At 37.2% G+C, this 60,948-nt stretch overlaps 11 protein-coding genes across 16 annotated transcripts in view; 7 read left to right on the top strand and 4 right to left on the bottom strand.

The window, feature by feature from the left end:
* The first annotated feature begins 459 nt into the window (after positions 1-459).
* Positions 460-5,247, top strand: LOC125204537 (dihydrofolate synthetase). Of its 3 annotated transcripts, none has more exons than XM_048103223.1 (11): positions 460-486; positions 586-981; positions 1,125-1,222; positions 1,352-1,502; positions 1,639-1,701; positions 2,101-2,262; positions 2,573-2,764; positions 2,865-2,964; positions 3,702-3,833; positions 4,126-4,257; positions 4,800-5,247. In XM_048103223.1, exons 2-11 carry the CDS (start codon positions 658-660, stop codon positions 5,147-5,149), a joined length of 1,704 nt encoding a protein of 567 aa, XP_047959180.1. In that variant the 5' UTR covers positions 460-486; positions 586-657; the 3' UTR covers positions 5,150-5,247. The 3 variants fall into 3 exon arrangements, with proteins under 3 accessions (XP_047959180.1, XP_047959181.1, XP_047959182.1); XM_048103224.1 differs by having other exon boundaries at positions 461-486; positions 2,573-2,710; XM_048103225.1 differs by lacking the exon at positions 1,639-1,701 and having other exon boundaries at positions 462-486.
* Positions 5,248-11,977: 6,730 nt separating this feature from the next.
* Positions 11,978-14,460, top strand: LOC125207855 (transcription factor SPEECHLESS-like). Its single transcript, XM_048107357.1, has 3 exons — positions 11,978-12,484; positions 12,580-13,038; positions 14,051-14,460. The coding sequence occupies exons 1-3, from the start codon at positions 12,170-12,172 to the stop codon at positions 14,114-14,116; spliced, it is 840 nt and encodes a 279-aa protein (XP_047963314.1). The 5' UTR covers positions 11,978-12,169; the 3' UTR covers positions 14,117-14,460.
* Positions 14,461-15,170: 710 nt separating this feature from the next.
* LOC125206380 (polypyrimidine tract-binding protein homolog 2-like) lies at positions 15,171-19,488 on the top strand. Its single transcript, XM_048105643.1, has 12 exons — positions 15,171-15,309; positions 15,833-16,024; positions 16,100-16,309; positions 16,449-16,532; positions 16,594-16,653; positions 16,744-16,817; positions 17,647-17,739; positions 17,919-17,976; positions 18,228-18,332; positions 18,419-18,500; positions 18,681-18,793; positions 18,873-19,488. The coding sequence occupies exons 2-12, from the start codon at positions 15,839-15,841 to the stop codon at positions 19,185-19,187; spliced, it is 1,380 nt and encodes a 459-aa protein (XP_047961600.1). The 5' UTR covers positions 15,171-15,309; positions 15,833-15,838; the 3' UTR covers positions 19,188-19,488.
* An 875-nt stretch (positions 19,489-20,363) lies between these two features.
* Positions 20,364-27,331, top strand: LOC125207673 (ATP-dependent zinc metalloprotease FTSH 11, chloroplastic/mitochondrial-like). Of its 2 annotated transcripts, none has more exons than XM_048107110.1 (17): positions 20,364-20,925; positions 21,275-21,428; positions 22,419-22,511; positions 22,636-22,724; positions 22,896-23,023; positions 23,275-23,405; positions 23,486-23,536; positions 23,673-23,734; positions 23,987-24,044; positions 24,432-24,557; positions 24,635-24,715; positions 25,168-25,297; positions 25,604-25,752; positions 26,020-26,301; positions 26,468-26,557; positions 26,636-26,689; positions 26,940-27,331. In XM_048107110.1, exons 1-17 carry the CDS (start codon positions 20,399-20,401, stop codon positions 27,090-27,092), a joined length of 2,358 nt encoding a protein of 785 aa, XP_047963067.1. In that variant the 5' UTR covers positions 20,364-20,398; the 3' UTR covers positions 27,093-27,331. The 2 variants fall into 2 exon arrangements, with proteins under 2 accessions (XP_047963067.1, XP_047963070.1); XM_048107113.1 differs by having other exon boundaries at positions 20,365-20,925; positions 22,896-23,019; positions 23,286-23,405.
* Positions 27,332-28,926: 1,595 nt separating this feature from the next.
* LOC125207674 lies at positions 28,927-30,541 on the bottom strand. The gene has a single exon (XM_048107114.1). It carries the CDS (start codon positions 30,539-30,541, stop codon positions 29,297-29,299), a length of 1,245 nt encoding a protein of 414 aa, XP_047963071.1. The 3' UTR covers positions 28,927-29,296.
* A 16,545-nt stretch (positions 30,542-47,086) lies between these two features.
* LOC125208575 (cyclic nucleotide-gated ion channel 1-like) lies at positions 47,087-51,546 on the top strand. Of its 3 annotated transcripts, none has more exons than XM_048108222.1 (8): positions 47,087-47,249; positions 47,700-47,831; positions 48,039-48,606; positions 49,072-49,284; positions 49,777-50,060; positions 50,233-50,344; positions 50,446-50,682; positions 50,758-51,546. In XM_048108222.1, exons 2-8 carry the CDS (start codon positions 47,803-47,805, stop codon positions 51,442-51,444), a joined length of 2,130 nt encoding a protein of 709 aa, XP_047964179.1. In that variant the 5' UTR covers positions 47,087-47,249; positions 47,700-47,802; the 3' UTR covers positions 51,445-51,546. The 3 variants fall into 3 exon arrangements, with proteins under 3 accessions (XP_047964179.1, XP_047964177.1, XP_047964178.1); XM_048108220.1 differs by having other exon boundaries at positions 47,087-47,296; XM_048108221.1 differs by lacking the exon at positions 47,087-47,249 and having other exon boundaries at positions 47,311-47,831.
* Positions 51,494-52,470, bottom strand: LOC125208577 (probable protein phosphatase 2C 8). Its single transcript, XM_048108224.1, has one exon. It carries the CDS (start codon positions 52,427-52,429, stop codon positions 51,626-51,628), a length of 804 nt encoding a protein of 267 aa, XP_047964181.1. The 5' UTR covers positions 52,430-52,470; the 3' UTR covers positions 51,494-51,625.
* A 365-nt stretch (positions 52,471-52,835) lies between these two features.
* Positions 52,836-55,080, bottom strand: LOC125208576 (LEAF RUST 10 DISEASE-RESISTANCE LOCUS RECEPTOR-LIKE PROTEIN KINASE-like 2.5). Its single transcript, XM_048108223.1, has 4 exons — positions 54,287-55,080; positions 54,107-54,127; positions 53,992-54,021; positions 52,836-53,904 (listed from the first exon to the last, which is right to left on the bottom strand). Exons 1-4 carry the CDS (start codon positions 55,065-55,067, stop codon positions 52,880-52,882), a joined length of 1,857 nt encoding a protein of 618 aa, XP_047964180.1. The 5' UTR covers positions 55,068-55,080; the 3' UTR covers positions 52,836-52,879.
* Positions 55,081-55,538: 458 nt separating this feature from the next.
* Positions 55,539-57,790, top strand: LOC125204593 (rust resistance kinase Lr10-like). The gene is made up of 3 exons (XM_048103283.1): positions 55,539-56,333; positions 56,424-56,456; positions 56,530-57,790. Exons 1-3 carry the CDS (start codon positions 55,613-55,615, stop codon positions 57,510-57,512), a joined length of 1,737 nt encoding a protein of 578 aa, XP_047959240.1. The 5' UTR covers positions 55,539-55,612; the 3' UTR covers positions 57,513-57,790.
* Positions 57,791-57,801: 11 nt separating this feature from the next.
* Positions 57,802-59,121, bottom strand: LOC125204594. Its single transcript, XM_048103286.1, has 4 exons — positions 58,181-59,121; positions 58,078-58,098; positions 57,967-57,999; positions 57,802-57,896 (listed from the first exon to the last, which is right to left on the bottom strand). The coding sequence occupies exons 1-4, from the start codon at positions 58,518-58,520 to the stop codon at positions 57,802-57,804; spliced, it is 489 nt and encodes a 162-aa protein (XP_047959243.1). The 5' UTR covers positions 58,521-59,121.
* Positions 59,122-59,969: 848 nt separating this feature from the next.
* The window catches only part of LOC125203098 (rust resistance kinase Lr10-like), a 2,028-nt gene continuing 1,049 nt past the window's right edge, over positions 59,970-60,948 (top strand). The window contains exon 1 of the mRNA XM_048101381.1: positions 59,970-60,948. This exon is cut by the window's right edge and continues 1,049 nt beyond it. Within this exon, the coding sequence (XP_047957338.1) occupies positions 60,046-60,948 (903 nt within the window). The 5' untranslated portion in view covers positions 59,970-60,045.

Below are 60,948 nucleotides of genomic sequence, written 5' to 3'. Positions count from 1 at the left end.
CATTTTAGTCCGTCCATAAATAGGAGTTCCGGTTCATTTTTACCATAAATGATAATAGGGTCTCACCTTTCACTAATTCATTCCACTCACATTTCATTTAAAACTAATAGATACAAGTGAGACTCCTATTTCACCAATTTTTTCCCACTCACTTTTTTTAACATTTTTTAAAACTCGTACCGCCCATAAATGAGACTCCTAATGGCGGACGGAGGGTATACATGTTAGCACCATAACACTTTATATAATCAATATTTTTATTATGGTTATTAAATAATATACTTACTTATTGAATAACCATAATCTATTAAATTAACATTATTTAAACCAAAAACACTATTTATCATTTGGAATATTGATTAACAAAATTAATTTCATTTATTAAATTTACCCGTAAGATTAAACCCCAAAGGCCCAAACCATACAGCAATAAACCTTAGCGCCTTTTTTCTCACCCGAACTCTTTTTCCTCACGCATGGCAGCAGGTAAGTTTTTCAAAATCCATAAAATGATGGTCTTGAATGTAAATTATGAAAACAATTTTGTTCAAAAACTTATAAATTTGAATTTGCGATTGGTTGTAGGGTTCGAGTGGAGGGAAAGTTTTACCCCAAAACTGGGTTTTAAGGGACCATTGGAGTTGCTCTAAAATCTGAATGAGTCGAGCATTGCCAGCTTCTCCGTTTTCGCGTGTCGGAATAGAATTTGCTCAAATTCCGATTATGAAAGTTTCAAGTTTCACTGCCCTCCTACTCCGACCAAATAATCCACTTTTTGCTAAATCCAGAGCATTGCCCCGCGCTTCCTGCCGACGTATTTCTACTGAGGCCCCGGAAATGGATGCATTCATGGAAAAGCTCAAGAACTACGAAAAAATCGGTGTTCCTAAGGGAGCCGGTACCGATTCCTGCGACGGTTTCGATTTAGGTAGGATGCGGCGGCTGTTGCACAATCTTGGCAATCCTCAATCCAAATTCAAGGTAAGGTTTATGTGAATTCGATTAATTCACATGCTACAGTTTCTAGTGGATGGATTTGAGTTGAGGAACAGCCTGAAATAGATTAGTTTGTTTTTTTCTATTTTAGATTTTGGATTTGTTTAGAAGATTCCATATTGATTTAGGCTATACATATTGCTGGTACAAAAGGGAAAGGATCAACTGCTGCATTTATCTCCAGCATTTTACGCGCCGAGGGGTATTCTGTTGGTTGCTATACCAGGTATCTGTCTGTAACTCATTATGCTTCAGATTATATTGTGGAAGAATCATGATTGTTTTATCACGAAATACAAATCTTTAGATGCTTAGTTTATACATACAATCAACTGAAGGTATTGCCTTCTTTCAGCCCACATATACGTAGTATTAGAGAGCGCATAACGCTGGGAACGAGTGGTGAAGCAGTGCCAGGGAAGTCACTGGATTCACACTTCCACAAAATAAAGGATGAGCTTGATATCGCAATTGAACGTGAAAAAGGGCATCTCAGTCAGTTTGAGGTATGCTCGTGGATGGATATATTTTGCTATACCTTACTTGAAGATGGTATGTCTTCTGGTCGACTTGTTGGTTGATCGTGATACTGAACTTTTTATTGTCATTCAATCTATTTGATTGTTGAAACTTGAAATCAAGGTTTTCACTGCCATCGCATTGAGCTTATTTTCCGAAGAGAGAGTTCAATTTGCAGTTGTTGAGGTACACTTGTCTTGTCTGAGCTCTTATACTAACCAACCAAGCTTTCTATTTGTTCAATTTTCTTTCCTTTTTCAGAAGAAAATACCTGATTTCAAATTATAATACTAGTATTACATAAATGGAAGATATGTCTCTTGATTCTCTCTCACTAAACTTAATTGTTCTTTACCCTATACTTGGTGACAGTGTTATTTTAGGTCACCATGTTCTGGAATTAACAGCATATTTCGGGATTCTCTATATAGGCTGTAAACTTTAATTCACTATTAACTTGATCATCTTGTTCCTAAATGCGTGTAATCCGTGTTTCATTGTTTGTCATCTAGCTTTGATTGATAGAGGTGGAAGTCAACATCATGGAACGGATAATATTTTGATTTCTTATGTCCACCTTTATAGGCTGGTTTGGGTGGCGCTCGGGATGCAACCAATGTATTTACCAGTTCAGATCTGGCAGCAGCAATCATTACCAATATAGGTGAAGAGCATCTAGCTGCACTAGGGGGATCTCTGCAGAGTATTGCTGTGGCTAAATCAGGAATAATTAAAGAAGAACGTCCAGTTAGGTGGTTCTGTACATTATTTCCTTCACAAATATGGTTTTAGTCATATTTTGTTGTCTTCCCTTGGGAGAGAGGCAACAAATAGACAATACCCAATTTAATTAGGCTTAAAGATGAACAACCAGCATTGAAGTTGGAGGCAGATAATAAACTAGTTACTACTTTTAAAAATCAATGTCATAATTTGAACTTTATTTTAAGTGTATGAAGGCAGATAACTACCATCAAGTATGTGGATCAAGATAAAGTTATACATGCAACTATACATGCAGAATATGCAATTCTGACTTGTTTGTAAAATCTTTTAGCTGGTTCTGGGTGGGCCTTTCCTTCCACATATTGAGAGTATAATTCGTGAGAAGGCATTGTCTCTATGTTCACCTGTTGTATCAGCATCAGATCCTGGAAATAAAAGTGTTCTGAAAGGCTTTTCTGGAGCCCGTCAGGTGCCTCACCAATTATGTGATATTCTGCTCTTGATTGAGAGCGACCTTCATGTGGTATTGAATTGAAATATTATACAGTTCATTTAAGAGTGTTATACAGCTACGTTATTTATTTTTCTAACCCATTTTTGTCTGTGTATCTGTCATATACAAGTCAATTGAGTTGTTTGATCTACAATTGCGCCTGCTTGGTTCTCACCAGCTCCAGAACGCTGTAACTGCTACTTGCGCAGCACTTTGTCTTCGTGAACAAGGTTTGAAAATATAACTTCTTATGAGTCCTATCTCATAATTTATGTCTTTTTTACATGGATAAGAACTCTTTAGAGTAGTTTATTATGCTATACTCCTAGTCTTTTTGAAAAGTTGAGTATTGGTAAATGAAGAAAATGGCCTTATCAGTGAAATCTATATTGTCGACAATTGTTCAGTCTATTTGGTAGGTAACAAAAGTCTTCACCACATTTTCTTGAATTTTGGATGTTCCATTCCTGCAACGTGGATTGGCATATGGTATTGTTAAACTACTCTTTGTTATTAGTTAATAAGGATGGTAGGACTCCCCAACAGTGGATCGAGAATGTGTCTGTCAATGCCGTGGTCACTGAATATGGGTTAATTGAGTGTGTAACTGGTTCTCTGTTTGATAGTATGCCCCAGACTTACTTGGCCGAAGCTTGTTAAAACATTAAAGTATCTGCTTTTATATTAAAATCCAATCATTTCCAGCAGCCTTCAATTTTTAAAAGATTAAACTCATTGATATTTATATCTTGCTTAACTTATTCAATGTTAATACTGCATTACTACTTGAAAAATAACAATCTTTGGTGTTTATGTTAATCAAGTTGACTCTTATTGCTTCAAGAAGTACATTCGCATGCTACGAAGCATCTTTTACAACCATGTCACATATCAGCTGGAAAATGTCTCTTTGAGCTCTGGCCTTACCTGCTCTATTATGATATCTTTACCCCCGTAATTATTGTAGGGTGGAAGTTATCGGATACATCCATTCGTGCTGGTCTAGAAAGTGCATATTTGGTTGGTCGAAGCCAATTTTTGACATCTAAGGAAGCTGACAAGCTAGGACTACCAGGAGCAACTATACTTCTTGATGGAGGTTTGGTTCCCTTGTTTCATGATTTCTGTTTTCACACTACACTATAATGTTAGCTTTTTAGGGTTATAACTATTTAGGTGGTTCATCCATTTATTCTTAGTTCTGTCCTTCAACATACAAAGAAATGTAAGCCTGTAAGGTCATTTCTGCAGCCAAGTGATTAGAATGAAAAAGATATATAGATGTTCCTGTTTACTCTTATTTAACATTGACGAATTCTGATTTTTGCCCATATTTTGATCGAGTTGATAACTAGCTTGTGCTAATGTTTTTCTTTAAATGAAAATCTCAGCTCATACCAAAGAATCTGCTCAGGCATTGGTGGACATGGTTAAGATGGCATATTTTGATGCAAGATTGGTTGTTGTCGTTGCTATGGCGAATGACAAAGATCATACTGGATTTGCTAGGGCTCTACTTTCACGTTAAGTATCTATTTGAGATTGCATATGATTTTATTATATTATAAATATTTGTGCGATCAGAAACTTGGGTGGTGCACTAGACGAAGATAGTCCGTCACTAATAATTCTTGTGCCATTTATTAGAAGTGCAGTTATCCTTCATAAGTATAATTTGTTGAGTTCTTTTGCAATGGCTTGATGATATTATGCATGGTTTGTTAATGTAAAATTAAGACTTCATTGAGAGGATGAAAGCAAGATCAGATATATTCGCATCTCCTAGTTTACCTAATGCAGTAGTTGGTGGTGTAGGTGGCACTGTTATATTTGATTCTCCTGATCATGTCCAAAAATCAGTAATTAATCTGTATAAACACTGAGGAATATGTTCATCCTGTACTGTACAGAAAGTTTGTTATAGTTTTTGCATGTTGTTACATATAATGCTTTTGTGGGGTATTATGAATAGTTAACTTGACTCTGTTCATTCTCTCTTTGTGAGGGGGAGGGGCTGTTATAATGATACATGCAATTGTGACTCCTGTTATATAAAATCTTGCAGGTGGATGTTTGGAAGCTGTATGCTTTACTGAAGTTGATATTGCTGGAGATAGATCGCGCACAACTTCATCATCCTTGTTAAAATGTTCTTGGATCAAAGCTTGTAGCGAGATGGATGTTGGTTTTCTTGACTGCGGAACTGCTAATTACGAGTTGATTGAAGATCAGTTTCCTGAATCTTCCAGAAATATGGGATCTGAATCCATCCTGTTTGTGGAGGGGTCATTAGTGGATTCAATTAGATTTGGACATGAGGTCCTTGGTGCAAAATCTGCCTCTGGAAGTGGGATAATTATAGTCACTGGATCTTTGCATATTGTTTCAGCAGTTTTAGGTTGTCTCGAAACATGAGTCTTGTCTGTATGTTAATAAATTTTTCTACAAAGGAAAATAATTTTGTGGGTGCTAACCATGTTCTTAAAGAAACGGCTTTAGATTTTGTTATCGAATTCATGATTTTGGTTATTTAATGCAGAAGCAGAACTGGAGGGTTATCAAACCTTTACAAATTAATTCCAAGCGAAATGGTAAAAAGGGATTAGTATTGTGATAATCCCCCTCCATTCAGCTTGTTTTTTTTTTTGTGAATTTGCCTTTGCACAAACTGAGATGCCTTGTCGTGATGCCAAATTAAAATAGAGACAGTGTAATGGCGATAGCTGCTTAAAATTTTGGCGCTCTTTTATTCCTACTTTTATGGCAGCAAAAATTCAAGAGTAATTTTCTTTGGGGGTTTGCAGTTTACAGGTTGTAGTTAAGATGCCAGTTTTAAAGATGCTAATACTGGTGGGGCTACTTCTTGTACGGACTCCTAGTCATGTTCTCTTGCAAGTTGCTCAATTTTCCCGGTATTCTTTTGATTGTTAATTGTCCTCAACCTATTTTTTATTTTTTAAGCTATTTATTTTATTTTATTTTTTGTTTGTTACATCTTTCTTGTGAGGCATGTTCTGAAATAAAACATATTTCACCTTCTGAGTTATATTGGGTAATTTATCTTGAGAAATTATAGGTGTCGAAATATATTCATGCTTGAGCAACATCTCGAAATGAAACAGATCCCAATACATTCATCAGAGCAGATGTTATCTTGAAGACAGAAGTGGTTAGTTCTTGTAGTCAAATTGAAAGGTAAGCTTTTTACCCCGTTTAAGTAGAGTTGAAAAGGCTGAAAGGGTCCAATTAGTTAACTGAAATTACTGAAGCAATTATGAAACATACACCAGGTTGAAGATAAGTGTACCAGGCTACTTACTACTATGACTTTTAGTGAAAAACTTTCTACTCTTTCACCAGCAGGCATCAAAGAAAAGAAGGTTGTGTTTGATTTTACAGTTCATTATTGAGCACAAGGTGTGTGTATAACTCTGTATATCAACTCTTATTGTGGACATGGGTAAAATACAGTGAGTTTCTCAGGTCTAAACTTCTTTCCTCTCCTAGTTTATTTGTCTGTCCTTAGTTGTACTCTTTTACCACCGTTAAAAAACTGAAAAATAGTAAAATTGAGGCAATCAAAAGTCAAAGCATGATGAAGACTGCTAGGTTGCAATTTCATATAGATAATGACATATTTCCCCTTGCGAACCAAAGATTGTGTGGTCGACTGCTTTATCATAATTGTTCTGTAGTCTCACTCACCTAACGCCTGCATTCATCTATTAATGCACAGTTGATATCTTTATTCAACAGTGTCCCGAACCCATATATTCAAAACAGAGCCTAAAGTTTTTGGCTGAGCATCTAAATGTCAATTAATGGTATGCTGTTATCTAAGTTTGTCTTTTGTATTTTATAATATGTAGACATGAAAACCAACCAATTGAAGTCGAAAAAAACAGTAGAATAACTACTCATCATGACTGGTGGCGCCTCTAGGCCTGAGTTTGTACAACACTAGAACCAAAATGCCAAATTTGTTATTTACTTGCAATCCGCACACATGATGAATAAAAGTGGATGTCTTCTGTCAGTAACTACAGTGTTTTAGAATATTCTCAAAATTTCTCTTCTTCCTTCTCTTGTTGTTATGTTTGTGCTTTCTGTAGTTGTATTCCGCATGCATGCATTGTCGACCCAGAACTTTGAAATGATTCCGTGATTTCGATTACTGGTTATTACTACTAAGAAAACTGATTTGGCATTGTGATTGTTTGGTTTTAGTAAATGAGAAAGATCACATGTGTTATTTGGACAGCCCTCTAACTAAGAAAGTTGCACACCCTAGTTCCACCATATATGTGATCATCATAATTTCAGCCAATATATGTATCTGTGTTCAAACATATTGGGCCGGGGGAGTTGCATCCGTAGCATTGCTATTATGTAGGATTGAGATGTGACGGAGAAGCGGGCCAATGGAAATCTAAGCAATCAAGGAGGTGGAGCCCAACAATAGGCTCTGAGATCGCCCGGAAATCCTGCTCCGACCGTGGATTTACCTAGCAGCGCTGTGTAAAACCAAATGGAGGTAAGTGGTAAAATTCATTAGTGTTTAATGCTGGGAATCATGCATTTTGTGGGTCTGCTTTTAATGGTGAGTAATGAATAGAGCTTGGGAAGGGATGGCCCAGCCATATTTACTTCAACAATCTTGTCCCACACATTTAAAAGTTACTAGCGCATATTTCTATATCATTCTTCCATCGAGGAGGGTTAGGTTAGATTGATTGCCATTTATATTTCCTGACAGAAGCTGGGATAAATATACTACTACCATGCTACACTTTTAACTTAGAATTTATGTGTTTGTAAATATTCTCTGTAGCAATCGAATAAATGATAATAAGAGGGTATTTAACTGATTCCAAATATCATATTTTTTTTGTTTTATTGGTATATTTTTCAAGGTAATATGAATGACTGAATTTGAAATGTGTGATTTTATGTTTATCTTCACATTCAAATTCAAATATGAATAATGCACTCAAATTTAAAAGCCATAAAGATTCCTTGGAGATTAGGGCAGCGCCGTGCATATTTTTGAGATACGTACGCATTATAAAGGGAGAATTGATGACAAAGAAGTGGAGTTGGATTTGAGATTTGAGAACCAAGAAAAGAAGATTGGAAAGGAATAATACTTTTTTAGTTCCGTGACACATTCTCCCTGTTTGAATGTCACATTCTAAATAATATATTCCTTTGTTTCACAATAAGAGTTATATTTTGTCAATTTCGTTCGTTCCACAATAAGAATCTTGTTTCGCTAATATTTTATTATAAAATTAATATGAGTGGGACCCACATAATTCCACTAACTTATTCAAACCACTGCTCTTCTTAATTTACATTTCTTAAAACATGTGTTTAAACCAAATTGGACTCCTATTGCGAGACATTAATCTCCCTCTTACTAAGGATGATGTCATACTCTTAAATTTAACAAAATTGTAGCCGATTAGTTCACAATCTAGGTAATCTGAGTAAGGTTAATCCAAAATTAAGATGCGTATGTGGATATGGAGGAATGAGTGATGAAGTTGTGGGATGCAGAGTAAATGAAGAAACACGTACTCGATGGATGACGTTGATTCAGAACGCACTCCCATGCAAATTAATGGCGCCCTACCTATTCAATTGATCTGCCTACCTAGCTCGCTCAAAAATAAAAGAAATTAATTAAAGAAATGCGGGTGGCACGGAGATATCGTGTGTCTCTGTGGCTGCGCATTTAAACCCACCTTCTTGAACCTCCCTTCTTCTTTGCAGACACAACTTGCAGGCTCCTTCACATTTTTCATTTACTATTCTCACCCATCATCTATTTAATTTTGTCCTTTACCCAACATTCTTCACTTCTACCACTAAACCACCATTTTCTTTCTCTAAACTATACCTAACATGCTCATATTCTCATAAATAAATTAAGTAAATACACCCTCTGTGTCAGTCTAAGTGGAACATTTCTATTTCGGCATGAGATTTTATGTACTACTCCTATTATTTTGTGTGTAAAGTAGAGAGAAAAAAAGTAAGAGAATGTTTCTATATTATATGTAGAAATGTGTCATTTAGGACATCCCAAAAATGGGAAGAAGGGAGTATTTAATACTGTAATAATAAATTAGTTACTCCAAGTTGCATTCACATTAAGTATCGTTTTTTGAATGAAATCATTCATTTCACATATCAACTTTAAATTTGATATGATCGTTATGCCAATGTTGTAAAACAAACATGGGCTTCTGCAAATATTGCAGACTCTCATTATATTTCATGCTACTTTTCACTATATATCAATATATAGTAGAGACAAATATTAAGCTTCTTCATGCATTAATGTAATGATTCAGACTTAACCATAGCTGCAGATCAGAATTTCATGATCTCTCCACTCCTTCAATTTATAGCAAGCAATTTGAATTTTGTAAATCAGGTTCAATGACTTTAAATGTCTAGTATTATGGTGTTGTATATATCCAATATTTACTATATGATTATATTTGAAAACTTGAAATTCGATCCGTCATCTTTCAGTTGTTCATGGCTGTGGGATCCACTGTGTATATATGATTATTGATCTGCTGGCTTTTATATTTTGTTTTTTTGTAACTTATTCATATAGCACTACATATGTCGGGCCAGACAATCCTAAATGTTGCAATATGCAATGTCACATTCCAAAGCCGATCGAGCAGTTACCCTATCTTTTTATGGACAAAAATGATTCTACTTAAATAACTTACTAGATATATATATATATATATATATATATATATATATATATATATATATATATATATATATATATATATATTGCAGCAATCTCCTATTTTTCAGTCCCATAGTTTCTTACTTTTTGATCTGGTTTTGAGATTTTAGGCCTTTTTACATGAGATGCATGTTGACGTGGATGCATGCGATCTAACATGCATGCGCATTGCCACTATATTTCTCCACAATCAACTAGTAAAACTACTGCTATTTGAATTGAAGTCATGCAAAGTAGAATTAGCAAAATGTCTGCAGCTGTAGTTGTTGATATATTAATCAAACAAATTGGAGTAAGTTTAAGCTAAAACTTAGTCGTTTATACCATCAATCCATATACATCATGAGGATCAAATAGAATTATTTAAGGATTCAATTAATTTGAATTTATATCAAAATACATGCATATGTACGATTGGAAGTAGACGATCTACTGTTCCATATAGCCGTGCAAAACAAGTCTGAGATCTCATTCCCTACAAGTGACAGTAATACAGTAAATACGTACACTGTCATTACATACTCCATATGAGGCTGACACAGACACACAGTACAAAATTTATCCCCAGTTTTTAGCCAAGTGCTACATTGGTTTCTCCCTTATTTCTCCCTTATTTCTCCCTAACTCAACATTTCATTTTTACATCATTATTTTTTATATTATTTAATTTTCCCTACAAATGTATTTAATAAATAGACTAATAATGAACAATTCATCGTTGTATTAATCATTGGAAAATATAATACAACGAGAAAAAAAAAACTACAAATAAAAAACGCAAATAAACAAAGATTTAAAAAAAAAAAATCTAAGACGGAGGGGCCGGAGGGGCGTCGGGATCGAGCCCCAGCGTACTCTGCAGGTGTTGGATGCATTTCCAGAGGGCCGCCTTTTCTTCAGGGGTCCCGCCGCCGGTGAAGTACAGCGTGTACATCTGGGTCAGATTGGCGACATTGCTCGAATAAGTGGCTTTTTCTAAGTCGATGACGGATTCCGACGCGACTTCCGACGTTGCGCCCTTCCCCTTCCGCCTCCCCTTCGCCTTCTTCACTCCCTCCGGGCGCTCGTGCGGACCATCCCCACTCAAGTCGATGTGGGCCGCGCTCCCCTCGCTCTCCGAAACGCTAAGTCGCGAGCGCACCGATTTCCCGTGCAGCGCGTCGTGCATTCCGTCCGGAATTTGGGGAGATCCTTCAGCTTATCGTAGATGTTCCAATACTTGAAGCCCTTCGTCGACAAGTACTGGCTACTATACATCCGGATGGCCTCATCTCGGACCATGTGCTCGTTCTGGCCACTCGTCATGTGAGTCATCAAGTTAGAATAAATACCGTTGAAGTGCCCGCAGTCCCTCATGAGGCGCTCCCAATGCCGACGGATCGCCTCGGCTGCCATGGTCCTTCATTGAGCGGTCTTGTGGCTCTGTGCCCGCGGCAATCCGCTCCCGAGAATATGATCTCGGTCACGGTAGTTCTTTGCGCTCCGCGTCTGTGACGTGTCCGCCCAGCGATCGGCTATCGGCTCGGACTCTTGCGAGTGTAAGTAGTCACTTACCCGCTTCGGCCTCTCATCGGAACCCGTATCGATCGCGGCCGACGACGCCGCGCGCCTTCCCCTCCCGGCTCTAGAAGGCGGCTCGGTGGGCGTTTCTTCCACCTCGAAGTCCTCCGCGCTCGGTGTCGCGGCTGAGATTCTTGGTCGCTGGGGTTGATCGGGGTGTCGGCAGGGCCGATACACATCGTCGGGTTTGGAAAGGGCATTACGCGGCGAGTTGAAGTACGGAGAAAGTCTCCGCGCCGGAGGAGTCTGCAAAGGAGACGGACCCCGTATGGAAGTTGGGCGGGAGGAGAACCCATCGCCAACAACGGCTGCATCCTTTGCTCGTTTGCTTCATCCGTGTTGGGAATTTGTGAACTCGACTCTTTCCCCTTACCCTTATCCTTACCCGATCGGGAACTTTTCTTCCAAAAGCTCATAATTTTGATGAAAATTGAAGATTGGGAGAAGAGATTGAAAATGGAGAGAATGAAGATTGTGGGTGATGAATGGAGGAAGTGGAGGAAATATTTATAGGGGTGGAATGTAAAATAGCCGTTGGGTTCAAAAAAAAAAAAAAAAATTTTAATTATCGCCGATTATCGCCGAGCGTCGCCACAGTGGCCGGCGATCGCTCGGCGATAATCCGGCGTTAGAACGCCACTCGGCGAAGCAACGGCAACATTATCGCCGAATTATCGGAAGTAGACGATCTACTGTTCCATATAGCCGTGCAAAACAAGTCTGAGATCTCATTCCCTACAAGTGACAGTAATACAGTAAATACGTACACTGTCATTACATACTCCATATGAGGCTGACACAGACACACAGTACTTTTCTGTGCCTTTAACCTAATTACCTATTGAAGACTATATATCAATTCCCTCTCTCTCTCTAACGGCTCTGCAATTTATCATTCTGTCACTCTCTCTTCGCCCTTTTCCCCTAACGTTTCCGCCTCACAAAAACGCAATACACATACTACTATTTGATGGTGATGTTCCGTCCCTTTCTACTCCTCCCAATTTGACTCTTTTTTTGGGGTCCTTAGCTTATATACTTTCTCACCCTTTTCCCTTTTCAAACCAATTTCTCTGCCGATTTTATTGTAGAAATCCATGGATGCTGAAACATTATCCGGATTTTTCGAGGAAACCACGAATTTCTCGAGCTCCGACGACATCTTCAGCATTCTCGAAGCATGGGAATACAACAATCTGACGACATCACCGGACACCTTCGAGTTCCAAAACTCGGCTCTTAAAAAGTCTCAACTCGCCGCCACTTCTCAGGCGTGCAAGCGGCAGAAGGTGAGCACGGTGGAGGAAGGGCAGAACAAGTCGCACATCACCGTGGAGAGAAACCGCCGGAAGCAAATGAACGACCATCTCTCCGTGCTCCGCTCTCTCATGCCTTGTTTCTATGTTAAAAGAGTAAGCTATAGCGTAGCAGCGCTCTTCTTTAATTATTTCCGCTGACTCGAAAAAGTTGATTGTCTAATCTAATGTCGTAATTGCAATTTGCTTAGGGTGACCAAGCGTCGATAATAGGCGGAGTGGTGGATTACATCAACGAGCTGCAGCAGGTGCTGCAGTCCTTGGAAGCCAAGAAGCAACGGAAAGCGGCTTACAACGAAGTCCTCAGCCCCAGGCCTTCGCCTCTGAGCCCGAGGACTCCGCAGCCGAGCAGCCCCTACAAACCCTGGATGCATCCTCTACCAAGCCCCGTGGATCCTTCTCCTTGCAATTCTTCCACTTCCTCTACCATCAACGACGCCGTCAATGAGCTCGTCGCCACCTCCAAATCGCCCGTAGCTCAAGTTGAGGTCAAGTTTTCCGGCCCTAATCTGCTCCTCAAAACGATGTCGCACCGCCTCCCCGGCCAAGTGCTCAAGATCATTTCTGCGCTTGAAGAACTTGCCCTTGAAATCCTTCACGTCAGCATCAGTACCGTTGACGAAACGATGCTCAATTCTTTCACCATTAAGGTAACAAAACTTCCATTTGGAATTAGTATTATTCTTGTTATTTTATTTCATTTGTGGACGAATATAACTTCTTTTATCTATATACATGATGTTATTAAAAGGGAAAGAAAATTATTACTAAGGGCGTATAAAATTTTTACACAAAGTGGGCGAACATATTATACTATGTGCAACACAACATAGTGTACGAGGCGAGTTACACAACGTGCATTGTAATGCTTTTGCACAAGTCTGCTGAACACTCGCCTTCTCCTCCGTGTGCACGCCACCGTGGCTCATAGCTAATCAGTGCCACGTACACCACCTGCGAGTTTTTTTTTTTTTTTTGGGAGCGGGGTAGGCTTCATTTGAGCCGTTTTCATTATTAATTTTAATAAAAAATGGAAAAATCTCATGTAATATAAAAATAAATTTATTCTATTCTTTTATTTGTTCTAAATTTTACTACTATAAAATTTTCGTTCTTTTAATTTTTCTTGTGGTAATATATTTACTATTATTAAAATCTTTATTTTTCTTCTAAAACAATTTTTGTCTTTTTTATTTTTAAAATTTTGAAGCATTAATTATTTAATTATGTGATTTCAATTTTAATGAAAGTCATATTTTTAATTAAATGGTACTATATCAATTTGGTTATAAATATAATTTCAAATTAGATGAAATTTGAAAGAATTACTACTGTATAAAATATAGTGTTACATTGCTTGTGACGACCTAATAAACATATTGAGATGATAGCTACCTACCCACTGCATACATGTATCTTAATCATTAAAAGTTAAAAAACATACAAGGATATATGATTAGTGTACCTATTTGTATTGATTAATGGTAAGCTGGGCCATATTTGTGTTTCTCTTGAAAACAACCTTTCTTCATTGAAAACAACAAGATACTTCTGTTTTATTTTTGGACGTTAATGAATAACTTCTCCACCTACTGCTTACTGTTTGATCTATTACACATATTTTAATCTCATCATATATTGTGTCTTTTGTTTAACTGTTAGATTGGGATTCAGTGCCAATTGAGTGCAGAAGAGTTGGCCGATCAGATTCAGCAGACATTCTGCTAATTATTAACTAAGTGGGAGAAAGCATTTGCAGTTGGTAATGGGAATAAAGCAAATGTGGATAAGCTTCTACACTAACCCACTGTTGCTGTATTAATTAATTAATGTAGTCGTTCAGAATTAATTAAGTGTAATGTGTAGTTTAGGTTAGTTGATTTCTTTACCTTTCTACTTTCACTCCACTAGCAATCCCCATGGATCATGTTAGATGCCCATTTGTTCAATTTAATTTAAATTGAAATGTATCAATTTAATTTAAATTGAAATTTATGATATTATGGAGTGATTAATATTCGATCTTGGTTGTCATACATTATACCTTTGTTTGTATAATTCATCTTTTGTTATCTTGACTGGGAGAACGATGAGTTTCATGAACCAAATTTTACTAATATTCTTTCAACTTGATTTAACACTTCTTTGGTTCTAAAAAGTCTCAATTCTATCAAGCATTTGAACTTCACATGAAGATAACGATGGTAAAAAAAAACTAGTGCATGTTTTTTATGAAGAGAATACAATGATTCGATCATAAATATATGTCGTAGGACCACAAAGGTCACACCCTTCTAATTTGTATGACAACTGCCAACTTAATTTCATTGCTACATTGTTAAATTAACATAACATGTGTCGATGACAAAAAAATATTGTCAGCCACCTATGTTCACTTGTGAATTTTTTTTTAAAATCACATTGTTTCACCAACACACGATATGTAGGAATTTATTTTGGAATTTTATACTCATTCGCACTCGAAATGACTTGAATCTCGAATCCATTGGTTAGAGAGGGAAATTTACCAAGCGTGCTAAATGGATTTTAAAATGCTAGTACTATGTGTTATCGATTATCAAACAATATTTCATGGTTGAAATTGTTGAACTATATATCAATTGAATGATATTTATGGATTACATAAAATCGATGTAACTAAGAACATGGACAAATGGGCCGAAGAAGTAGGCCTAGACCCATCGTCACAAAATAGTGTCATCATTGTGGCCCAAAAACAAAAATATGACATTGCATATTTGCATCAACCACGCAAAATCTCTCTCTTTCTGCAAACTACATTTCCACCCAGGCTAGCGAGCGAAAATAATCCCTAAAATTTCACATAAACAATTTTTTTTCGCTTTCGATCTGCAGCTGTCTACCGTCTCGGATCCCTAATTTCATAACTATTCTGTCAGGTACTCGTCCCTGTGTCCTTTGATTTACCTTTATGCCTCATTCTAAATTCTGTTTATTAAGTTACTCTTTTTGTTGGTTTTTTAGGGTTCTTAAGTTTAGATTCTTGTTTACAGATAGAGGTACTTGTTTGAGGCTTTATCCATTGTTGTAATGTGATGATTTTCCGTTTTCTTGCAATTAAATTACTTACAAATTTAGATATGCTTTTTTTGGTTCCTTTGATCCCGTGCGCTATTTCCTGGCAAAGGAGTTCGGTATTGCATCATCATCCAGGGTATTATTTAGAATCATTTTTTGCTGTGTTCGGTTTTCTTTTACCCGTTGTCGTATTGGGGAGTTACTTACGGATTTATGCTTGTGAACTGAATCGGTGGCCATACACAATTTAGATCAATGCACTGTGCAGACATGATTATCACCTTGGGTTTGGGAGTTTGACGTTTCTTTATAAACTTTAAAAGTCATAAAATCTGGTCTATTTTAAACAGCATAATTGAATTCGAATTTTTCCATTTTGGACAGCTCGGAATGTCATCAGTTTCCAGCCAGCCGCAGTTCCGGTACACCCAAACTCCATCCAAGGTTCTCCATTTAAGGAATCTACCATGGGAATGTACTGAAGAGGAATTGGTTGAGCTGGGGAAGCCATTTGGGAAGGTTGTCAACACAAAGTGTAATGTTGGAGCAAATAGGAACCAGGCTTTTATTGAGTTTGTAAGTCTTAACTTTTGCTTGATCTGCGACTTCTTGGTAGTTTCTATGATCTGATGTGTTTTCTCTTAACCCCAGGCAGAACTAAATCAAGCTATCGCTATGATATCATATTGTGCATCATCATCTGAGCCGCCTCAGGTACGAGGGAAAACCGTCTACCTACAATATTCAAACAGGCAAGAAATAGTGAACAACAAAACTACTGCAGATGTTGCTGGAAATGTACTCTTGGTAACAATTGAGGGAGATGATGCACGTCTTGTTAGTATTGATGTCCTACACTTGGTAAGCAATTGAGCATCCCCAACACGAAATCAAAGCATGCAAATTTGTGGCAATACAAGGATGTTAGTTTGATATTATTGTGCCTAGATTGTGGTATGTCCTGCTTAAGCTTTATTTAACAAGAGTCTGAATGAATCAGCAGGAAAATGCCAAGGAAATATCTTCGATGGCAGCTTATTGCATTGGGAGAAAGAGCACATGTGTGTTTGTCTTCTTTCTCCTTCCTTAACACTCGCTCTTTCTTCCCTTCCTCCGCATAATGATTCTACCCCGAGCTACTTAAGAAACCTCAAATAGTTCCTTTTCCCTTTTCTTTTTTGGTTTTTTTTTGTGCTGGGTTCCAGGTATATATCTTCAGTAGATCTTTATTCTGATGACATTGTTTTCTTAATGGTTTCTATCAGTATATAAAATCTGTCTTCCACTGCCATTAGGCTCTGGTGCAATTTTCAGATTCAGAGACTGCCTCTACTGCCAAAGATGCTCTTGATGGGAGAAGCATTCCAAGGTAATCTGGGTTTTTATATTTGGCTTTGGGATCTACAACTGTGCTAAAGCGGTACTCCCATGTTCCTCACACCACTCTATCCCTCACTCTTTAGCTGGTTCTAGTTACTATAGCTTTAATAGGTATATGATTAAGTTTATCCTTTCTCGGTCCTGGGTGTCTTACTGCAGTGAGTAGATTTTGGGGAGATGGTGATAAGTCAAAAAACAATACTACTTCCGTCCCACAATTGGAGTCACATTTGGTGTGGGCATGGATTTTAAGAAATATAAAGAAAAGTGGGTAGAATAAGTTCGTGGACTATGAGTCCCACTTATATATAGTATTAGTTTTATAATAAAATGTGAGTGGAATAATTTGGTGGAATGTGGGGCCTACTTATCATTTATGGTAAAAGTGAGATGTGACTCTTATTGTGGGACGGACCGAAATGGCAAAATGTGACTCTTATTGTGGGACGGAGGTAGTATTCGAGTAGGGTAGAGTTGACTGGATATCCAACGCGTGTGAAGTATTGACATCAATAACTAAAAGATGTATATCATCTTGTGTAGCGACCCTACTTGATTGTATTCTGAATAACCAATTGAAAACACGCCTACTTGGCTTGTATCAGGAGAAGACAAAGCTGTTTATCAACATGTTGAATTATCTGTGACATAACTTGATTCAATTAGCCTGTTATACACATACTTCAATTTTGAGGGTGTTTAAGTTATTTTTTACTATGTACTTATAAAATAGTCTGTTTATATGTGTGTTTTATAAGTAATATATGAGAAATGAAACTTTTTGTCAATATTCTGTTTCTATCTTTGTTTTGTGCCAGGTATTTGATTCCAGAGCTCGGACCATGTTCCCTTAGGATAACATATTCTGCACATACAGACTTGAGTGTAAAATTTCAGAGCCACCGTAGTAGGTAAACTAAGTTTTCTTTTTGGCCTGATTGCATTATGGTAGACTGAATTGTATCATGGTTCTGGTTTCACAAGTTCTATGAATTCATATTTGAAATTTATTTGACATGGTCCCTTCTCTGTTAGAGCTATGCCTATACTTATATAACATTCTTATCTTTTTCTGCTATGGTAAATTTAGGGACTATACCAATCCTATGCTCCCGGTTGCTTCATCAGCGATAGATGCAAGTGGACAGGTAATTTGTTTACACTAATATGTTCAAATCCACTGCTCCTTAGTCCTTAGTATGTGTGGATAGAGGTATCTGAGGGATATGATTGATGTATATACCTTTTTCAGTTTCTGCTCAATGGTTCCTTTTGTTAGTGGCTTTCAAGATAATTTTTTAACCTGGTGATGACATGCTAGAAAAACTATTTACTTGGGCCTGAAGTTTTATTTGTGGATGAGAGTAATTTCTTACAATGTGCTTCTGCTTTCTTTCAGTTTAGTGTAGGAGTTGATGGGAAAAAAATGGAGCCTGAGAGCAATGTTCTACTTGCTTCCATTGAAAACATGCAATATGCAGTTACCTTGGATGTTTTACAAACGGTACACATCTGAAACCTTAGAATTCCTTTAGACATTAGTTATACGCTCATTCCTTACTGATGTACTGTAATTTGTTTGCACTTCAGGTCTTTTCATCGTTTGGACCTGTCCTAAAAATTGCCATGTTTGATAAAAATGGCGGTCTTCAAGCATTGATTCAGTATCCAGGTAGTATAAAATTGGCTAGTTGCTATTTGTTGCTTTTTACACTTAATCTGGTCTTTAACGAATATGCTAATTTCTTGAAAAAACTATGAACTTATAACACGAAACAGTGATTGATTTTAACTAGTTTTCTGTCTTTTTCTCATTGCTTCATTCCTTCATCTATTATTATGCATGCTGCAGATGTCCAGACTGCTGTTGTCGCAAAGGAGGCTTTAGAAGGACATTGCATATATGATGGAGGATACTGTAAGCTTCATATCTCATATTCTCGGCACACTGATCTCAGTATAAAGGTGAGATGCGTAAAATGTCAAATTGAACCAGAGAACATGCTCTTTCTGGACTTGTATATTGACTCAATTATGCTTTCAGGTTAATAATGATAGAAGCAGAGACTACACCATCCCAAATACTCCAGTTCTAAATTCTCAACCCGCAATTTTTGGAGGACAACCATATTCTGGAGGCCCAGGCTTTCCTACTTACAATGGAACGCAATATGCTCCAGGTCCTGATCCTCATGCAGCACCGCCGCCTCATTCAACAGGCTGGAACCCAGCGATGCCTCAGCAAATGCATAATTACCATTATGGAGCCCCCCCTTCAATGGGTCCTGGGGCAGTACCGTCTCACTTGCAAAATGGGCAACCACACTCATCTCCGATGCACCCTTATCATCATCAATAGCAAAGTTATGAAATCATGGTGCAAAGTCAGAGAAGCTCCAGTCCCTGTTCACTGGCCATGGGAACTGCTTCGTCGGTTAATGCTACTGCTGTTTTGCACATCCATATCGTCTTAAATTGAGTTATAAAAAGGCAGGATTTTGGTAGCCAAGGTTGTGCCTCCCTCCTAAGTATGGGCGGTGTTCCATGAAATGTTGACCTATCTTCTTTTGAGTTTTATCGTCGTTTGTGTTGTAATTTCTATTGCTGACATCTTAGCTTAACTAAATATAAATTTCAACGTGTGCAGTTTGCGGCTTCAATGTGTGCTTATAAGCTTTATCCTTTATTGCTCTAATCATGAGTTTGTTTCTTATCAATTATCAATCATCATTTTTGTTTGACCTTAATATAACGTTGTGAGCGTGTGATGAATCACATTGGAAATATGAAATTCATTTTTTTTCATCTCTATCCCCATTATCTGAATATTTATTGCAAATTTTAACTTTTATTATGTTGTAAAAGTTTGGAGGTATTATAAATTAAGATTTTAGTTTTTTCTTACTATTTCTAAGCTTCTATTTATAAATTAATAACATAACAAATAAAAAAATCAAAATATAATGGGCGACTATAATCAAATGTTTTAATACACATTATATTATTGAGTTTCACAAACCACTAATATTATTTTAATTATTTTTCCATTTTTCTGTTGTATCGAACATTGCTAATATGAATGCATAGCGATTAAGTTTCTATGGTGCCAACTAGTAATTGCAAGTCCTTACATAACATGATATATTCTAGAATTAGACAAAACTGAGGGTAATAGTAGATATGGATAGTTATGATATGTTACTTAATATCATGATTATATCATGTAGTATTAGCTTTAGATTATGAGTCTCGAATTTCAATTATGACAATATTAATTTTAGGTCATGCATAGTGGATGATCTTGAAACAAAACAATTTAATCTTGAGTATGCGGAGAATAAGTTTATTGATTTCGTAGTCAATTTTCAGTGTTTGTAAATAACATGATTAAGAAATAAAAAAAATTAAAATAAGGTTACTACTTATTTACCATATAATCCCAGAAGGCATGGATAAGGTAGAAATCCAATCTTGTGGTAGGGAAGAAGAACACGGCACACTTTATTGTGGCTTTTAAACCCTCAATTTGGAGCTAATCTTGAAAGAATTGATTCTTTGAATCCATCAACAATGACAATAACACTTCAGGCTTCTCTCATCTGCAAGCCCTCAATCCACCAATTAAACCCTCTTCTTGTCTCTCTAAAACCATGTCTTTCCTATTCATCCCCTCAATCTTCTTTTCCTAGAAGGTTAAGCGCCAATTCCTTCCCCTTCAAGTCAAGATTTTTGCGGCATCGTTCCTGCTGTACATTGAATCCTGAAGATTTAACCTCACCCACTGAATCGACTAGTGGTGATTCTTTCAGCGAAAGCACGGAAATAGCCGAGCTAAGTAGCGGGCCTGTGCTCAATGAGACCTCCGGCGAGGTGAAGAATGGGGATGTCAAGGAAAGGCTGCCGATTATGGTGTTTCTTGTGGGAGTTTTCGCCAGGTTGAGAGAGGGCTTTGAGAAGTTTCTTTATTCGGATTGGTTCAGTTGGTGGCCGTTTTGGAGGCAGGAGAAGCGGTTGGAGAGGTTGATTGCGGAGGCTGATGCCAATCCCAAGGATGCTGCCAAGCAGAGCGCTCTTCTTGCGGAGCTCAATAAGCACAGGTTGTCATTATGTTTTTCCTATCACTCAAAACTCAAAAGGCGATGCTTTCACTAATTATGCTCCTATTTTTTTACTCGTCTTATGTTTGTAAACAAGATAAATGATTGCAGCATTTGTTGCTCAATGTGATGACGGATAGGAACGAATTAACTGTTGCTCAATTTGATTATATTGGCCTCACTCCTTATTGTTGTTAGGGATATTTAGTGAAGTACTATAAGCTTTGCACTTGTATGCTTACCACCTTCTTGATGTTGATGAATCCTTATTTTGTACGATAAAGTTATGAAGTTGATGAATTTATTTTTCGCAGAGTTATGATGAACTTTAATTTTGTTCTTTCTATAGTCCGGAGTCTGTCATCCAGCGTTTCGAACAGAGGGTGCATGCCGTAGACAGCAGGGGAGTGGTGGAATATCTCCGAGCACTAGTTTCCACTAATGCAATTTCTGAGTACTTGCCCGATGAGCAATCTGGAAAACCTTCTAGTCTTCCTTCTCTGGTACACATCTTATGTTTCTCAGTTTGAGAAGTATGGTGTAGTCTCTGTTTCGTTTCCATCAGTTAAATTAAGAGTTTCACTACTCTGTCTTATTTATCTTAAAAAAAAAAGTTTATGTACTGGAATGTGGAGATTTGATAAGAACCAATTCAGTTTCTGCCAACCACTGCTTCGTTCTAGTTGGTGCTGCTAGTACTTCCCCAGAAATATGAAGGAATATTCTACCAGTTCTGAGTCCCTTTGACTTTTGTATAGCACAGTATATATCATAAAATAAGTTGTTTAGAGAAGGCAAGATATTTTCATCATTGCTCGTTCCATTGACTTCGCATATTTCACTGACATTCTTGTCATTGAATGTCAATAACATTTGTCGAATGAATAGCATTGAAATTACAAGACTAGGAGAGAACTTCATAATCCCTCATGCCCAGTATTTCCCACTGCAGTTAGGAGTGCAAGTTGAGCTCAAATCACCGAGTGGCCTAATTGTGAGACCCAATCATTAGTGATTTTGGGTTTCCTTTACTATCCACATTTTTTTATAGTTTGAATTAGGAAACAATCTCCCATCCTTCTTTGGCGGTTTTACCAACCTCTCTCCTAACCATATGAATTAGAAAGAATCTCTTATTCTTGTCCCTAGGGACGTTTTAAGTTTTTAACATTAATAGGGGAGAATGCCAAGATACAGTAGGATCAGGATCTATTAAAGTTGATTAAAGTCGGGTTTTTATGGGAAACAGCCAAACAGGTGAAGTCTACGGTGGATTACACTGACTGAAGTGATCTCTGTTTGAATTCTGAGTGCTACTTTATTGTCTTGTTTTGCATTTGTCACATTAAATATTCTACAAATTTTAGTGAAGTATTTGAAGTTACGTTGTTGCTAAACAAATACCATTCATCGTAGGTTGTAGAATTTCTTATAACGTTGTTTTCTCAACACAATTCTACTGTCTTTGGCTAACTATTGAATATCATTCATAGCTGCAAGAGCTCAAACAGCGAGCTTCAGAGAATGATGAAGAGCCTTTTGCTAACCCTGGGGTGTCTGAGAAACAGCCGTTACATGTTGTGATGGTAAGTCAAGAAGAGACCTTCCAAAAATCAAGTGATCAATCACTGGAATAGTAGAATGTTGAATATTCTATGACTTCTGATTTCAATTATGTGTGTTCAACTCTTAACATCTTCTAAACTGCAGGTGGACCCAAAATTGTCAAGTAGATCATCCCGTTTTGCACAAGAAGTTATATCAACTATTGTGTTCACTGTTGCTGTTGGTCTTGTGTGGTATGAACACTACTTGCAACTTTAATACAAATACATGAGTTTGCTTTTGATGACATTGCTTGTTTTTGGTTAATTTCCTGGTTGAATGAAAAGTTCGATATGATCAAGTGTGCACTCAGATGTTTATCTTACTCTTATTCCTCGGACATTGAAATATTTGTGGTTATCAAGGATAATGGGTGCAGCTGCACTTCAGAAATATATTGGCGGCTTAGGTGGGATAGGAAGTCCTGGAGTTGGTACTGGTTCTTCTTATGCTCCAAAAGAGTTGAATAAAGAAATAATGCCAGAGAAGGTAGGTATTTTCTGATCACTTGTATTCATGTGCTGTCTAATCAATTTTGTTTATCACATTATCATAGATTATGCTTGATGCAATATTGCATTTTACCATGAGTTTCTACCTATGGGAAGTGCTCAGATTACTCTTTAGTCGGTGATGAATGGTTTATTTAAAAAGTGTACGACTGGTTTTTATTTGACATAAACCACAAGTTTCCTTCTCATTTAACTTATTGAGCTGTTAAAACACAATATAATTTTTAAATAGTACTGTGGCAGAATGTTAAGACATTTAAAGACGTCAAAGGCTGTGATGATGCTAAACAAGAGCTTGAGGAGGTTGTTGAGTATCTAAGAAATCCTGCAAAGTTCACTCGACTAGGAGGGAAGTTACCTAAGGTTTGTTGGCTGAAAAAACTTAGTTGTTACTTTGATCTCATTTTCCCTGCTGTGTCCTTTAAGAGGCCTTTGAAATTCAGGGAATTCTTCTGACCGGATCCCCTGGAACTGGGAAAACTCTTCTTGCCAAGGTATGCCAGTTCATATTGTGATGAAATATTTATTTACTCCAAACCGTCCTCCTACCAAGCAACATCCAATGAAGAAGGCCATTGAGTATGAGTGATATTATTCTTTTCTAATTACTGTATATCCTGTAACTTGAAGGCTATAGCTGGAGAGGCCGGGGTACCTTTCTTTTACAGAGCGGGCTCCGAGTTTGAAGAAATGTAAGAGCTTGTGAAAGCACTTGGTTTATTTCCTTTATTACTAAAATAGAATGACTAGTACTATATTATCTTGTGCACATTTATCTTTGTAGCCATGAGGCTAGTGGTGTGAACAAGTCGTTTGATAATTTTCACTTTCCAATGAGGCTAGCATTATACGGGATTTTGTATGTCCAAGATTTTACCAATTTATAATCGATACCCAATCCCGACACATGGGTAGAAAATTAACCACTCTTTTTCCTGTGCTAGGTTTGTAGGGGTTGGTGCTCGCCGTGTAAGATCCCTGTTTCAGGCAGCCAAGAAGAAGGTACAGTACTCATTCTTCCTGTTCACTCTGGTCATAAGATACCACTAAGATGTTTATCTTGGTGAGTCAATGACAATATTTGGTCCTTAACAAATGCTGTATGGAGATTTGCTCTGATAATCTAAATATGCTCCATGGCTGAAACTTCACTCTTCAGTACATATATTTCCCTAATACATCTGGCATTTTTTCATGATGAATATTGCATTTAAGTACTATCACTTAACAAAATAATTAGTTAATTTATAGTGTGAACATAGATCTTCTTGTAGAAGGGTGGAATACTATCACCTTAACAAATTTAACTAATGCTACTACATATTGTATGTCATAAAATGTATTATTGTTTCAACATTTCCGGGTATCTGAGTTTCTTTATGCATTTAGGCTCCATGCATCATATTCATTGATGAGATTGATGCTGTTGGGTCTACACGCAAGCAGTGGGAAGGTCATACAAAGAAAACACTACATCAATTACTTGTGGAAATGGATGGTTTTGAACAGAATGAGGTAAAGTCACATAGTAGGGCCCTACTTTCCAACTGTGTCTTGCATTCTAATTGGATTGCAATATGAACTTCTTACAGGGAATTATTGTTATGGCTGCAACGAATTTGCCTGACATACTTGATCCAGCTTTAACAAGACCGGGTAGATTTGACAGACATGTAAGTATATCTTCTCTTATTAGATGAGTATATTTTCTCATATCAGAAACTGCTTGGTTGACGCTGGAGTCAGTTCATCATTATCCATTGTGCCAAAGCTGTGCATTCTCAAGTATATCAGTCTAAAGTTGATTGAAAGTTATTAAACTGCTGGGACAATATTTAACAGTTGTAGACATACTGACATATCAACTTCTGGTGTTGCCAGTGGATCTTAACTTTTCCAAGAGAAAAATATCTCAAGACGCATTTTTTTTACTACTGTACATAGAAGCTTATTTACTTATTAATTAATATGAACATGTTGGACCTGATTTGTGTTCGTTTCAAACTTCTTTCTTTTGTTCTTTTTTTTTTCAAGTGCATCAAACAGATTTGTTTAAGATTTTATCTGTATTTTTTCATCGGAATGTTTTCATGCCTTGAATCTAACCCAAAAGACCTGTTTCTAGATTGTTGTACCTAGTCCAGATGTTAAGGGTCGTGAAGAGATATTGGAGCTCTATCTACAAGATAAACCTTTGGGGAATGATGTTGATGTAAACTCAATTGCACGTGGTACCCCAGGATTCAATGGAGCAGGCAAGCATTAGTTAGTCGTTATTCAATATTTTATCAACTCAATGACTTGATATACAGCCCCGAAAACAGAGAACAGATATCTGTATATTCTGTGCTGTTTCCTCTCACTTTAGAATGCGTCTAAAACACAATACTCAACTAGTTTGCTCGAGGTTGCTTGGGGTTCTTTGTAGATCATTTCTTGATTGCTTTGATCAATAAAAATATAAGAAAAAGGACATTACCTGATCTTAGTAGGATATATTCCCTTGTCCTTAATGAAATTGTTAATTTTGAAACATAACTAATGTGTTTTCTGATCAACAGATCTTGCTAATTTGGTAAATATTGCTGCCATTAAAGCTGCTGTGGAAGGTGCTGAGAAGTTGACTGCAGCACAGTTAGAATTTGCCAAAGACAGGATAATCATGGGAACAGAAAGGAAGACAATGTTTCTATCAGAAGATTCCAAGAAGGTAAACACTGAATTTTCACTTCTCTATATGCTAAATAAATTCCTTCACATGCCAAAGATAAAGATGCTCCATCATTTCATTTGTCCCCCTTCCTTGTTTGGGAGGGGAGCCAATGAATTCATTTTATGATTTGGAACAAGTTTGTTTCATGTGTGGATCAAATGTAATTTAGTATTACTTGATACATTGGAAATTGTGTTACCTTATTTTAAATGATCTCTGTGATAATTTTTATGTTGGTTGTCTGATTAACCTAGTTGCTTTCAGCTTACTGCATATCATGAGAGTGGCCATGCTATTGTCGCCTTGAACACTGAAGGTGCACATCCAATTCACAAAGCAACAATTATGCCAAGGGGATCTGCTTTGGGCATGGTCACCCAGCTTCCTTCTGATGATGAGACCTCAATCAGCAAGAAGCAACTGCTGGCACGTCTTGATGTTTGTATGGGGGGAAGAGTGGCCGAAGAGCTTATCTTTGGCAAGGAACATATAACTACTGGAGCAAGTAGTGATCTTAACACAGCGACTGAGCTTGCTCAGTATATGGTATTTCCTGCAATGCATTACCTTGGCTGACATATTTGGATGCAATATTTATCATCATCACTTGCAGAGGAATTTCAGATTTTCTTTAGATTTACTTTTATATGATATACAGTTCTGACAACTATTCTGGGAGTAAAAGTATCTTCTTTTTCCCCTTTTTTTCTAGGTATCATCCTGTGGGATGAGTGATGAAATTGGACCAGTTCATATTAAGGAAAGACCTGGTTCAGAAATGCAATCTCGTATTGATGCAGAAGTATGCTTCTGTTATCTCTTACCATTACATTTAGTAGGCTATATTGTGTCCATATAAAATTTTCTCTTCGTTTCTCAGGTTGTCAAACTATTGAGGGAGGCTTATAATCGTGTAAAAGCCCTGCTGAAAAAGGTTGGCTTATAATCATTATATTTTTCAAGGGTCACTCATCTTAGTTCTTACATCAGTAGAATATATAGAATCATTTGTATTCATGCTAAAGATAACTCTGCCAGTATAATAGCCGCTATAGAAAAAATAGATTGTAAAGATAAGACTTGATTAGATTATAATAGGCATATATATGCACATGTCATTACATTTGTTTATGCATTTCCCTATAAGGTGCAATTTGTTGAATCTTGTGAAATGCTTGTTGCAGCATGAGAAGGCATTACATGCTCTTGCAAATGCACTTTTGGAGTACGAGACTCTTAACGCGGAAGAGATAAAACGTATACTTGTACCTTATAGTGGATCAGAGTTGTTTGTAGAGCAGGAGCAGCAGGTGGAGGCGGAGCTTGTATTGGCTTAAGCCAGGATGCATCTCCAAATGGGAGGGGTTTGTACAGGGTATATTTAGCTCATTAGCATTCATCATAAGTAATCTAGCCATTTTAATCTCATCCCAGAATTTTTTTCTTTCTCGTTCATGTTGGATGAACCATACGAAATTGGAAGGTAGGTCAATTACATTGGAAAATTGTGCCCTGTATTTGGGAAAATTTTGGCTACTTTTTATATGAAAAATACAGGTTAGAATACTGTGCTTTATGGGAGGTCTATTTACTGAGATCTGTGTAGTCCTCTTCTCATTAAAGCTATAGCATTAAAATTGAAATTAAAAATGATTTCTTTTCTAACCAAATACCATAACTAATGTTTCTTACAAGTCGTAAAGTAATGCTCGGTGACCGGTAAATACAAATAAAATATTCTAGCTTCGATCTAGTCTATAAACTTCACTAATTAGATCTGCTTACATTCCTAACTAAAATTTAGGTTAGTCTGTTGCCAACGTAGTCAAAATTGCAATTTGCAAAGCCAATAAGTACCTGAATCTCAGGTTTAGCAACAGTGAATGAATTCTTCATGCCAATCTAGAAATCATGGCTGACATACCTCTATGCCACCAAATACTTGATACAGAAACAATCGGAGTTCCTGATTCGGAGCATACAAAGTCTCTAGTTTAAAACAATCAAAAAGAACAAAATGAATTTTACAGATAGAGCATTCACTCTCAAGAATCAGTCTCACATATAGAACATATGTAAGAGTGAGGAACTGAACAATGGAAAAAATTTCACTTCATCAAAGTCCAGATTTATAACTATTCACCCAACTATTCAAAATTTGGACATAATGTCTGATGATATTCTCAAAAAGATTTACCTTCAACATCATAGCATCCATGAGCCACCAAGACATGTCATTTATGCAAATCCTCATTATGAGAGTAATTTTGTCTTCTTACTCCAAACTTAGTCTCCTATTTGTGCAGACCATATTCAGTGTCATCCACTGAAATCCAACAGACAATTTCATGTGAGCCATTAAGTCAGAGATTTATAGTAAACAAACTCACTACTAAGATGTACTTCACCCCCGAAGGTATCAATTTTTTTGGCTATTCACACAAACTTTAAGAAAAACACCTCTAGGAAAAGAGTTGGCCATCATCCCAGAGGCAGATCAACCATCCAATCTTGTCTTGGTAGCTTTAACGACATCATAAAAGTTCCCATGATACTATGTCCATGACTTAATGCTTCAGGAATTAAGAAGTAGATATGAAAACAATCACAACGCATCAGAAACAAATTCATGCAAATGTGAAAAGGGAAACAGCAACCAGAAGCACCGATTATGTTTGCAGTCAATAAAGCAGATACACCAAGCATCTTGCATGTAACTACCAATTATGCCAGAGAATGTTAAAATAATTTGAAGAGTTATGGTATCCTATGCATGCACTGATTCATCTACGGGTGAGAAAAACTAAAAATAAGATCGCATGGATGCTGAGTCTTACAACATAATAGTATGAAAACAAAGATGCAGATGCAGATGCAGATATTAGTCAGGAATCATACCTCCAAAATTTAGAATCTGATCCATCGTCATGGGGAATGCCTTGGAGCATAATCAAAGCAGTGGCAATTTCCTTCTGATGGTATGTTAAATAACTGTCACATGTACTTCAGCTGAAAACAGTAGGCACATAACTGAAGAGAAGGACAAAACACAAAGCTATTGGCTGGTGCTAAGATTAAGAGACCATCCATCAGTACAGAACATAGGTTTTGCACTTCTTTCATTGATAAAATCAATGTGCAGAAGGAGCTAGTGACATATCCTCAGGTAAATGACTTAAATGGAATCTTTTATACATGCTAATGGAGGTACCCATTCATTGTCACAAGAAATTCATTACAAAACAAAGTACTGTTACAAACAAAAGGCTTTTTTTTGTCAAAGATATTAGATGAACAACAACGATACACAGGTCATGACATCACTACTAATAACATAACTAATTTCTATTACCATGTCCTTTGCATATTGTTGTTCTACCTATACTCTTCCTTGTTACATTCCTTGATCCTGTAGTTTTCCCTATTGATCTATAATCTGGAGTCACTTAGCTTCTTCAGAATCTCCTTTTGAGTCTCGAGCACCAGGTTTCATGAGGTGGCAGCTCTCTGGTACTTCTTGGCTGACTGCAAGTGCCAGGTTTTATGTCCCAAAATTTCCTTGGGCCATACTGTGTTTTGTTCCGTATCCATTACTATCATCATCTACTTTTCCCTTTTTACAGCATTTTTTCATATTAGAAGAGGCATGTGATTCAATATGTGCTCTCTTCAAGTTATCATGTGCCTGCTGAACAACATTACCTGGATTTTCTGCAGCAGTATTAGCTGTTTTAGGAAGGGGAGCCTGCTGATAGTTTGTATACGTAAAAGAATTGGGACCGGTATGGCCTAATCCTGGTTTTGGAGCAGCTGCAGCATTTTCTTTAGGATCATAAGCATTTTGACCACCAGGCAATTTTTTAGATGAATGCTTCCAACGATCCCAAGGAATAGGTTTCTCTGATCTGGAAAAGACTGGTGGAGCTATCTCTAAAGCCATAAATGGCTTCTTACAACTGCGACAAAGAAGAGTATGGTTGCAATACTTCTTAAGATACTCAAAATATATACTGCATCCACGGCAAACAGTCCAAAAGGTGTCGGATCTATGATGATAGAAGGCTGGATTTTGAGTTTTGGGCATCTTTGCAGTTTTACTCTGCGATTTCTGGGTTAAAGTTGAACCGCTTGCAAATTTGAAAAATTGATTTCCTACAGATGGTGTTGAAGAACAACCCACTTGTGTTGAAACATTCTGTTGACTAGGCTGGGATGGTACGGGAGGAACTTTCTTTTTACTCCGGCGCGGTGAGGCTGATAGAACATTCTGTTGACTTGACTGAGGTGGCACTGATTTACCACAAGTATATGCAGGAACATTCTGTTGATGTGCCCTGCATGGTGCTGATGGACCACCAGTTTGTGTTGGGACATTCTGCTGGAGTCCAATATATCCTCTCCTTTGGTTGTATGCGGCCCTCTTTTCTTTATCGGACAGCAACCTCCAGGCTTCTGAAATGATTTTAAATGCACCATCTGCCCCAACAGATGTATTTTTATCTGGGTGCAGCATAAGTGCCAGCTTCCTGTACTGCTTTTTTATGGTATCATGATCATCAGAGTGGTTCACACCTAGCACCCGATACCAATCTACTACCCCACTTATCTTATTTTCTGCAGATAGATACACATCCAGGGTTGTCAACAGCTGGGAAATACCACAAAGCTCTGGATATAGAGTTTGTGCTTTCAGGGCAAACTTCTTTGCACCGACAAAATCCTTTTTCTCTAACTTGCTCTCAGCAATTGACTTTGCCCTGGTGGCTTCGTCTTTATTGCACTCCATATTTATAATATTAAGCACTTAGCTGACAGCAGCTGAAAAAGAATTTAAGTTGAATACCAAGCGTCTCCAGAAGAGATATTCGTATAATCTTGATCAGGCCTGATTTACAGGAAAAACAATTAGGCAACAGATAATTATCCATGTGGCTAGGTCATATCAACTCAGACAAAAAGTTATTGGTGAAAACAACTGCAAGGGTATAAACTGTAGAATCAAAATTTAAACAACCCAGGAAAAACAAAGTGAGATACAAGGAAAAATCTGATCCTTATTACTTCAATATAACTTTGTGTAAATAATCTGTTTTATAACGGCTAACTCAACAGTACAAATTTTAAGTGCAGCTAACGCATTAGTAGTCAATGTTTATTTTGCGTACAATGCACAAATATGCAAATATGAACTTTACGCATGACTACCTATTTGGTAGACTCAGTTAAAGTGCCACTAATCTAACTTGTACGACTAAATCAAAATGTTCAAGTTTCATCCATGACTAATCCATTTCATAAAATTTGTTTCTTCTGCATCGAACATTGCAAGAATGAACATAAAAATGTGAACTACTCTGGGTAATAGTGTTTTATTCGTTTTCCAAGCTCACCAAACTCAATTTAAATTCCTATAACATCAATCCATCGCGAAAGACACATGCAAAAAAACAGAAAACATATGTGAACCTAGAAATAATGCGCCGCACACGTAAATAAAGCACATTACACAGGATTAGTAAATTCTTCCGCAAAATCCCTAATCACAGCATAGACTTAGAAAAAAAACCATCTTGTTAAGCAACCAAAAACAAGTAAAACAGCCCAAAATCATTAAAACCCTTATAAAACAAAAACAAAAAACCAAAATGACAGCACACAGAGCGCAAGCGATGGATCTATACGATTGAACACACACAACAGCTCTTGCTTAATTTCACACATTAGTACTATTCAGCACTACAGGTGACAAGTTCCACGTCAAAATCAAAGATCAAATGTAAGATACAAGACGAAGTATTACCGGTAAAGGTGAGAATTCCAATCAGCTGGACTTGAAGCTATTGGCTTTGTGATTTTATCTTCTTTTTTTTGTTGAACACCACCAATTGGCAATTGGAATGGGGGAGAAGTCAAAACCCCCCTTGAGAAATTTGGAAATGTTAATTTATCTGTAAATGGAAAAAAATGGTGGAGACTTCGAAGGGTTTGTTCGTGTTTTATAGTGTACTAAAAAGTTAACTATAGTTTGAAATTAACTAGAGTTACTTTTTTAACTTTTGAAGATAGGATTTATTATCTCGTCATAACAAAATCGATTATAGGTATTATGCATTTAACGTTAATTTCCGTGTAAAAAAAATAGTCATATTTAACATTTTTCTTTTAATCTATTAAAAAATTTCTCCTTAACGTTTTATTTTAATCTCTTCTATTTTATCTGTTTTTTCTTTCTTTTTCTCTCATTCTCGTATACCTTTATCTTTCTTTCTCATTTTCGTCAGTTATACATAGCTAAAGAGTACTCCGCATTTCACCTTTTTTTTTCTACGTACGTTTATTAACTTTCGAAGATATGATTTTCAATCTCATCGTTACAAAGTTGAGTTATACGTATTCCACATTTAATGTTTGTTTCCGTAAAAGAAAATAGTCTCTATTTTTATTCACCTACCAAAATTACTTTCATTTTTATATTTTAATTTTTTTTCTATTTAACGTTTTCTTTTGTTCTCTCCTATTTCATTACTTTTTCTTTTTTATATACGTACATTTTTTTTTAACTTTTGGAGATAGGATTTACTATCTCGTCATAACAAAATCGAATTATAGGTATTATGCATTTAAAGTTCATTTCCGTGCAAAAAACAGTCTTATTTAACGTTTCACTTTTAATTTATAGTAAAAAAATTCTCTTTAACGTATCTGTTTTTTCTTTCTTTTTCTCTCATTCTTATCTATCTCTATCCTTCTTTCTCAGTTTCACCAGTTGTACATAGCTAAAGAGTACTACTCATTTCACTTTTTTATTTATCTACATACTTATATTAACTTTAGAAGGTATGATTTTCTATCTCGTCGATACAAAGTTGAGTTATACGTATTCCACATTTAATGTTCGATTTCGTGCAAGAAAATATTCTCGTTTTTTTTTCACCCACCAAAATTACTTTCATTTTTATTTATAATTTTTTTTCTCTTTAACGTTTTCTTTTGTTCTTTCCTATTTAATCTACTTTTTTTTATCTACGTACTTTTTTTAACTTTTGGAGATAGGATTTTCTATCTCGTCGTAACAAAATCGAATTATAGGTATTAAGCATTTAACGTTCATTTCCGTGCAAAAATAAAACAGACTTATTTAACGTTTTTCTTTTAATTTATAGTAACAAAATTTCTCTTTAACGTTTTCTTTTAATCTCTTCTATTTTATCTGTTTTTTCTTTCTTTTCCTCTCATTCTTATCTACATTTATCCTTCTTTCTCATTTTCTCCAGTTGTACATAGCTAAAGAGTACTCCGTATTTCACATTTTTTTTATGTACGTACGTTTATTAACTTTAGAAGGTATGATTTTCTATCTCGTCGATACAAAGTTGAGTTATATGTATTCCACATTTATTGTTCGATTCTGTGCAAGAAAATAATCACGATTTTTGTTCACCTACCAAAATTACTTTCATTTTTATTTATAAATTTTTTTCTCTTTAACGTTTTCATTATTATCTCCTATTTCATCTGCATTTTCTTTTTTATCTTTGAACTTTTTTTAACTTTTGGAGATAGAATTTACTATCTCGTCATAACAAAATCGAATTACAGGTATTATGCATTTAACGTTCATTTCCGTGCAAAAAAAAATAGTCTTATTTAACGTTTCTCTTTTAATTTATAGTAAAAAATTTCTCTTTAACGTTTTCTTTTAATCTCTTCTATTTTATCTGTTTTTTCTTTCTTTTTCTCTCATTCTTATCTATCTCTATCCTTCTTTCTCAGTTTCACCAGTTGTACATAGCTAAAGAGTACTACGCATTTCACTTTTTTATTTATCTACGTACGTTTATTAACTTTAGAAGGTATGATTTTCTATCTCGTCGATACAAAGTTGAGGTATACGTATTCCACATTTAATGTTCGATTTCGTGCAAGAAAATATTCTCGTTTTTTTTTCACCCACCAAAATTACTTTCATTTTTATTTATAAATTTTTTTCTCTTTAACGTTTTCTTTTGTTCTTTCCTATTTAATCTACTTTTTTTTATCTACGTACTTTTTTTAACTTTTAGTGATAGGATTTTCTATCTCGTCATAACAAAATCGAATTATAGGTATTAAGCATTTAACGTTCATTTTCGTGCAAAAAAAAAACAGACTTATTTAACGTTTCTCTTTTAATTTATAGTAACAAAATTTCTCTTTAACGTTTTCTTTTAATCTCTTCTATTTTATCGGTTTTTTCTTTCTTTTTCTCTCATTCTTATCTACCTTTATCCTTCTTTCTCATTTTCTCCAGTTGTACATAGCTAAAGAGTATTCGCATTTCACTTTTTTTTATGTACGTACGTTTATTAACTTTAGAAGGTATGATTTTCTATCTCGTCGATACAAAGTTGAGTTATACGTATTCCACATTTAATGTTCGATTCCGTGAAAGAAAATAATCACGTTTTTTGTTCACCTACCAAAATTACTTTCATTTTTATTTATAAATTTTTTTCTCTTTAACGTTTTCATTGTTATCTCCTATTTCATCTGCATTTTCTTTTTTATCTACGATGGTTTTTTAACTTTTGGAGACAGAATTTACTATCTCGTAATAACAAAATCGAATTATAGGTAATATGCATTTAACGTTCATTTCCGTTCAAAAAAATAGTCTTATTTAACGTTTCTCTTTTAATTTATAATAAAAAATTTCTCTTTGACGTTTTCTTTTAATCTCTTCTATTTTATCTGTTCTTTTCTTTTTTTCTCTCTCATTCTTATCTGTCTTTATCCTTTTGATAAGGCTCGTTTCATGCATCGGTTTAAGGTTAAAATTCTGTGCAATTGGGGCGCTAATGTGCGTTTATGAGTTCAGGTGCGTAGTAAATCTGCCGGACCCAGGAGTTGCTGTTACCTGTTAGGCAGATGCAAAAGAGATGGAATTGAAGTAAAAATCAGAAGTCGTCGTTCGGACCTGGGAGAATCAAAAGTTGGCGACAGGAGCAGAATGGAGCGAGAGCAGATTATTTTAAAGAGTCTTACTCAAGGGCAAGAGCGTCAAATCACCAGAGGGATACCCTAGGGATCAGAGCCTCGCATATATAAGGAGCTCAACCTTGAAGAACAAGACAGACCGTGAACAGCCACTTCTACGCTTTCCTAGCTCTAGTTCTAGTTCCATACTTCAAATTTTCATTTCGTGTTGCTGCGCACTTGGACATGGAGGATTCTGGCCACCGTGGTTCTCATCGTCATCGTTATTTTGTTGTGTAACACCGCCTTGTGAAGGCGGAGAAACAATTTTAATTGCTTTCGTTTAGTACTTTGTGGTTTTTAAGTTCGCAACTCTAGTTTCCGACTTTGATCTGCTGGATTCAGACTTATTTCTAGTTATTATGGAAGTTTATCTTTGCTTTTGGTTGGATATCTCTGAGTTTATGTTCATCTCTTGTTTTTAGCTTTCGTTCTTGTTTGTTGTTGGATGTTTGGAGCTGAGATCTGTTGGTTTGTTGTTGGAGGTTGGGGATTTGCATACGGAGATGTTTGGATTTGTTGAATCTTGGTGTTTTGGAGTTGAAGTTTCGCATATTTGGTGCTTGATGTTTACGTTGTGCATGAGTATGGCTATTTACTTTCTGTTTCTGCATCCTTTAGGTCTAGTAGCGTAGATCTGTTAGTTTAGGCTTTAATTTCTCGTTTTAAGTCTAGATCTAAAGTTTGCTCTGTTTTCATGGTGTTTAAAACTCTGTTTTATCTGCTATTCTCGTTTGATTCCCGAAGAAGATGAAGTTGTTGGTAATTAGGACCAGATCTGCTTTGTGTCAGTACTTTTCTGCATGTACTTTACTTTTTCTGCATATCCTCCAGACCATGTCAGTACGATTTGCTTTGTCCCTTTTACTTTTCTGCATGCTTTTCCAGACCCTGGTAGTTTAAGGAAATTTGTCTTTACTTTTCGCTTTATGCTTGTCTGTCCAAATTAGGAAAGTCTGTCTAGTTAAGTTTACTCCAGTTGTCTTAGAACTTTAAAATATCTCAGTTTCTCTAAGTCATGTATGTTCCGTACGCTCTCAGTTCTTAGACCCAGTAGGTAGAGTAAGGTTCTTCTGATCTATTACACCCAATAGGTAGAGTAAAGTTTTGCTTATCTCTCAGACCAAGTAGTTTCAAGTTCTCGACCCACAAAATTGCGTGGCAGCAGCCAACCCCCTTTCCCAAAACATCCTCAAATGCAGTTTCGTAGCACCTTCGTCCTCGTGGGATCGATCCTTTACTTCCTTGTGCTAAGTTGTAGTATAGTGGGTTGAGGTTTTTGAAGGAATAGAGTGCACCCAACGACCCCTTTCTGATAGTTTCATGATCTTCTAGCCTCTGAAGTCTAGTCGAATCCTCTGGACCTATTAGATCGAGTGATATCACATATAACACAAACCGCACTGCACTCTAGAGGACCTGTCACCTTCTTTCACATTTTCATCAGTTGTATATAGCTAAAGAGTACTACGCATTTCACTTTTTTATTTATCTACGTACATTTATTAACTTTAGAAGGTATGATTTTCTATCTCGTCGATACAAAGTTGAGTTATACGTATTCCACATTTAATGTTCAATTCCGTGCGAGAAAATAGTCTCATTTTTTGTTCACCTACCAAAATTACTTTCATTTTTATTTATAAATTTTTTCTCTTTAACGTTTTCTTTTGTTCTTTCCCATTTAATCTACTTTTTTTTATCTACGTACTTTTTTTTAAAAAACTTTTGGAGATAGGATTTTCTATCTCGTCATAACAAAATCGAATTATAGGTATTTAGCATTTAACGTTCATTTCCATGCAAAAAAAAAAGACTTATTTAACGTTTCTCTTTTAATTTATAGTAACAAAATTTTTCTTTAACGTTTTCTTTTAATATCTTTTATTTATCTGTTTTTTCTTTCTTTTTCTCTCATTCTTATCTACCTTTATCCTTTCTCATTTTCACCAGTTGTACATAGCTAAAGAGTACTCTGCATTTTACCTTTGTTTTAACTACGTACGTTTATTAACTTTCGAAGATAAGATTTCCTATCTTGTCGATACAAAGTTGAGTTATACGTATTCCACATTTAATGTTCGATTCCGTGCCAGAAAATATTCTCATTTTCTGTTCACCTACCAAAATTACTTTTCTTTTTTATTTATAAATTTTTTTCTCTTTAACGTTTTCTTTTGCTCTTCCTATTTCATCTACTTTTTCTTTTTTTTTTTTATCTTTGTACTTTTTTAACTTTTGACGATTAGATTTATATCTCGTCGATACAAAGTTGAGTTATACGTATTCCAAATTTAATGTTCGTTTCCGTGCAAGAAAATATTCTCGTTTTTTGTTCATCTACCAAAATTACTTTTACTTTTATTTATAAAAACTTTCTCTTTAATGCTTTCTTTTGTTATATCCTATTTCATCTACTTTGCTATCTCCTATTTCATATACGTATTCATACTGATCGATTCTTCTCTTTCTTTCTCATTTTCACCGGTTGTACACCGCTAAAGAGTACTTCACATTTAACTTTTTTTTTATCTACGTACTTTTTAACTTTTGAAGATGAGATCTTTTATCTCGTCGATACAAAGTTGAGTTATACGTATTCCACATTTAATGTTTGTTTCGGTGCAAGAAAATAGTCTCGTTTTTTATTCATCTACCAAAATTACTTTCATTTTTATTTATAAAAAAAAATCTCTTTAATGCTTTCTTTTGCTCTCTCCTATTTCATCTATTTTTTTTCTCTCATACGTATCGACTTATTTCTTTCTCTCTCATTTTCACATGTTGTGCATAGTTAAAGAGTACTCCGCATTTAACTTTTTTTTAATCTACGTACTTTTATCAACTTTCGAAGATATGATTTTCTATCTCGTCGGTTCAAAGTTGAGTTATACGTATTTCACATTTAATGTTTGTTTCCTGCAAGAAAATAATCTCGTTTTTTGTTCACCTACCAAAATTACTTTCATTTTTATCTATAATTTTTTTTCTCTTTAGCCTTTTCTTTTGCTCTCTCCTATTTCATCTGTTTTTTCTTTTCTATTTACGAACTTTTTTTTAACTTTTGAAGCTAGGATTTTCTGTCTCGTCGATATAACGTTGAGTTATACGTATTTCATATTTAATGTGTTGTTTTCGTGCAAGAAAATAGTCTCGTCATTTGTTCACCTACCAAAACTACTTTCTTTTTTATTTATAAAATTTTTTCTCTTTAACGTTTTCTTTTGCTCTTTCTACTTCATCTACTTTTTCTTTTTTATCTATGTACTCCCTCCGTCCCGGCTAAGATGACACATTGCTTAGCCGGCACGAGATTTTAAGAGTTATTAGTTAAAGTGTTTAATTGGAGAGAGAGAAGGTGAGTGGAAGTATTAAAGTAGAGAGATAAAGAAAGATGAATATTTTAATAGGAGTGAGAAAAAGTGGTTGAGTGTATTAATTGGAGAGAGAAAGTTACCAAAAAAGGAAATGTGTCATCTTAGTTGGGATAGACTAAAAAAGAAAACGTGTCATCTTAAGCGGGACGGAGGGAGTACTTTTTTAACTTTTGAAGATGAGATTTCTATTTATGAATTGCTATGAGCTCTCTATAAGCCCTGCCCAATATTTCTTTTTGTAATTTTCTATTTACAAAATTTTTTAAATTTTGGAAAACTAAGTTTAGCCCCTATCAAATTAGTGAAATTGAAGATTATACATCGGAAATGGAAGAATAAGAATGGGTTGAATCAGAGATTTTAAAGTTGAGGTGAACAACAATCAATGTTTTGAAGAGGAAGAACGTTCACAATCCAACCCCTATTGTAAATAAATTATGCATCCGCTCAGAGAATATCGATTCCTTCCATATAGGCAATGAATGATCATTCCATTCTCCTTTATCTTATTTTAGATTTTACCAAAATTATAACAGAGTATATTACTCTCTTCATACCCTATTAGGAGGTATATTTTGCCATTTTCGTTCGTCCCACATTAAAAGTCCTGATTCACTTTTACCATAAATAGTAAGTATGTTTCACATTTCACCAACTTACTCAACTCATTTTTTTTTACATTTCTTAAAATCCGTGCTGAAATCAAATAGGTCTTATTAGGGAACAGAGGGAATATTTTTCATTCGATTTCATCTCAGTTTTATAATTTTTAAATTTTACTAGTATAATAAAACTAATATTTTGGTATTTTAGAATTGAAAAAAAAAATCCTACAAACAATACACACACAGCCCACACACACTACGTATGCATTGACACACACACACAAACACATACAAGCACACACACGCACATGTTACAGCACACACATGCACACTATGCGCACACATACCATAATAATGTCAAACATAATTTTGAATGAATCAATATTTTGAATCAACATGCTATTAATTATTCATATTTTAATCCATTTTATTCATATATTATTTGTTGTAACCAAGTGATAGGGACCTCAGCATCCACTCCGTCAGCACCAACAACCAGGCAGCCCAGCTGCTAGCTAGAGGGACTCAATCCACACTCACGTCACAACTGCTCCAGCCGAGGCCCAACAGCTCGATACCGTCGCTTCACGACTGTCGGCCCAATCATTCCCATGCAGCCCAAATGTCGAGTAGAGCCCATCGTAGCAAGAGATGTCAAGAGATCGAGAACCACATCTCACCAAATCTGAAGATATTGTCACAAGATACATTCTATAAATTAGTCGTATGTTTAGCATTATTATGATTGGAAAATAAAGTTAATTACTTATTCTCATTATCGGTCCTGGTGGAAATCGCCCCCTAAACTTCAACTAATGTTTTATCATTTTCGTTCTCTTCTATCTTTCGTGTACTCTTTGATTTCCGGCGATATACATCTAAGGTCTATCACCAAGTATAGGAATGAAATTAACCAAGGATTAACAATTTCATTCCTTTTATATTTCTTATCACTATACCAAACAATAGTCCATTCCAATGTTCATTCCATTCTAATGTTCATTTCATTCCTTATCTCATTTCATCACACCAAGAAGGGCCGTAGATTTACGTTCATCATTTGACAGCCTGAATTTCTTTAGCCATGTGTTTTGACTTTGGATGCTTTGGCTGAAAATATCAACCATAATCGTCCTTCTTAGCAGAAAAAATCAAAAAATCTTGCACGAGAATTTATTTAGCCTTGTGTTTCTATTTTGAAAATGTCTATCTCTCGCTGATCTACTATCATGCCGTTACCGGCGGAGGCAACTATCGCCTTCGCCGACTGTCTCATCGGGAAACACCAGAATATTACGGCTCGGCCGCCGCTCTTGCTCAAAGCCGAAAATGGCTGTGAAATTGACTTTGATTCATTAATTAAGAATAACATACTCAATGCCGAAAATAACTGCATGCATTAACCTGCTCTACCATTAACTGAATGCCCAAAATAACTAATCAAGTTATACACATAACACATGAGTTAATTTTTTAAATTAATTAAGACGAATGGCCCGTTAATGCGAAAAATAAATAAATAAATAAGTAATGCATTTAGAATTGTAGTACTACTATTTTCACTTTTAAGACACCTCATATTGAACTACGAGTATTTGGGCTAGTTAAAAGATATTGAGATTTTATACATACCAAATTTTGATGTATTTCTGGCTTCTAGTTTGTTACTATAATGGAGTAGTGTTATTTGATCGATTTTTTTTTGTTCCTTATTAATTGGTATTGGGTAGGCGAACCGATATTGGGCAACCCAATAGACGTATAACTAATGAACATTTCCAATGACCAAATCATTCCTCATTCGAGTTGTGAATTCACGTGTTCGTCTTCCGAATTCTATCTGCAAGTTGCATCATACTCCTATATAAAAAAATACTACTCCACTACAAGATATTTTATCAAATGTATTTAGGCCCACCAGCCACGATGCTCAAAACAATCAACATACTATCCCTACTATACATATAGGAAATTTAATTCGACTCTCTGCATTGTACTTCTTTCACATTTATTAATTCCCACTTCGGTATGTTTGTCATACCACCAAAAAATTCATATACCTATATATATAATACTCATTAATCAATATATTTTTCACCTAGACCGCAGACAATAATTCAACTGAATTAATGATTTGAACCAACAGTTCACTCAAATAAATTGATTTCATCAAAAAAATTTCATATTCATACATCTATATCTATTTGCAACATTAGGGAGATCATATGAAAAAAAAAGGAAATGCTAAAGCATTTCCATATATCCTTTATCGAGTAACATTCACGATCCTATCCTTCATTTGCACTATTCATAGATTATAATATTCCATCCGTTCCGTTATAAGTGAAATATTTTTTTAAATACGAGATTTAAGAAAATGTTATTGAAATAGTTAAGCGGAAAGAGAATAGAGTATGAGAAGAAAGTGAAGAGAGAACAAAATTGAAGATAAAATAAAATAAGAGAGAGACCATATCATATTTTGCCAAAAAAAAGAAATGATTCAATTTAGGTGGGACATTCTATAAAGGAATGCTATTTTGCTTATATATGGTGGGACATAGAAAATACTTCTTTTAATTTTTGAATTTTTCTTATTTTATATAATTCGCAAATCTAGAGTTCCAATTATTTTTCATGAGATAGACAAATCAGGAGTGTTTTTTAGTTGAGTATTAGTCATCCTAGACGTGTCATTTGGGTAGGCATTTAAATAATACAAAGCTTGTAATATCGTAGTAGTATTTACATTTTTAAAGTGTTTGTTGATCATTGCCCTGCCTCCACCTTCACTTTCACTTGCGTTCAACCGTCTTTTCTCCAATCGGATGTGAGCGCTCCCGCCTGCCTTGTTGCTCGGAACAAGGTTGATCAAACTGTTAATGGAGAATTATCGTCAGTTATCTGCTTTTTTTCTTTTCAGTCTAGCCTATTCTTTTCAGCCTAGCCTATTCTTTGTTGTCAGCCTATTTTATGCAGTTTTATTTTATGTGTTAGATGAAAAGAATAAAGTAAGATATAGAGAATAAAGTAGAGACAAATGACTTTCTCATTTTAGTAATGAGTTATCTTAAATGAGACAAACTAAAAAGAAAAGTCATTTTCGATAAAAGGAAAAATTAGATCAATTTAAATATGAAAAATTGTAACAATTAAATACTATATTTCATAATCCACTAATACTCATTACCTTTTCTTCATTCTCTTTTACTTTATTAATTGTGCCTTAAAAATAGTGTTATTTATAACTTCTAGTATGACAAAATAAATAAATACTCCATCTTGATTTTAGATAAGGAGGAATAAGACACTTTCTTTTTGTTTATATATTGCTGCTATTATTTGAAAAGCCATATGGGCAGAACAAGTTGTTAGTCCTTCCGTTCCTCGTTAATAGTTGCACTTCTTTCAGCATAAAGATTTTAAGAATAGTGTGTTAAATAGATGGTGAATAAAGTAAGGCTATCTATAATAGGGCGGACGATGCATTGTCCGTCTCATCATCCGCCACTGTAGCATCGCGGACGATGACTTATTCATCGTCCGCGGACGAAGTGCGATCGATGCCCATCGTCCGTCGCATCGTCAGCCACTGTGGCATCGCGGACGATGCGACGGACGAAGGCGACGCGTTTTCAGTTTTTTTTTTTAATTAAATTCAATTTTCAAAACCTATATATACCTCTCACTTTTCACCTCATTTTTCACTTCTTTCACTCTCAATTTCACACTCCATTTTCCACGTTTCAAACAAAATGAATCCCGGAGATTACCCAAGTCCGAATAGTCCGATGTTCGGTGGTGCACGGGATGAATACCGGCCCTACGACACCAACACCCAGTACGATCCTGATTTCAGCACGGACTCGTACGGGCTGTCTGACATAGAGCCTTCTCCCACTCGCACACCCGCCCCACCTCGCGTCCACGCCGCCGCTCCCTCCGTCGCCGCCGCCGACGCCTCGGGCTCCGCAACCAAAAAGAGGCGGCCCAAGGCAAAGAAGTTGCCGCTTACTACGGTGAATGAAGAGTTCGCCCCGGGGAGGACGAACTACCAGCCGGAAGAATCCATCGTCTTGACGAGATGTTGGATTGATATTTCAGAGGATCCGGTGTTCGCCAACAACCAGAAGATCACTGCGTATTGGGAGCGCATCGCTGAAAAATACAACGCGTTCAAACCGCCGACCGCCTACAAGCGCCAACGGGAGCCGCTCCGCAAGCACTGGAACCAAATAAAGAAGTAGGTCAACTTGTTCGCGGGGGAGTACGACAAGTGCGAGAGGGAGCAGGACAGCAACGAGAGTCTCGCGGATGTGCGCGACAAAGCAATCCAGTCGTACATGTCATTGTACGGCGACTTCAAGCACTACTTGTCACACCCTCGCCTATTTTACGTATATATTTATAATAAACAAATAAAAATTGAAGTAAAGAAATAACATATAAATCATTTCACCATCCAAAACACTATAATCACAAAATCCATCATTTATTAGACTTATTTACAAATATTATAAATCCGCACACATAAATAAACATCAAATATCATAAACAATTTCAGATCAATATGCATTTGCATCTCTGCCCAATTTATTATTCTGTGACAAATCAAGCTTGGTATCTGACGGGATTAACAATATGCCAATTTGATTTGGCCCATAGGTCCCACTGTGATTTGACTCATAGGTCCCAATATGATTTAACCCATAGATCCCAATATGATTGACCCGAAGGTCCCATTGTGATTGATCCGAAGGTCCCAATATGATTGACCTGAAGGTCCCATTGTGATTTCAGATCCAGAACGAGACTTTCACAGATCTTTTTTAATCATATGATTCATATAATCCCAATACCACGTAAACTATATAATTGCATCAATTACATATCCATATCATATTTCACTATCAATATTCAATAACGCATCACCGATTAAGTTCACATCTAATCCTCTATTAAGTTCACATCTAATCCACTATATACTCCAATAAACTAGTTTAATCATACATATAGCAAAAGAGTAGCATAACACATGTGAAATAAGAGTGTGATTTATACACACTTGTTCACGAGAAATAATATAGTCTGACTTCTGATTTTGCTTCTCGCTTTACAATTCATGCTCCTTATTATTGCACCGTGAATTTCCATTCCAAATTATTCATTTCGTCTATTCCGTCACAATTCCTATATTTTAATATAAAACAGACACTCTGAGCACTCTCACTGCCTCATTTTTCTTTTTTCTTCTACCTACGTACTCTACTTCCCACTATTGAAATATATATCCTCTTTTTTCGATACCTCCCTTCCTTTTTCTTTTGCACCTAACTCCCCCTTTATATATAAATTCTACAAGTCGGCTAATACTAATGGTGAGAAAATATATGTTGTATACTTCTGAATAAAAAGGGTACTATTAAAGAATAATATTATTGCATGGTGAGAAAATATATGTTGTATACTTCTGAATAAAAAGGTACTATTAAAGAATAATATTATTGCATGGGTGATACGTGCATACTACACGCATACACTCAATTGTATACGTGTAATTGTATCCCTTTCTTTATTATTGCTATTTATACATTTTCCTCCTTTCCTATTTTTCTATTTAGAATTAGTTTATCTACTACTAAATTCATTTGATACTTATCTATCTATAATATTATATAAATTTAATAATCACTATGTTCAAATACATATACATACCTACCTATATATATATATATATATATATATATATATATATATACTTTCATGCACATACACGCATTATACAAATACTTAAATGAACTATTTAATATTTTAAGTATTATATATGCATTACACATTCTATGTATTATAGTATTTACTTCTCAGCACTTTGAAGAATTCAGAACTATATAATATATTCTACCATATTGATTTGATCGTAACACTAAATATTATTTGTGATACCCGCTTAATATATCGATAATACAAATAACAATAAGATATAAAATGATGATCAAATATTTTAATAAGTTATATTTTGGTATAGGGATGTCACACTCCTAGTCCTGGGCGCTTTTAAAGGAGAAGCAGAAGTTCGTTGGAGGTAGGGGTGGGTCGATACGATATATCGTATTGAAAACGTTGTATCGTGTATCGTATCGAAAATATTGATATAAAAGAATTTCATATCGTTATCGTATCGAAAGTTTCGATATATCGAATTTCGATATATTGAACTTTCGATATAAAAAAATTTCATATCGTTATCGTATCGATATTTCGATATATCATATCGAAATTCGATATATCGTTAAATATCGATATATATCGAAAATTTCGATATATATCGATATATATCGAAAATAAAATATCGATATATATCGAAAATATCGATATATCGATCGATATATATCGATATATCATTTTCGATATTTTTAAAATCGACAGCGGCGAAGAAAAGGGCGACGAAGCGCACCTTCGGTGATTATACAAGCAGCGAAAGCGTCGCATCTCCAATGAACCTCAACCATCCGGTGTTTGAGGATGAATGTTCCGGCACACCGATGTCCATCCCGCGTCCCCTTAGCATCAAGGCTGCCAAGGGCAAGGCGACATCCTCCGCCGCGGCGCCGCCCCGAGCGCGACTTCGGCTGCGGCACATGCCTACACGGATTTGGTGCCCTCCTCCGACTATAGGAGGTTGTTGGACACGCACAACGCCCTCATGCAGACGACCAACCCGGCTCAAATCGCGTCCCTCTAGCGGATGATCGATGGCCTCAGCCGCAAGTTGTGACTACTTTAGACTAGCTTCTTTTATATGTAGTTGCACTTTTTTTTTTTAATTTCTAATTTTGTAAATTTTTTTTGAATTATGTAAATATAGGATTTGCCTTAATTGTGTTGTTTTTATTTATTTATTTTGTTTGATATATTTGCAAACATAAATTATATAAATATAAAATAGAAGTAAAATGTTTAGGGCGCCCGCCCCATTGTAGGTGTAAGGGGAGGAGGATAAAATGATGAAGTGGCGGTGCATAGGGCGGGCTATAGTCCGCCCCATTGTAGATGCCCTAAAAGAGATGAGAAAATAAAATAAGAGGAAGGATTATTTTTTTGCCAAAAATAGAAATGACTTAATTATTTTAAAACTTCTAAAAGTAGAAAAATGACTCAATTAACATGGAACGGAGATAGTACTATTTCAGATCTATAGAACTAGGCCCTATATTAATTGAAAAACCACTAAGTAATTTCTTACCATTTTTTTTATTATTACTAAACCAGAGTTAAAGCGTACTCCCTTCGCTCTATCTTATTAAGATGTCCATATTTTTGAATGATACGATATTTTAGGTGGAGTAGTTGAGTATGATAAAGTAGAGTGAAAAATGAGATTGAATATTTTAAATGAGGAGATGAAAGAGGAATTTATTTATAAATATGGAAAGTGAAAAAAAGAAAAGAAAAGTGGATATGTTAAGTGGGATAGAAGGAGTAAAGAAGGAGAGTAATTAGGGCGCAGTACAAAACGTCGTTTAATCAAGTGAAAGTCATGTTGCATTATTTTACGTACTAGACTTTTTAGTGCTCCATTTTGTAGTGAAGGATTACTGTCTCGGTCCATCAAAATTTGTCTCATTTTAACCTGGCACGGGTTTTAAGAAATATAATGGAAAGTGAGTTGAAAAAGTTAGTGGAATGTGGGTCCTACTTTTATATATTAGTTTTATAATAAAATGTGAGTAGAAATGAGTTAGTGGAAGATGAGGTCCACTATCAAAAATGGTAAAAGTGAAATAAGACAAATTTTGAGGGACAGACGGAAATGAAAAAATGAGATAAATTTTGGTGGACTGAGGTAGTATATTAGAGCATCTCTACCAGCTGACGTCCCGGTCGGACGTCAAAGAAGTCCGATCGGACGTTCGCCATTGTGAAGGTTTAGGTCGGACACGGACGTCCCGAGAGGACGTCGGATATCCTCGGGACATCTGACCGGACGTCCGCCATTGTGGCGTCAGTCGGACGTCACGGTCGGACGTCCGAGTTAATTTTTTTTTTTTTTTGAACTCTAAAAATACGGCTCGACATTTTATTGCGGGAAGTCCTACATTGTGTAGTGGGATGAGAAGTCATAGTGGAAGTCCTAGTGACGTGGCAGGAAGTTTTTGTGGGAAGTCCGCCCCCGGAGATGCTCTTGCACCGATGGTCGTCGTGCATGTCAAAACAGCATTTGAAAAATGGGCCCAGCAACGACCCCACTGAATACTTGAAGTCTTCAACTTAATTTATTGGTGAGTGGACGCCAATCCAATCCAATGCCTGAAATCTCTAAAATTAACAAGTGGAGTATTCACTATTCAGTATATGCAAGAGACAGGATTTTTGCGTTCAATCCAATCTGAAAGCTGCCAATTACTCTCTCTTCCTACAACAACAAAAAAGTTGGAAATATCCACGAAACTTCACCCCTTCCCCTCTCTCTCAAAGAAAGAGCAGAGCAGACAGTGGTGTACGGTCCGGACTCTTTATAATTTATAACGACGCACGACTTCATGTGTATGATTGTTGGACCGCTCTTCTCTTTTTTTCTCGCTTCTGTTTCTGGTTCAGAGTTGTCAATTTAATGCCCATGAAATTAATTTGTAGTCACGTATCCCTTTTCCTTAACTGCCTCACCTTTTTATTTCATTATTTTTTGCTGTTTCTGCAATACTTTGTTACATTTGGATTTCTTCCACTTTTTCCCTCTTTTCACATGGGGTTGACGCTTATTTTGACCTAGCATACTTTAAACTATGGATATTTTCTGATTTGAGAAAACAAAAAGTTGAACTGCCAAACTGAAATGTCTAAATTTGAACTTCTTACCTGATGAAGGATGCTTCTGTTTCTGTATCTTGCGTGTCATCGATTTTTCTAATACAGAGTTAACTGTCTTGTTGGGCATATATTTATCCAGGGTTTAATTTAATTTGCTTCACAAATGTGGAGCTAGCAGCAGGATCGTCCATTTCTTTGTCAACCTAATCAGAAATCTACATAATCTGCAATTGAGCGGGATTATGAGTTTCCAACAAGAGAAGACTGTCAGGTTAGTTATTGTGATCACTGTTATGTTCATTCACAGAAGATAGCTAGAGCTCTACAATCAATTCACATTATAAACTTGTTTCCAAATTTGCATCACATCCAATCCGGTCAGTTTTAGTTTTGTTGCTTTAGTTTTACTGGCATTTGTTGAATCTGCTGTTGTTATGTATCTCTGTCTTTCCACAATCTTATAGTGTCACATTATCAGGTTTCAAGATTGGAGATCACAAGGAAGGTTTGATACACAATCCTCCTCTAGAGGTGGGGTGGAACTGGGGAGACTTAAATCAGCTGCATATTCAGTTTCCGACAAGTTTCATAGAGGTTTTGAATATGGGTCGGAGAGAATTAAAAGAATCACAGGATCACTAAGATCTTTTTCTATGGGAAAGTTGAAAGCAGATGAAAAGGGGTCTGTGAAAAAAATGCTGGATCCTCAAGGATCATTTCTTCAAAAATGGAATAAAGTTTTTCTTCTGTCATGTGTGGTTGCAGTCTCGCTGGACCCCTTGTTTTTCTACATACCAATTATAAATGGCGACAAGAGGTGCCTTGAGCTGGACTGGAAATTGGAACTTATAGTTTCTGTTCTACGGTCATTTACTGATATCTTTTACCTCATCCATATCATGTTTCAATTCCGTACTGGTTTTATTTGCCCTTCTTCTCGTGTGTTTGGAAGAGGTGTTCTTGTTAAAAATTCGTGGGAGATTGCAAAGAGATATCTGTCTTCCTACTTCATAATTGATATTCTTGCAGTTCTCCCACTTCCACAGGTAAGGGATAGAATCTTTATGTACACAGATATAATATGATTTCATCTTAGCTGTACTTTACAAGCAGGATAACTTATCTTTATTTTCCATGGAACTTGTTTTTTGAAAGTTTTATTGTTCATAATTTTGATGTATATAATGCATGAAAGGAAAATTTAATCATTGTAACTTCTGCAGTATTAAGTATAGTCTTTCAGTCTCACAATTTATAACTATGATTTCTGTTCTCAGATACCCTATACAAAATTCTATCTCCCTATCTTCTTCTGCAAATTTGCCTTCTTATTTGTACTTTTAGAATTACACAAAAATATACACGAAATTTCTTCAACTCTGAGTTGAACATGGCTGCAACTATACGATGCATGTGGTACGCATAATGCAAATTATGTTTAACAAATTGCTGTAGTTGCAATAAGTTGTCTACATGTATATAACTGGATGATCATTCTTTGGCTTGCACAGATTGTAATAGTGATCATCGTACCCAGATTGAAAGGTGCAAGGTCTTTGAACACGAAGAAGTTGTTAAAAATTGTGGTGATCCTTCAATACATTCCAAGGGTTCTCCGAATCCGTCCTCTATACAAAGAAGTCACAAGAAGTTCTGGCATACTCACTGAAACAGCATGGGCTGGAGCTGCCCTCAATCTTTTTCTTTATATGCTCGCTAGTCATGTAAGTATCCCCCGGAAGTTTTATGCATATTCACTTGTATAGTGCTTCTTCCTGAACTCCCTCAATTTGGTAACATTTGTTTTCTCCTTTCATTCTTTTATATGTAAGTTGCCTTACTTGCTTATTTTATTTTCTTTATGGTTTCTTTTTCCCTGTCCAAAACTTTTTTGTTGAAGTATCATTGAATAGCTGCATCTTTCCTTCAGCCAAAATGGAGCAGGAACCCTTGTATGTATATTTTTTTGTATGCCTTTTAGATGTTGTGTAAATGTGGTGTGTTTTTCCATATAACGTATTAGTATATTATTGTTGCCATGTTGATTGGCATATACTTCTTAGTTCTTACTGATCCATAGAGATTGGGTAGGATTAGTTTAGGGTGATTCTTGCTGGTTGGCCTACGAATCTTCTCCTAGAGTTTTCACATGAAAAATAGTCTTCCTTCCCTAACTATGTTTTCTTTGTTATCTGTTTTTTTTGCTCCTCTGTTAGGTGATTGGAGCCTGTTGGTATGTGCTTTCTATAGAGCGTGAAACTACCTGCTGGATAAACGCTTGTGGGGATGAGTCTGATTGTAGGAAGGCTTCCTTTAATTGCCAGCTTAATCATGCTGGACTGCCTCAGATTTTGAACCAATCTTGCCCTTTTCAGCCACCTGATGCTTCCATTTTTGATTTTGGGATATTCCTTAATGCTCTACAGTCTGGTGTTTTTGAATCACAAGATTTTCCCAAGAAGTTCTTTTATTGTTTCTGGTGGGGACTCCAGAATCTAAGGTATGTTTCCTAAAATTTGATGTGCCTGACATAATCATCTATTGAGGCAGATGTGTCTTAGAAGAACGTAACAAAAAAATTTGAAAAATGTAGATAATATTTTGCATGCTTGGTAGAGTGATTATTTTCAGGGTTTCTTGTACATAATATATAAACTTAACTAACTTTGCAGTTCTCTCGGCCAGAATCTTAAAACAAGTACCTATGTTTGGGAAATTACCTTCGCAATTTTCATATCTATATCTGGCTTGGTCCTATTCTCATTTCTGATTGGAAATATGCAGGTAAGTTAATTCATTATCCAAAAGAGGATACAATATTTGCACTCTTCTTTTCTGTTATTACCATTGTTTTTTTTAAACTGTGTTGGATTTTGTTATCGCAGACATATCTGCAGTCTACAACACTGAGATTGGAGGAGATGAGGGTGAAAAGACGAGATGCGGAGCAGTGGATGGCTCACCGTCTCCTTCCTGAGAGTTTGAGGCAGCGAATAAGGAGATATGAGCAATACAAATGGCAGGAAACTCGGGGTGTAGATGAAGATTATCTGATACGCAATCTTCCCAAGGACCTCAGAAGAGACATAAAGCAACATCTCTGTTTAGCCTTGCTTAAGAGGGTAACATTTCCAGCTAGTTCATTCCTCCACTGTGTCTTCTGGTGATAAACTGATAATTATATATACTTGATTTAGGTGCCAATGTTTGAAACAATGGACGATCAACTCTTGGATGCAATGTGTGATCGTCTGAAACCAGTGCTGTACACGGAGCATAGCTACATAGTGCGAGAAGGGGATCCCGTAGACGAGATGCTGTTCATCATGCGTGGCAAACTGTTAACAGTGACCACGAATGGAGGGCGGACAGGGTTCTTCAACTCAGACATTCTCAAAGCGGGTGATTTCTGTGGGGAGGAGCTGTTGACATGGGCTCTAGACCCCAATTCATCATCCAACCTTCCCATCTCGACCAGAACAGTGAAGGCCCTTGTCGAAGTAGAATCGTTTGCTCTCATGGCCGACGATCTCAAGTTTGTAGCCTCCCAGTTCAGGCGACTGCACAGCAAGCAGCTGCGCCACACGTTTAGATTCTATTCGCAGCAGTGGAGGACATGGGCTGCTTGTTTCATACAGGCGGCGTGGAGGCGCTGCGTGAGGAAGAAGATGGAGGAAGCTCTCGGTGTAGAAGAGAACAGGCTGCAGGATGCATTGGCCAAAGGAGGCGGGAGTTCCCCCAGCTTCGGAGCAACCATTTATGCATCGAGATTCGCAGCCAACGCCCTTCGAGCAGTGCGACGCAATGCAGGTAGAAAGACGAGGGTATCACCTGTGCTTCTACTGAAACCAGCTGAGCCAGATTTTAGTGCTGAACACAAATGACCAGTCTAGTGTTGTGTAATGTGTATAGTCGGTATCTTCCTCTTCTACATGATGGTAAAAGATACTCCATTATTAACTTATGCAGGTATTTGTTACAACTTACACGCACTTGATCAAGAAAGGGAATTGGGAAGCTTACATTCTAGAGTAGTATTTTACAAAGAAGAAAAAAAATTAGGGGTCACATAAAACCAGATTGTTGACTTGCATTAGGTTTTCTCAAATCCACCAAAACCACACTAACATTGTGCTTGCTACCTAGAGCCAGCGCCATCTCCGCCATGACAGCCACGGCCTTCTCCGCCCCATCATCAAGAGGAGTGGCGCAATACCTGGTGGCAATCTGGTAAGGCAGGTCGTCAGAGATAACATCCCAAAATCCATCACTCCCCAATATGAGAAACTCATCCTCTCCACTCCTCCTCACACCTCTCACCTTCACTTGCTCCGCCTCCTCCTCCTCGCTCTCCAACAGCCGCACCGCCTCCCCTCCGCGGCACAGCACCGCCTTGGAGCCCGCCACCACCACCTCAGTCTCCCCCACCACCGCCACCGACCCCAACCCCATCAGCGCCGCCACCTTCTGAAAGGCCTCCCTCATCACCTCCTCCCACTCTCTCCGTCTCTGATCAGTCTCCTCTCCGACGATCTCAGCGAGCCTCTCGCGGCAGGCGAGACCTACGCGGTGGCCCTCGAAAACGCCGAAGAAGTCGTAGCTCTGACCATCTCTCTTGAGAAAACCTAGTTCCACTGCCACGGCGTCGTGCATCTCCCTACGCCGCCCGACCACGGATATCTTGCCGTAGGAAGTTTTGCGCCTCAAACTCGGCGGTGTATCATCCTCCAGAGCTGCGGCGGAAGTGGAAACAGGTAGTGACCGAATGCGGCGGAGCTCGCGTCTTCGGCGGCGGGCATCTTTGGCGGACTTGGAGGCGTGAGATTCAGCGGACTTGGACGGAGAGCAGGGAAGAGTAGTATGAGGCATGAGAGGCTGTGAGTAAAGTGGAAGTGGAAGTGAAGAGGAGGAAGTAGGAGGTATATCATATATGTACGTGGCATGCCACGCTTAAGGAACTGACACGTGCCCTAGTCTGCATGACTCATCACTCCCAACTCCCAACTAAACCTTCAACGCTGCTCAAAGGCTAAATTCACCACTAAAATATCTTCCGTCAGTCGACACACAATTTTATACTTCTTCATCTCATATAAATACAAAATTTATAAATGATACTGCATGAACTTTAACCATACAGATAGGCTATAGCTAAATTTCTATGTACCAGAATTTTGCGTGATAACTGAGTCTATTAGCAATGCAACCTTTAAATACTATATTAAAAGATAGTAATATGATTTTTTTGGCGACCAATAATTATAAACTAAATGCATGGTTAAAGAGAGGAAAGTAAATAAATGAATACATGAGGGAATACTACAAGTCAGAATGCATGGGTCTCTGGAAAGGCATTGGTGGCAAGTGCAGCAACTCAACTCCCCCTTGAAGCATGCCAACAACTTGCTCCATACTTGGCCTATCTCCAGCCTTAATCTGAATGCACCATAATGCTGCTACAATCATCTTTTTCATCATCTCCTTCTCTTCTTCTCCACCACCTCTCATTTCCAACTCCTTCCCTTCACACAACTGATTGTAAATCCACAAGGGGTAGTAAACATGGCTCGTGTGTGATTGCAGCCGCGCAGCCATTTCCAGCACCAGCATCCCGAAACTGTACACATCAGCTTTGCAAGTAACCTCTCCTCCAATGTTCTTGTACACCATTTCTGGAGGCATGAATCCCATCTTCCCCTTAATCCGTGAAGGCTCTAGTTTTTCAAGTCCGGGATCTGAAATCTTGGGATTGAAATCCTCATCAAGTAGAATGTTCTGAGGCTTGATTGCAAGATGCAGGATGTTAGCAGCATGCAAACACTGGATCCCATGGGCTATCCCAACGGCTATCTTGAACGTCTCTCCACAGCTCAGATCGCGTTTCTTGGTCCCTTCCTGCAAGGAGATGTGTTTTTCAAGAGAGCCAAATTGCACAAACTCATGCACCAGAGCTCTTTTGTTTCCCTTTAAGCAGAATCCAAAGAGTTTGACCACATTTGCATTGGTGATCCTCGAGATTTCTGATGCATGCCTGATGAACTCCTTGTCACTAGCTGAAGAAGAAGAGCTAGTCAGCATCTTCACTGCAGCAGTGGGGCCGCTTCGTAGCTTGCCTCTGAAAACAGTTCCATGAGGCCCTCCTCCTAATTTAGCCTTGAAATTGTGAGTCATCTTTTTAATCTCCCTATAGCTATAGTTTATTGGCATGTGATTCAACTGGTGTCTCGTGAGTTCTTCGATGTTTTCACTGTTGTTTATCCATGAACGCTGCCTTTTCCTCCTAATCACTACCATTCCAAGTAAACATGGAATCCCAACTACATATCTTAGTACTATAAGCCCTCCTGCAGTAAAGTAGAGAAAAAAAATTCAATGAACATATGGAAATGGTATGTTTTGGAGTATTATTCTGAGGGGTAGTGAGAACTTACCGATTGCTAAGACCGGAAAGTACAAATAAACTGTTCAATGGAGAAAACAGGTAATTAAAAAGATGAACAATATATGTAGCAAATTCAAGAAAAGATTTTACATATGAGAACTTGCCTGCATAATACTCCAATTTGCCTGCATTCCCAAGTGAAGATGAATGTTAGTATATCGTCTTTTACACTAATAAGGCTGTTCATACTTTATAATTAAGGCCATCTAATTTTTGCACTACTTAGAGATTATATTTCCTGTTTCAAGAAAATATTTTTAACTAAGGCATGAAAGTTTGCTTACAGATGAGAGTAAGGTCTTCGAAAGGGGTGCTCTCATAGCAATAGTGGCGACACCGGATTTCGTTGCCCTCCAAACTGCACTCTCCATTGCTCTCATCGCATTCTATACACAACACGCGAAACCATGATAACTCAAATCCATAAGCAAGCAGATCATGGATCTGTGCATACGAATAGTTATGATGATCTGTTGAAGGCCAAATTAATGTAGCCTGAGTCACGGTGTCAAAGGTGCAGGATGACTCCAAATCGGGTACTAATATTGTTTCAGCCGTGACATAGCTGTAAATTCTGGAGGTGTTGGAGAAGGCGCTCGTGTTGGCACAGTAAGGATTCTCAACGTATAACGGATTAGCTACAGGACTTAGACAGTTGATGTATGTTATGTAAATGCTGCTAGGGTAATATGAGTATACATAGCTTGAGTACATATAAACATTGTCTACATACGAATAAATCGGACAGGATGAGATATTTTTGCTGTCTAAACCTGGATCAGATATCCGAATGGAGAAGTTGCTGTAAGTGATTGCCTCAACACGGTATCTTCTGGAATTCGTGTGCAGTGTGAGTCGATCTTTCTGGCATTCGAGTGCAAAGATGGAGTCCGGATGGCCACAATTTGCAGGATCACTTCTCAGCCTAAAAGGGTAGCTAATGTTGATATTCCCACATGAAGAAGTGATGCAATGTGAGCTGTTTCTAGCTATGCAGCTTTCTGTGAAACATAGAAGCAGAATCAGAAGGGCGAGATACGAATTAAAGAGCGTTTGGTTTGACATGATTGCAGATGATGAGAAGATGTGAGCAATGAAAGATTGTTTTATTATGCTAATTAATATGGAAATTGATGGTTAGTTTCTTGGAAGTTTTGGAGACATTTCTGTTATTGCTTCAGCTGGAATGTAGTCATGTAATGATCAAGTGGATTAGTGGATTAGTACGTTGACTTGCCTAATTATTCAAAGTCAATGCCACATTCTTATCACTAATTGTTCTATTTGGCTATAAATAATTCAAGAATCCACATTCAAATCATCATGATAATTGAACTAGACTCCATTATCTGGTAGCTCAAAGCATTCCCTTCCAAGTCAGAAAACTTGGAAAATGATTCTGATTCATTCAACACGTTTTGGTTGAGTGAGGAGGAAGAAGTGGAGGAAAGAGCACAAAGTCAATACAAACTTAATCACTTGTCTTTTATTTATTTAATCAATCATTCCACATAGGAATCTTGAAAAGGAGTTAGTTTAAGTAAGATGAAGATGATCTATGGAAAGTAGCAAGCAAATCAAACATATTTCACAGAGAATCCAAACTAGACATGAAAATTTTCCTTCTTACCTTCATATCCATTTTCCACCTTGCACTAAGCCAAAATGAGTGTCTCCCAGCAACATGTGGCCCTTATGCGCCTCTTGTCCGTTTCCCGTTCTGGATAAAAGGTCAGCAACCAGCGCATTGTGGATACCCGGGGTTCGGATTATCATGTAACGGAAGCAGAGCAGATCTTGATCTACTATTCCCAGTGACAGCATCAGCCACAAATGTCATGCTTCCATTAAACATGACAGTTGCAGTGTGGGATATTGATTACAAAGCACAAAAGATGCTGGTTAACTATGTCCGGCCTCGCTCCTGCCTCCCGGAGAAGCTCCCCACTGTAAACTCTTCAGCTTCTCCAATATTCGAGGCAGAGGCAATAGAGTATGGTGAAGGATCAACTCTGTTCAATTGCTCCAACACAGGGAACTATGAGAAAGTTGCTTGTCTTAGCAGCCGTCGTTACAAAGTCATTCAGTTTGGTTCTATTTATGACATCACATCCTTGCCCCCGTACTCGCCTTGTTTCAAGATGTACAGCATTTCATATGTTCCAGATCGCGCATTGACTGGAGGAGACGATGAATTTGGATCTCGTTTTTATCTCAAATGGAGCAGGCCTTCTTGTGATAAGTGTGAAGCACAAGGGGATTATTGTAGGTTGCAAAATAGTTCTGCTGCAGAACAAACTGAATGCTTCACCCCTCAACATGGCACAACAGGTAACAAAATCTTTAATACTCCTACATATTTTTCAGTATTATAAAACTCTTAGCACCACATTAGCTTATGGGATTTGATAAATTGTACAGGTGCATCAACAAACCACAAACCACTTGCTGCAGGTAAGGTTATCAATCTTCTTGCTTAATCATATTTAATGCGAAATCTTTCCATGATATTGATCCTGCTTTACAGGGATTACAGCAGGAGTAATACTCCTGGCATTTACTGCGATCGCCTCGTTTTTCATCTTTAAGGTGGTGAAGAGAAGGAGAAAAGCAAACCAAAGGAGAGAAAATGCTGTGAAAAATCACAAGGATATGAGTCCAAGAAGATACAGTTATGCAGATGTGAAGAGACTCACAAATAATTTCAAAGAGAAACTCAGCCATGAAGCACTGCACAAAGGGAAGCTCGCAGATGGAACTCCCGTTGCTGTCAAAGTGATCGATGCCTCTCAGCAAGACGATGAGGACTTTGTCGCTGAAGTGGAGATAATAGGTGGGATGCAACATGCAAACATCCTTCAATTGACCGGATACTGCATAGATAGACGCAGAAGAGCTCTCATCTACGAGTTCATGCAAGGTGGAACACTTGCTGACATGGTTTTATCTCGAGAAAACCAAAACCACACAGTTGGTTTGGAGAAGCAACATCAGATTGCACTAGGCATAGCCAAAGGAGTTGAGTATGTTCACCATGAATCAGCCCAGAAATTCCTCAACTTGGTTTGGAATCCTCGGAGTATTTTGCTAGACCACAACTTCAACCCCAAAATCATAGTGTCTACGACGTCTGCTGATGAAAGGACATCACAATATACTGCTCCTGAGTTATTCTCGTCTTCATCAAACATCATACCACAGAAAGCATATGCTTATGGTTTTGGCATGCTGTTGCTGGATATGGTAGGCACACGTGTGAGTACTTATAGCCATGGAGACGACATCAGTGAAATCCGTTTTCCAGAATGGTTGTTTAAGGAGGTGGAGGAGAGAGAAGAAGAGAAATTGAACGAATCAGTGAAGAAATTGTTGATTGTTGGGGTATGGTGTATTCAGTGGTTTCCATCCGATCGTCCATCCATGAAAGCAGTGATCGAAATGCTTCAACAGCAAACCATGCCTGCTAATGCTATGCCTCAATATCCTTTCCATCTCAACACCCAAAATTGAATTATTTATTTACATTATGCCTCATTGTATATGTATATGTACTCACTTCCACATGACTTGTATCATGAAATTGAGTACAAGGAAACATTGTACTCAAAATTTCACAACTGAACCAAATTCAGAAATATATGTTCACAATCAAATAATAACAATCTTTCAATCAACTACAGGTACAAAACATCAGCTATTAATAAGGATATACACTTGACACACATTGTACTTACTAAACATAAGAAAAGAAAAGAAAAAAAAAAAAAAAAAAAAAAAAGCATAATGAAGCAATAATAAACTAGAGGGGTAAGTCGTGCCGTTTTCTCCATTGGAACGCCACTAAAACCATCAGGAGCACGAATCCAATCACGAATCTCAGGCCTATAAGTCCACCTGCATGATCATATCACAAAATTAGCAATCTCCTACAATGAAACGAACAAAACAAGGTTGGAAATCTTACCATATGCAACCACTATATATGCTCCATAGATAACTGTCCAGAAAAAAAAAATGTTAGAAGAGAGTATTCCATAAGTGAAAAAAGTTTAACAGGAGAAGATGGATCACTCACATCCCCAATACTCCAATTGACCTGCATTAATCCATATGAAAAAAAACAACATCAGCAAACAAACTGTTGAAAGAAATAACTAAAAAAAAATGTGCCTACTTACATCGAAAACCTTGCTGCGAGAGAGGTGTTACATCATACTTGCACTGGCGTTTGCAAGTGATCCTGCTGTCCTCCAAGAGGCACTCTCCGAATCTTGGGCAGTCTCCGCAGTGAACAATAAACCACGAGAGCTCCACCCCATTGCTCAAATTGCCATAGATGCCGGCCAAAGAAGGATTGGTGATACTGCTATTTCCCTTAGCCCTCGAGCTCCAAACCACATGATCAACCATGCATGACTCCTCCGCTATCCCATCTCCCTCAACAACGTACGTAATTGTAAAGTCGGGAAGAGTTGGAGAGAATGCTACTCCTGTTGCCACAGAAGGGGGCTTCCACATAGTTGGAAGAACTCACAGGAGCTAGGCAGTGTAAAAAGGATACCGGCCTATTCATGTCGAAGAAGTAGTTGTTGGAGTACATGTATGGCCATGAAGCAATGTCGGCGGGATAAACAGGGCATGAAGAGAGATTTGCATATGCTGTGCTTATGGATGGATCAACCATCCGTATGGAGAATGTAGCATAGTTTATGTCCCAGACGATATACCTCGCAGTTCCCACCTTGAAGATGGTCTCATTGTTGTGGCATTCGAGGACGAAGCTGGAGCTACCGTAGCAACAAGATCTGGGGCTACTTGTCAATCTGAAAGGGTAGCTGATTCTCACATTGCCACAAGATGAAGAAGGGCAGTTATCTTGAGCTGTGGAGTTAGTTGTTAAGAAAAGAAGCAGGATGAAGATGCAGCTTGGGATTTCAAACAACATTCTATTTTTATTTTTATTTTCTGGGAATTGTGTTTGATGTAGTAGTAGTAGTATGTTATTAGTCCACAAATGAAGGAGAACATGAACATCTGTATATATATGGTTATTTAAACACGCTCGCGCGCACATATTTGATTTATCCTTAAAAATGATTGGCTTGTATTCAATGTGTAAACCAACTTGCTGAAAAGGGAAGAATAGTAAACAAGTTTGAGAAATGAAAACAAGTTTTTCCAACTTCGGATCATCTATCATGTTCAACTAAGGTAGATACTCCCTCCGTCCAATACAAATAGAGACACTTTCATTTTTCGTCTGTCACATTCTACTAACTTTTTCAACTCACTTTCCATTTTTAAAATGGGTGCTTGGTTAAAGTGTGATAAAATTGAAATTTATAGACATAATCGTGTATCCAAGTTTATCTAGGACAATAAATTGAAATTTATAGACATGATCATGTAGAGTATATACGCAGACATGGTATGATAGCTCTATGAATTGTTTTCGCGTGATTAGACTGACATTCGGACAGAATCACAGAAATAGGCGAATAAGTCAATTATGCGTTGTGGACTAGTCAACAATGAGCTTTGAGGATTCAACTGAAATCAGAAGAGTAAGATATGGTTGAGAATATGCGACTGCTAAATCGCTGACCTTGTAGAGAAGAATTCTGCTGCCCCTACACCTATCCAATTATAAGCTTTCGTTTTCTTATCCTTTTGATTATTAAAATTAATCAATTAAAGGAAAAATATGCACTTCATCAATAAATTCGCCCACAACAATTACCACACCACAAATGTTTAATAAATTATTTAATTTAATCAATTCATATAGTAATAAATAAATAAAGTGTAAAATACTAGTACTACATGGTAATCCCTTGATTAGATTTTTGATTTTAGGTTGAGCCCGTTGACATAATCTTAGTTTGAAGTCAATATTGGCTTCTCCTTCATCGCAATTACCTACCTGTATCTTTCTGTCAGAAAAATAAATAAATAATGCGCAGTATGTAGTGGGCTCCTTAATTCAATATCTGTTTTTTCCATCGCTGAATTTCCATCCACGTCTTGCAGAGATCTTTAAACCATGATTCTCTTCTTCATTTTCTTGATTTCTTCACTAAATATCCAGCACCCAAGATTTGCAGCAGCCCAGCAGGACTGCCCTCCCGCAAGCTGCAGCCCCTCGGGCCCCATCGTCCGCTTCCCTTTCCGCTTAACCGGCCGCCACCCCCAGCACTGCGGCTATCCCGGTTTCGACCTCTCCTGCAACCCCACCAACAACCGCACCGAATTCGACTTCCAATTCCCCGTCCGTGCCTCGCCCCGGAATATCATCCTCCCACTTTCAGCTAAAGCTACCGTAAATGAAATCGACTACAGAGCTCAAGTGATCCGACTCAGCGTCTTCAGAGGGTCGTGCCTCCCTGCCCGGGTGCCCCAACTCAGCTCCTCCCCCTCTCCTTTCGAATTCCACATCAAGATCATGTACTATGGTGCAGGCGACGGATACACGCTTTTCAACTGCTCTGGAGGGCTGGACAACTATGAGGCATGGGCCACACCCATGGGCCCGATCAAGTGCCTTGCTCGAGGGAATCACCGAGTTTATGCTTACCGATCCTCTACTTCGGTCCCCGACCTGCCTCTCTCCAGATGTGTGAAAATGTACAACGTTTCTGATGTTTCTGAGGTGCTTTTGGACGCGCTGAGAGAGTATTCGGTTGATGATACCTACCTGCATTGGCCCGAACCCGTCTGCAGCAGCTGCGAAACCAGGGGCAAGTACTGTGGGTTCAACACCAATAACCAAACTCAATGCTTTGACATACCCACACAATCTCACCACAAGAAACAAGGCATATCAGATAAGGCAGTCATTGCCATTGTAGTAGTTGCTGTTTTCACGGCCCTAGCTTTTGCTGCACTATTTTACTTCATCACAATAAAGAGGCGTAAACAGAGCAAGGAGCGAAGGACTGAGCGTTTC

Source organism: Salvia hispanica, chromosome 2, assembly GCF_023119035.1.
Source record: "Salvia hispanica cultivar TCC Black 2014 chromosome 2, UniMelb_Shisp_WGS_1.0, whole genome shotgun sequence".
In the NCBI taxonomy this organism is placed as follows: Eukaryota; Viridiplantae; Streptophyta; class Magnoliopsida; order Lamiales; family Lamiaceae; genus Salvia; species Salvia hispanica.
This window is presented reverse-complemented; position numbering and strand designations above follow the sequence as displayed.

Excerpts from the sequence above, each read along its gene's own strand:
- LOC125204594 (XM_048103286.1), bottom strand. The coding sequence starts at position 58,520 with ATGTGGAAGCCCCCTTCTGTGGCAACAGGAGTAGCATTCTCTCCAACT. Across the intron at positions 58,099-58,180 it reads CTCGCAGCAAGGTTTTCGAT|GTCAATTGGAGTATTGGGGA; the intron begins GTAAGTAGGCAC and ends GGATTAATGCAG. Across the intron at positions 57,897-57,966 it reads ATATATAGTGGTTGCATATG|GTGGACTTATAGGCCTGAGA; the intron begins GTAAGATTTCCA and ends ATGATCATGCAG.
- LOC125204537 (XM_048103223.1), top strand. The coding sequence starts at position 658 with ATGAGTCGAGCATTGCCAGCTTCTCCGTTTTCGCGTGTCGGAATAGAA. Across the intron at positions 982-1,124 it reads ATCCTCAATCCAAATTCAAG|GCTATACATATTGCTGGTAC; the intron begins GTAAGGTTTATG and ends ATATTGATTTAG. Across the intron at positions 2,965-3,701 it reads ACTTTGTCTTCGTGAACAAG|GGTGGAAGTTATCGGATACA; the intron begins GTTTGAAAATAT and ends TAATTATTGTAG.
- LOC125206380 (XM_048105643.1), top strand. The coding sequence starts at position 15,839 with ATGTCATCAGTTTCCAGCCAGCCGCAGTTCCGGTACACCCAAACTCCA. Across the intron at positions 16,310-16,448 it reads GTATTGATGTCCTACACTTG|CAGGAAAATGCCAAGGAAAT; the intron begins GTAAGCAATTGA and ends TGAATGAATCAG. Across the intron at positions 17,977-18,227 it reads CGATAGATGCAAGTGGACAG|TTTAGTGTAGGAGTTGATGG; the intron begins GTAATTTGTTTA and ends GCTTTCTTTCAG.
- LOC125208576 (XM_048108223.1), bottom strand. The coding sequence starts at position 55,067 with ATGTCAAACCAAACGCTCTTTAATTCGTATCTCGCCCTTCTGATTCTG. Across the intron at positions 54,128-54,286 it reads CGAAGACCTTACTCTCATCT|GCAAATTGGAGTATTATGCA; the intron begins GTAAGCAAACTT and ends TTGGGAATGCAG. Across the intron at positions 54,022-54,106 it reads CAAATTGGAGTATTATGCAG|TTTATTTGTACTTTCCGGTC; the intron begins GCAAGTTCTCAT and ends TCCATTGAACAG.
- LOC125207674 (XM_048107114.1), bottom strand. The coding sequence starts at position 30,541 with ATGGAGTGCAATAAAGACGAAGCCACCAGGGCAAAGTCAATTGCTGAG.
- LOC125207855 (XM_048107357.1), top strand. The coding sequence starts at position 12,170 with ATGGATGCTGAAACATTATCCGGATTTTTCGAGGAAACCACGAATTTC. Across the intron at positions 12,485-12,579 it reads CTTGTTTCTATGTTAAAAGA|GGTGACCAAGCGTCGATAAT; the intron begins GTAAGCTATAGC and ends CAATTTGCTTAG. Across the intron at positions 13,039-14,050 it reads TCAATTCTTTCACCATTAAG|ATTGGGATTCAGTGCCAATT; the intron begins GTAACAAAACTT and ends TTTAACTGTTAG.
- LOC125204593 (XM_048103283.1), top strand. The coding sequence starts at position 55,613 with ATGAAAATTTTCCTTCTTACCTTCATATCCATTTTCCACCTTGCACTA. Across the intron at positions 56,334-56,423 it reads CCCTCAACATGGCACAACAG|GTGCATCAACAAACCACAAA; the intron begins GTAACAAAATCT and ends TAAATTGTACAG. Across the intron at positions 56,457-56,529 it reads CCACAAACCACTTGCTGCAG|GGATTACAGCAGGAGTAATA; the intron begins GTAAGGTTATCA and ends CCTGCTTTACAG.
- LOC125208577 (XM_048108224.1), bottom strand. The coding sequence starts at position 52,429 with ATGCCTCATACTACTCTTCCCTGCTCTCCGTCCAAGTCCGCTGAATCT.
- LOC125207673 (XM_048107110.1), top strand. The coding sequence starts at position 20,399 with ATGACAATAACACTTCAGGCTTCTCTCATCTGCAAGCCCTCAATCCAC. Across the intron at positions 25,753-26,019 it reads TATCAGAAGATTCCAAGAAG|CTTACTGCATATCATGAGAG; the intron begins GTAAACACTGAA and ends AGTTGCTTTCAG. Across the intron at positions 26,690-26,939 it reads TAAAAGCCCTGCTGAAAAAG|CATGAGAAGGCATTACATGC; the intron begins GTTGGCTTATAA and ends TGCTTGTTGCAG.
- LOC125208575 (XM_048108222.1), top strand. The coding sequence starts at position 47,803 with ATGAGTTTCCAACAAGAGAAGACTGTCAG. Across the intron at positions 49,285-49,776 it reads TTTATATGCTCGCTAGTCAT|GTGATTGGAGCCTGTTGGTA; the intron begins GTAAGTATCCCC and ends CTCCTCTGTTAG. Across the intron at positions 50,683-50,757 it reads GTTTAGCCTTGCTTAAGAGG|GTGCCAATGTTTGAAACAAT; the intron begins GTAACATTTCCA and ends TACTTGATTTAG.